This window comes from Gorilla gorilla, chromosome 4, assembly GCF_029281585.2.
Source record: "Gorilla gorilla gorilla isolate KB3781 chromosome 4, NHGRI_mGorGor1-v2.1_pri, whole genome shotgun sequence".
Taxonomy (NCBI): domain Eukaryota; kingdom Metazoa; phylum Chordata; class Mammalia; order Primates; family Hominidae; genus Gorilla; species Gorilla gorilla.
This window is the reverse complement of record NC_073228.2, coordinates 113921514-113993602: the sequence shown is the minus strand read 5'-3', so window position 1 is coordinate 113993602 and position 72089 is coordinate 113921514.

Genomic DNA, 72089 nt, shown 5'->3' with positions numbered 1-72089 from the left:
TTAAAATGGGCAAAATATCTGAATAGACATTTCTCAAAAGAAAACATACAAATAGCAATCAGGTGTATGAAAATGTGATCAATATCACTGATCATCAGAGAAATGCAAACCAAAACTACAATGAGATGTCATCTCACCCCAGTTAAAATTGCTTTTATCTGCTTAAGAAGATTTTGGGTTGAGACGATGAGGATTTCTAAATATGCAATCATGTCATCTGCAAAGAGAGACAATTTGACTTCCTCTCTTCCTATTTGAATGTCATTTATTTCTTTCTCTTGCCTGATTGCCCTGGCCAGAAATTCCAATACTACGTTGAGTAGGAGTGGTAAGAGAGGGCATCCTTCTCTTGTGCTGGTTTTCAAAGGGAATGCTTCCAGCTTTTGCCCATTCATTATGATATTGGCTGCGGGTTTGTCATAAATAGCTCTTAGTATTTTGAGATACATTCCATTAATATCTAGTTTATTGAGAGTTTTTAGCATGAAGGGCTGTTGAATATTATCAAAGACCTTTTCTGCATCTCTTGAGATAACCATGTGGTTTTTGTCATTGGTTCTGTTTATGTAATGGATTACGTTGATTGATTTGTGTGTGTTGAAACAGCTTTGCATCCCAGGGATGAAGATGATTTGATCGTGGTGGATCAGCTTTTTGATGTGCTGCTGGATTCAATTTGCCAATATTTTATTGAGGATTTTCACATCGATATTCATCAGGGATATTGGCCTGAAATTTTCTTTTTTTGTTGTTTTTGTTGTTGTGTTTCTTTTTGTTGTTGTTGTGTCTCTGCCAGGTTATGGTATCAAGATGATGAGTAAGAGAGGAGTCCCTCCCTTACTATTCCCCTATACCATTGTTTGGAATAGTTTCAGAAGGAATGGCACCAATTCCTCTTTGTACCTCTGGTAGAATTTGGCTGTGAATCCGTCTAGCCCTAGGCCTTTTTTGGTTGGTAGCCTTTTAATTACTGCTCCAATTTCAGAACTTCTTATTGGTCTATTCAGGGATTCAAATTCTTCCTGGTTTAGTCTTGGGAGGGTGTATGTGTCCAGGAATTTATCCATTCCTTCTAAATTTTCTAGTTTATTTGCATAGAGGTGTTTATAGTATTCTCTGATGGTATTTCTGTGGGATCAGTGGTGATATCCCCTAACCAATGTGCAAAAATTACAAACATTCCTATACGTCAATAATAGACACACAGAGAGCCAAATCATGAGTGAACTCCCAATCACGATTGGTACAAAGAGAATAAAGTACCTAGAAATACAACTTACAAGGGATGGGAAGTACCTCTTCAAGAAGAACAACAAATCACTGATCAAGGAAATAGCAAGGGCACAACAAATGAAAAAACACTCCATGCTCATGGGTAGGGGAAACAATATTGTGAAAATGGGCATACTGCCCAAAGTAATTTACACATTCAATGCTATCTCCATCAAGCTACTATTGACTTTCCTCACAGAATTAGAAAAAATTACTTTAAATTTCTTATGGAACCAAAAAAGAGCTCATATAGCCAAGACAATCCTAAGCAAAAAGAACAAAGCTGGTGGTATCACGCATGCTACCTGACTTCAAACTATACTACAAGGCTATAGTAACCAAAACAGCATGGTACTGGTACCAAAACGGATATATAGACCAGTGGAACAGAAAAGATGCCTCAGAAATAATGCCACACATCTACAATCATCTGATCTTTGAGAAACCTGACAAAAGCAAGGGCGAAAGGATTCCCTGTTTAATAAATGGTGTTGGGAAAACTGGCTAGCCATATGCAGAAAACTGAAACTGGACCCTTTCCTTACACCTTATACAAAAATTAACTTAAAATGGATTAAAGACTTAAAAGTAAGACCTAAAACCATAAATATCCTAGAAGAAAACCTAGGCAATACCATTCAGGACATAGGCATGGGCAAAGACTTCATGACTAAAACATCAAAAACAATTGCAACAAAATCCAGAGTGGACAGAAGAGATCTAATTAAACTAAAGAGCTTCTGCACAGCAAAAGAAACAATCATCACACTGAACAGGCAACCTGCAGAATGGGAAAAAATTTTTGCAATCTATCCATCTGACAAAGGGCTAATAACCAGAATCTAAAAGGAACTTTAAAACATTTACTAGAAAAAAAACAACCTCATCAAAAAGTACATGAAGGGTATGAACAGACACTTCTCAAAAGAAGACATTTATGTAGCCAGCAAACATGAAAAAAAGCTCATCATCACTGGTCATTAGAGAAATGCAAATCAAAACCACAATGAGATAGTGTCTTATGCCAGTTAGAATGGTGATCATTAAAAAGTTAGGAAACCACAGATGCTGGAGAGGATGTACAGAAATAGGAACACTTTTACACTGTTGGTGGCAGTGGAAATTAGTTCAAACATTGTGGAGGACAGTGTGGTGATTCCGCAAGGATCCAGAAATACCACTTGACCCAGCATTCTCATTACTGGGTATATACCCAAAGGATTATAAATCATGCTACTATAAAGACAAATGCACACATATGTTTACTGCAGCACTATTCACAATAGCAAAGACTTGGAACCAACCCAAATGCCCATAAATGATAGACTGAATAAATAAAATGTGGCACATATACACCATGGAATATTATGCAGCCACAAAAAAATGAGTTCATGTCCTTTGCAGGGACATGGATGAAGCTGGAAACCATCTTTCTCAGCAAACTAACACAGGAACAGAAAACCAGACATCACATGTTCTCACTCATAAGTGGGAGCTGAACAATGAGAACACAGGGACACAGGGAGGGGAACATCACACACTGGGGCCTGTAGGGGGGTGGGGGCAAGGGGAGGGATAGCATTAGTAGAAATACGTAATTAAGATGATGGGTTGATGGGTGTAGAAAACCACCATGGCACACGTATACCTATGCAACAAACCTGCACGTTCTGCACATGTATCCCAAAACTTAAAGTATAATAAAAAATTTGCTTTTATCCAAAAGACAGGCTATAAAATATGCTGGTGATGATGCAGAGAAAATGGAACCCTTGTACACTGTTAGTGGGAATGTACAATAGTACAGCCAGTATGGAGAACAGTTTGGACATTCCTCAAAAAACTAAAAATAGAGCTGCCATATGAGTTAGCAATCCTACTGCTGGGTATATACTTAAAAGAAAGAAAATCAGTATATAGAAGATTTATCTGTACTTTCATGTTAACTGCAGTACCATTCACAATAGTCAAAATCTGGAAGCAACCTAAGTGTCCATTGAAAAATGAATGGATATAGCAAATGTGGTACATATTTACAATGAAGTACTCTTCAGCCAAAAGAAAGAATGAGATTCTGTCATTTCCAACAACATAGGTGAAACTGGAGGTCATTATGTTTAACATAATGTATGCTTAAACATGAACATAATGCGTGTTTAAACACAAACATATGATTAACATAACTTAATAAGTCAGGCACAGAAAGACAAACTTCACATATTCTCACTAATTTGTGGGAGCCAGCAATTACAATAATTAAACTCATGGAGATTGAGAGTAAAAGGATAGCTACCAGAAGCTGAGAAAGCTGCTGGGGGACATGAGGAGGAAGTGGAGATGGTTAATGGGTAAAAATAATAGAGTTTGCTAGAATGAATGAAACCTAGCATTTGATATCAACAGTCACATCAAGGTGATTACAGTCTACAATAATTTAGTATACATTTAAAAATAACTGCAAAGACTATAACTGGATTGTTTGTAAGAAAAAGAATAGATAATTGTGTGAGATTATGGATACTTCTTCTACGCATTACTTATTGAATGCCTTTAAAAATATCTCATGTACCTGATATATGTATATACCTACCAAGTACCCAGAAAAAATAAAAATTAAAAAAAACACTTGTTATGTGACTTAACATGTTATCTATCCAGGAGAGAGTTCTGTGTGCTCTTGATAAAATGTTTATTCTGCTGCTGTTGGATAAGATGTTGTGTATATATTTGTAAGATCCATAGTGTTGTTCAAGCTCTCTGCTTCTTTATTGATATTTCTGTCTGGATGTTTTATCCTGTATTGCAACTGGGGTATTAAAGATTCCTACCATTGTTTAATATTATATTTGTATTTCTCCCCTCGGTTGTATTATATTCTTTTTATGAATTCACACATTTTCATTATATTGTCCTTATTTGTATGTTGTGACAGTTTTTGACATAAAGTCTATTTTATCTAAGTATAGGCACCCTTACTGTCTTTTGGTTACCATTTGTATGAAATATCATCTATTCTTTCACTTTCAGCCTATGTGTGTCCTTAAATCTAAAATAATTTTCTTAAAAATAGCATATAATTGTGTTTTTCAAATCCATTCAATTGAAGATTTTAATCCTTTTACATTTTAAGTATGTATTAATGAGACATAATTTCTTATTGCCATTTTGTTGTTTTCTGTTATTCTTGTAGTTCATTTGTTTTTTTTTCTTTTGCTATCTTCCTCTGTCTTTCGTTCATTTTTCCCATTCATATGCTTTCACTTTTGTGTAATTTCTATAGGAATTTTTGTTTGAGTATGGTTACTTTAGGGCTTACATAAAATATCTTATAGTTACAATAAGTCTATTTTAAGCTGATAACAACTTAAATTCAATTACATTTTAACACTCTATACTTTAACCTCTTATAAACATACCAGCTTTGTAATTGTCCCAATTTATATCTATGCAATTTACATCTATGCATTATATCTATTGTGTATCTTTTAACATATTTTCAGTTATAGCTGGTTTTGTCCAATAATTTTTAGAATTAAAATTAATTTATGTAATTTACACACCACAATTACAATAATATAGCAGTCTGCATTTGCCTGTATATTTAACTCTACTATTAAGTTTTATATTTTATTACACTATTACATTGCTGTTTAGTGTCCTTTTATTTTAACCTGAAGAACTCCCTTTAAAATTTCTTGTAAGGCAGGTCTAGTGGTGATTAAATCTCTCAATTTTTATTTTTCTGGGAAAGTCTTTATCTCTTCTTCATTTTTAAAGGACAGTTTTGCTGGGTATGGTGTTCTTGGATAACACTGATTTTTTTTCTCAGTTCTTTGAATATATCATTCCACTCCCTTCTGGCTTGCAATGTTTCTGCTCAAAAATTAATTGCTAGTTTAATAGAGTTGACCTTGTATGTGGAAAGCTGCTTTTCTCTTGCTGCTTTCAAAATTCTCTCTTTGACTTTTGGCAATTTGAATATAATGTGTCTCAGTGTAGATTCTTTCAGTTTGTCTTATTTGGTGTGACTTGGGCTTCTTGGATTTCACTGTCCATTTCCATTCCCAGATTTTGGAAGTTTTTAGCCATTATTTCTTTGAATAAGCTTTCTATTCATTTTTCTTTCTCTTCTAGTTTCTGGGACTTCCATAGTGTGTATATTGATCAGCTCCATGGAGTCCCATATATCCATTAAGGTTTCTCTTCTCTTTTTTAATTCTTTTTTGTTTTTTCTCCTGACTGAATCACTTCCAATGACCTGTCTTTGGATTTACTGATCCTTTCTTTTGCTTGATCTAGTCTGGTTTTGAACCCCTCTAGTAAATTTTCAGTTCAATTATTGTGTTCTTCAGCTCCATGATTTCTGTTTGGCAATTCTTACCATTTTATCTCCTTGTTGAGATTCTCACTTTGTTTATGTATTGTCTCATGACTTGACTGAACATCTTTGTGACAGCTACTTTGAATTCTGTATCAGGCAAAGTGTATGTTTCATTAGGGTTTGTTTCTGAAGATTTATATTGTTCCTTTATCTGGAACATGTTCACCTGGTTATTCATTTTCCTTGATGCTATGTTGATATTTCTGCATTAGAATAGTCACAACCTGGACTCGTTCAGAAGACCCTATCAATCAGTACAGCCAGAGATTCTGGTTCTACCAATTCTTTCCCCCCCTAGAGAGAAGCAGATTGCTGTATTTTTGTTCTGCTCACTTTGTGCTGAGCCATAGGAGGGGAGAAATTGTTTCTATCAACTCAACATACTGCATTCATTCTCTCCTAGGTAGCTAGACTGGACTGGACCCATCAGAGCTCCAAGGCTGGAAAAACAGATGCCAATTTTGTGGGGAGCCTCAGAGGAGTTGGGATGTTGGAAACATGAGCCAATCTGATCTTTGGCTGGAGAAGAAACTGGGAGCTAAAGGATCTCTTCCTGATTACGTGGTGCTGTGGAGGAGGTAGTGATTCTGGTGAGAAGGTATTTTGAATCTATCAGTTCTGTGCATCTGGTTTCACTTTTTCCCAGAATATAGGAGCCTTTCAATTTGTTTCTGTGTTTCTCACAAAGGGAATTTGTTCATAATGCTCAATCACTGCATTTTGGAGACCGATTAGATTTCACTGTTTATTCTTTTTACCACTCACTGGGACTAGAAAACTGCTAATTGCATAATATATTCTAAACAGGAATGACATGAAACAGAATTTCTAAGAGAGGGATGGAATGCTTCATCAGAACCATTGAGCTTCTGGTGAAGTAGTTAATTATTTTATTTTTAATAACTTTTAGTAATTTAACAACAGCCTGGCTGCTAACAGCATTCAGACTAGTTGGGATATCAACTTTCACTAGAAGAAAATAATGTCCGTGAAACTTTTTTAACTCTTGAAACAATTAATTAAGAAATATTCTCACTTCAAACAAATTCAGAAAAGGGATATTCTTCTACTGATCAAACTATGACTTATCAGAGCCTGAGGATGTTTCCAATAGAGCTTCTGGTCCTAGCTTATCAAGGGTATACCTTACATGCTGCTGGTTATGATGTGCTATTTCTTCAGGTGTCTTGGATAGGGTACCTTCTCCCTTCTCCTCTTCACCCCACTAGTTTAAAAACAAAAAGAAAGAAAACGGACAAAAAATGTTTTTCTCGCCTACTGGGCCAATAATTGTATTTTTCTTTATAAGAAAAAAAGGTTTTATTTCCCAATTGAAAGAATACCTAATCCAATATCGTTGCAAGGTAGACCGTATCTCTTTACCTGAGAAGTGATTTTAATATCCAGCTGGCCAACTAGCATAAGAGTAACCATTTTGAAAGAATGGATATGATAGTGTGGAAAAAATAGGAAATAAATAGAAAGTTAAGAAGCATTTAAGAGAGATTTTGGAAATCCCACAAAGTAACCCAGGATCTGACCTCTAAGGGGTCAATTCATGAAGTAAAGTACAGCAACAATGGCCTCATATTTGTTCACAACTTCTTCTACGAATGGCCTTTTGCAGTGAATGGCCTTTGCCACCCCTTCCATCAAGAGGTGCAATCTTTATCTCCAACTTTTAAATCTGATCTTGGTTTTATGTCTTACTTTACTCAATGGGACATTAGCCAACATGCCAGAAGCAAAGTCTTCAAAAGTGTGCATTGCGGCTTGCCCTCTCCTACTTGCTTCTGGGACTTCTACTGTCACCAAATAATGAGGATCTACCTTGAGAGCACACAGCTTCCCCAGCTGAGTTTTCAAACATATGAGTCCACCGTATCCTCAGCTCAACTATCACAGCCTAGAACATCCAGCCAACCTACAGAATCATGATAAATGATAAATACATATTGTTTTAAATGTCTGAGTTGTACTTTAACATAACAAAATCTGTTACTATCTGGATGTTACATTTACTAAGAAACCATTAGTGAGTTCCTAACAGAGAAATTACAAAAATTAACTGGAGGAGGGATTTCCAAGAAAACATTCTTTCATAATGGTAAGTCTCAAATCTAACATGTTGGCTGGAATTTAAAAGAAGTTTTTAAAGGTAATTTAGAGACTCATAGAAAATCAATCTCTCTGTAGGACTAAAAATATCTCAGCTTTGAACACTTTTTTCATTCTTATTAGACTTGAAAGCATGACCATTGATCTAGCAAGAGCAATTTGCTAATAATTAGGCTTGTGAGGGAGGCTTAGGATTGTTACCTATAGGGTGGGTAACAGGCCCTTTAATTCACAGAAGCCAATGCCCTAACAAGAAGAAAAAAGATGTAGAAGAATCAGCAACCGCAATGGTTCTGTTCACTAAAATCCAAGTGATATTGAACTCTGCCACAGAAAAATGACTTTCAAGCCCAAATTTGCCCTATTCTATACTTGACTCCATCTGCAAAGAAGAAATAAACTTTAAGTCTATTTACCCATTCCCAAGACATTCTGCAATACTTTTATATTCCTTTCACAAGGCAATTATTATTATTATTATTATTATTATTATTATTTTGCCTTTCAGGAATATGAATATTCACTCTCCGATTAGACTTGAAGCTCCATGAGGGCAGGGTCTGTGTTTACTTCACTATTTTATCTCCCACAGCACAAGGCCCAGGGAAGGTGCTCAATTATTCTTTGTAACATAAATGAGTGGAAGAGGGCAGGCTTTATGTAGTGCAGGGACTAATGTCCAACTGACTGTCCCCATGGCCTGAACAGAGAGCTTGGCCAATAAATGGCCAATCTTTTGTATAAAATAAGGTTTACATTACGAAAAGTCACATAATTCATAAAATCTGTCATTTTTTTTCATGAGGGTAGCTAAACTTTCACCAGAAATCATGACACATCTCTGATATGTTTTCCTTTGAGTGATTTTCCTATATTATTTGTTATTTGAATCTCTTCTTTTGTTTGAGATGTCAGAAAGCCTGAGCAGGAGACAGACTATGATCATCTCTGGGGAAAAAATTCTCTTCCCCAGACAGCGTCTGCCAAATAAATTACATCTCAAGGTGAATTTTTTTTTGGAAATGCAAACTGATTAAAAATAGTATTGTTTTGTGTTCAGTTGGTTAATTTAGTAAGACTATTTTTACTGTTTCAGTTGCTTATATCCCCAAAAAGAACAAAAAACTACCCTTTCCCTGATAAAATATTTACCATTTTATATCTTAAAAGAAAGAATCAAATCAATTCTATTTTGAAAGGCACATTAAAAATGTAAGCACAAAGCACAGGGCACATTTCACAGAAGATTGGAACTGCTAACAATTTTTTTTTTCATCTACCAGAAGAAATCAAATGAAGCCCATTTGCCTCTGGGGTTTTAAACATCATTACAATTTATCTTAATAATGAAGTTAAAATTAACTGAAAGAAGACAAAATGGAAAGAAAAACCCTCACATTGTTAACATGGGTTATTCATGGGAAAATAGATAAAAGTAATATCCCTTGGGCACACTTAAGAAAAAAATCAAAATAATCAAAACAAAGGTGACCCATGATTGAAGCAGCATCTCACTCAGTCATTTCATGTTTATTGAAGCGTAAACTACTCCATAACACACATACTTTATATCCATATAGAAACATATGCTTGGAATACACACATACACACACACAATAAAAAATAAATGCAACCACCAAGAGAGCTTTAAAATTATATTTGAAAATATCACAAACAAAACGATCTGCTTACCATGTAATTCTGTTTCTGTCATCACATATAACTAACTGCAAAAGCTTAGTTCTGCTTCACATAAGATTTTCAAATTGTCTTTGTGGAATCTTCCTGGTGAGGAATGAAAAGACTGATGAAAAGGTCAAAGGGGGCACCTCCACTCCACAGGGGCCTCAAAATGCCTCCTTGAGCATTCTTGCTTAGACTTTCCTTCCCCTCTGAGAGAAAGAACCAAACAGGCAGAATCCTTCTTGATAAAGGACAGGGGATTTTTTTAACCAATTAAATCCTTTTCAGAAAACTAAAGCTGTCACATTGGAGATAAAATGATGGTAACAATAATGAACAGCGGAGCCAAATTACACAATAGACGATGTCATGTGTGCTTGTTTATCAGGTGGGAACACCTCTTAGTCATGCACATGCCTCTATGATAAAGTTTAGAATTCAATAACCTCTCTTCAAACCAGGACATTGTTTCGGTTTTGATTTTTTTTTAAAAAACTGCACATTTCTAGAAGAGGTATTCTAAGCTCCAAATTACAGGACTGAAAATGTTGGTTCTTTTTATTTTTATTTTTGGAGAGTGGGAGAGATAATTGATGTACTATCTTAAATTTTCTTCAGTGTTTTTGAGACAACAAATATCACTGTCCATTCCTAACAGAGAGGGATTTTTTATCTCTTTCTCTCCCTCTCTCTCTCTCTTCATCTACAATCATCACCCCAATCATTCAGTTTCCACCATTTCTTTCATCCATTAATTCTGATTCCCTTAAATATTTGACATTTAAAATTTATACTATGTGCAGAATGATAATGAGGTATCAAAAAGCCACAACTAGCACACTGCCTATGTTCCAAGACTTTGGCTAATCGGTAACTTGGTCATGTGGTTAATTTTAAGTACAGTTTGAGGGAACACTCAAAAAACTACATCAGCCTGCATAGATTGCTAATATATGCACAGAAGTCTTCGTCACAAAACATATAGTCACATAATAAAACTAGAGATGACATAGAGAAAATTAACATTTTAGGGGCTTGATATTTAAGGAAAGATTAAAGTGATGTAATACCTTTCCACTGAAAAGAAAGAATCATAATGAATGAGCAGTACAGAATAGAATATGTGATGAAAAGTTTTGGAATCATAGTGTTCCAGTATGTATGCACAATAAATTGTGTGTCATCCTCAAGTTTAGAACAAATATGAAAGCATTTCATATCACATAGTTAAAACCTTATGGAACACAATAGATTTATTATATTCACATATAAGAAACAGCTGAGCATAATTATTAGGTGCATAGGCTCTGAAATCACAATGCTTGGATTCTAGTATCAGTTTTCTTCTTGCAAGCTGTGTGAACTTGCACAAATTTATAATTCTTCTTGACATCAGTTTCATTTGTAAAATGGAGAGAATTCTACGAGTTAGGATTCAATAGGAGAGAGGAATTACATAATAACTTGAATGAGAAAATGTTAAAATAAAGAATTGACCGTACAAGGGGGTTAAAGTACAGAGGCACTGACTAATAAAAATCACAAGAACTCTAAAGAATATAGGAATTGCAGGTATAGGGAATGCCTTAGGGCTGATATTGAGCAGCCAAAGTAACAGTTGTCCCGGGCCGAGATCCAGACCTTATGAGAGAGGAAGGACACATTCATGGCTCACCAGATGGCAGACAAGTTGCTGTGGTTGGTTTGTGGAACTTGCTAAAAAGCTACCCTCTGCAACTTATCAGAAACCTACTGTCTAGAGTTCCAGAGAAAGCTGTTTACTAGGAGGTGCTCAATGAAGACACTCCACTGTAAAACTGCACAAGAGAAGAGCCAGTGGCCCCAGGTGCTAAACTGAACATGCTTCAAGAGCCTGCCTAGAGTACACTGGAATCAGGAAGGAAACCCTTCCTCCTGCAATGCTTTTCCAATGCCCTTTATTGACAAATATTAACATCATGTCAGCTGATAAAGAAAATAAATTTAAAGGGCCCCAGTTTTACAGAGCAGAAATGAAGGCTGGAGAATTTGAAGGTCTCAGAATTTGGAGCTGAGAGGCATGAAGTGATAACAGGGAGATAAATAATGATAGAATTGTTGGTAGCATTATAAGCATAACAGCTCCTGTAGAGCACTTAGCACAGATTCTGTGACACAGTAAGTATATCTTTCATTCACTCAACAAATATTTAAGAAGTACTCACTAGGTTCCAGGTACTGTGTTAAGTACCAGGCATACATCAATGAAGAAAATTGGCACAGTTCCTGTCTCAAAGAAGAGTAATATGAGCTGTTAAACTGTACCTCTTAAAATAGTTTAGATAAATAGCAGATCCATAATGTCTGTTAAGATTGTGTGTGTGTGTGTGTGTGTGTGTGTGTGTGTGTGTGTGTGTCTGCCTATGTGTGTTTGTACATAGTGGTCTGATGCAATACCATATTTATTCTTTTCATGAGTTTTTCTTGTATCTGAATCCATAGAATTTGAAGGTATACATGGAAGAGGTGTGGAACAGAGTGTATTAGTGTAATACTGAATGGATTCTCATCATAGCTTGAGGTTACTACTGCCATTAAGTTCTACCTATCTGGAACACTGAAAAAGAAAGAATAGCCAAGTAGAGAGTGGGTGAGCAGAGCAGTAGACCTATCTTAAGATAACATCATGAAAATTCTGCACAGCTTAAGAGATGTGGATTCTTCATCATTATTCATGCTTTTCTCTTAAGGTACGGATCATATCTATTAAGGATTAGAGTTAAAAATGTAAAGGAGTAATTATAAACACCACCAGGGTTATATGTTTAAAGTCACTAAGAAAATTTAGTGCTCAGCTATAGGTTCTAACACCCAGGGATCCCTTTTGTTAGTGTCAGATGGCATAGAATAAGAAAACTGCATCTGCAAATTGTAACTAAAAGATTAGCTATACTTTAAAATGGCATTGTAGTAGGCATCCACCAACAAATTTTTAAGGTTCTGTTATGAGGTAGACACTGTATTAAGTGTTGGAGATTAAATATTGAGCAAAAATGCAGTGTTCTCAGGTTGTGGTGGTGAGAAATGCAATTAATAAAATGATCATGCTGATGATTATAAAGAATACCATCTCAAAGGAGTAGACAAAACACAAACATGAACCAGAGTACATCAGGGAAGGAGTCCCTGAAAAAGCGATACTCTAATCAATGAGGGAGTAGCCATTAATAAGTCAGAGATGAGAAGTGGGAATAAGAAGAGAGGAAAACACCAAAGGGGGTGAGGGTGAGAGCAGCATGATAATAGGCCCCACGTAGAAGCCCTTAGGACATGGACAAGGAACCTATGAAAGACTCCAAAATGAGAGGGACAGACTTCTATGATGGCAGCAGAGAAACTGGCAGGGTAAAATCACAAAGAGTTGTAGGCTGAGCAGATGAATTGGTCATTATCTAAACAGAAATAGGACAAAGAAAAGCCATTGGTAGATTTTAAGTGTCTAAGTGTGGAGAATAGGATTGGGTGACACAATCAGATTTTTATTTTATAAGATATAATAACTTTGGATGCAGGATGGAGAATGGAGTGGAAAAATCCCAGAGTCGATGCACAGATTTCAAGGGAAAAGAGCATCTCCGGAAGGAGTCACCAGCCATGTCACATGCTGGGAGGGGAAATGAGATGAAGACTAAATAACGTCTATTGAATTTTATACGGTTGACTTAAATTAGAACTGTTCTGGTGGAATGGCAAGAAAAAAAATGAAGATTAAAGTGGATTACAGAGTGAGTTGAAAGTAAGGAAATAAAGAAAGTGGGTACTGATAACTCTTTTAAGAACTCAGGTTAAATATTTCACTTGAGAATACTCATCACCCTGCTTACAGAAATCACTCCCTGGTAACTGATTCACTCTGGAAAGATAATCTTTCATCAGTGAATGGCTGGCAGATTTGAAAAATGAGACAAAGATTTTTGATTGCCATCTTCTCAAATTGACTCTAATTTATTTTCAGTAATTTTTATTAAACTGAGACAACAGTCCTGAAGATCATCTCACCTCCATGAATGAAATAAATTAAGACTGTAAGTGCCTTGGAGATAGGAACTATATCTTCACATACTTTATGCTGAATAAATCCTTGTTGAATTGTTGAAGAATACAAAAGCTGATGCAAAACTACGAAATTGTGTTATAAAATCTTCAGTTCAAAAGGGCCTTCAAATCCATCCAGTAAATTATTACTCTGACCCAGCAATGAATGTATGAACTAAAAGAAAGAGTGCAAAGTTTTAGCAATAACTAATAATGTCATAAAGATCTCAGTACTTGGAATGTTCTCACATAACCCATAAGTCTCTTTATTAACAGGGAGCTTCTCCTCTCCTCAAATATTAACATTCCCTCCTCATTCTTTGCTGTTGATGCCTTTTCATTTATTTGGGGAAAAAAATGACCAAAGAAAACAACTCCGTTTTCCAATATCACATCTAGGAACCAAGAGGGATCTGTTTCCATCGATTCTGTTTACCTCCTATTTGAATTGTGGACCTGTCCATCCTCCTTTCCAAGGCCAATTCTTGCAATTGTGCCTGTAGTCTCATTCCCTCTCATACACAAGGAATGCATCTTTTCTCCCTCCTGCATGATTATTCTTCCCCTTCTTTACAAAAGCATTTCTAATCACATACAAACATGACATAACATTTCCTATTTCTAAAAAATTTTCCCTTGACTCTCTCACACTTTTTGTTACCTACTCCCTTTTATAATAAGAATTCCTGAAAGAATTGCAGATGCACACTTTTTCAACTTCCTTAGCTCCAATTTTCTCTTTAACATTTTGATCCTACTCTACATCGAAATTGCTTTTTTCATAGTCACAATGAATGCATCTTGCCAAATCCAGTGCCCACTTCTATCTCAATTATTCTGATCTTCTCAATACAATAATATTTGACATAGTGGCCACATTTTTCTTCTTGAAAAACTTTCTTTGCTTGGCTTCAAGAATATTATGCTCATATGGAATTTTGCCTATTCACTGAATATCTCTGAAGATTCCCCTTTCTCTTTATGTTGAAGTACTCATGGCTTAATCCTAAAATGTTTATATCCTAGCAAAATAATCTCACCCAAAGCAATAACTTTAAATGTTCTGTATGTGCTGAAGACCTATGCATATTTATCACCAGCACTTCCTTCTCTGAGTTGCAGATTCATTTATATAATCACTTACTTTATGTTTAAATAACTGTTAGGAAGTTCAAAAGAAGAATTCTTGACTTCTCACACCTGGACCACAAATCTGCTTCTCTCCATGTCTTCCTTATTTCAAGAACTGCCAGTATCTACCCTCTACCATTTGCTCAAACCAAAATTTGAGAGAAATCTTTCTCTTTTCTTATTATCCCATACAGACTCCATCAGCACCTCCTCTTGACTGTCTTCAAAATATATCCTGAGCACAACAATTTCTCACCACCTCTACTTTCATTTCTCCTGCCCCAGAAGCCATTATTTTCTACCTATATTGTTTTAATAGTTAGTTGACTGGACTTCAAGGTTCTATTTTTCCTTCCACATGCTACTGTCCACATGAAGACCTGCATGATCTTTTTAAGAATAGCTCAGGGAAATTAGGCAGGAGAAGGAAATAAAGGGTATTCAATTAGGAAAAGAGGAAGTCAAATTGTACCTGTTTGCAGACGACAAGATTGTATATCTAGAAAACCCCATTGTCTCAGCCCAAAATCTCCTTAAGCTGATGAGCAACTTCAGCAAAGTCTCAGGATACAAAATCAATGTGCAAAAATCACAAGCATTCTTATGCACCAATAACAGACAAACAGAGAGCCAAATCATGAGTGAACTCCCATTCACGATTGCTTCAAAGAGAATAAAATACCTAGGAATCCAACTTACAAGGGATGTGAAGGACCTCTTCAAGGAGAACTACAAACCACTGCTCAAGGAAATAAAAGAGGATACAAACAAATGGAAGAACATTCCATGCTCATGGGTAGGAAGAATCAATATCATGAAAATGGCCATACTGCCCAAGGTAATTTATAGATTCAATGCCATCCCCGTCAAGCTACCAATGACTTTCTTCACAGAATTGGAAAAAACTACTTTAAAGTTCATATGGAACCAAAAAAGAGCCCACATCGCCAAGTCAATCCTAAGCCAAAAGAACAAAGCTGGAGGCATCACACTACCTGACTTCAAACTATACTACAAGGCTACAGTAACCAAAACAGCATGGTACTGGTACCAGAACAGAGATATAGATCAATGGAACAGAACAGAGCCGTCAGAAATAACGCCACATATCTACAACTATCTGATCTTTGACAAACCTGAGAAAAACAAGCAATGGGGAAAGGATTCCCTATTTAATAAATGGTGCTGAGAAAACTGGCTAGCCATATGTAGAAAGCTGAAACTGGATCCCTTCCTTACACCTTATACAAAAATCAATTTAAGATGGATTAAAGGCTTAAACGTTAGACCTAAAAGCACAAAAACCCTAGAAGAAAACCTAGGCATTACCATTCAGGACATAGGCATGGGCAAGGACTTCATGTCTAAAACACCAAAAGCAATGGCAACAAAAGCCAAAATTGACTAATGGGATCTAATTAAACTAAAGAGCTTCTGCACAGCGAAAGAAACTACCATCAGAGTGAATAGGCAACCTATAAAATGGGAGAAAATTTTCACAACCTACTCATCTGACAAAGGGCTAATATCCAGAATCTACAATGAACTCAAACAAATTTACAAGAAAAAAACAAACAACCCCATCAAAAAGTGGGCAAAGGACATGAACAGACACTTCTCAAAAGAAGACATTTATGCAGACAAAAAACACATGAAAAAATGCTCACTATCACTGGCCATCAGAGAAATGCAAATCAAAACCACAATGAGATACCATCTCACACCAGTTAGAATGGTGATCATTAAAAAGTCAGGAAACAACAGATGCTGGAGAGGATGTGGAGAAATAGGAACTTTTACACTGTTGGTGGGACTGTAAACTAGTTCAACCATTGTGGAAGTCGGTGTGGCGATTCCTCAGGGATCTAGAACTAGAAATACCATTTGACCCAGCCATCCCATTACTGGGTATATACCCAAAGGACTATAAATCATGCTCCTATAAAGACACATGCACACGTATGTTTATTGCAGCACAATTCACAATAGCAAAGACTTGGAACCAACCCAAATATCCAACAATGATAGACTGGATTAAGAAAATGTGGCACATATACACCATGGAATACTATGCAGCCATAAAAAATGATGAGTTCATGTCCTTTGTAGGGACATGGATGAAATTGGAAATCATCATTCTCAGTAAACTATCACAAGGACAAAAAAACCAAACACCACATATTCTCACTCATAGGTGGGAATTGAACAATGAGAACACGTGGACACAGGAAGGGGAACATCACACTCCAGGGACTGTTGTGGGGTGGGGGAAGCGGGGAGGGATAGCACTGGGAGATATACCTAACACTAGATGACGAGTTAGTGGGTGCAGCGCACCAGCATGGCACATGTATACATATGTAACTAACCTGCACGTTGTGCACATGCACCCTAAAACTTAAAGTATAATAATAATTTAAAAAAAAGAAAAGCATTGTATTATGTAAAAAAAAAAAAAAAAGAATAGCTCATGCTCCATGGCAGAGAAGCGTTAGTTGTTTAACAATCTATCTTTTCTTCTTATTTTCAAAACTAGAGTCAATTTTGCAATTTCTCTTGCAGTTAGATGTGGTATTACCACTCAGTTTTAGCCAATGAAATATGAGAAAAAGTAATATTTGCCACTGCCAAGTCTAAATCCCCAAACCCTTCTATTAATATGTATGATTCCCTGTGTTCTTTCCCTTTCTGCTAACTTGATGCTGCAAGCATGCAACTTGCCTCCAGATGGAAGGCTGGGTCACTGAATCACTCTCTGAAGGAGAATTTTCCACTGGTCAGGAATAGATGTTCTGAATTTTACATAAATGAAAAATAATATTGTACTGCCATTGGTGCCATAGTATATTTTGGGTTTGTTACTGACAGTAGCTAGAATTACCCTAATTAGTACATTCTCATATACAAAATACTCCAGTGGCTTCCCACTACATTTAGAATACATTTAAACCTCTTTCTTTCCATGCCCTTTGGGGCTCTAATGGCCTGGGCCTTGCACAGCTGTGTGTGTTTATTTCCTCCTCATTCATTTCTCACCATTCACACTAGCCTCTTGCTATTTCTACAATACTCCAAACGAATTCCCAAGCCACGAACTTCGTGTTTGTTTGTATTAGTCCATTCTTATGCTTCTATAAAGAGGTTTAATTGGCTCAGTTCTGCAGGGCTGGGGAGGCCTCAGGAAACTTATAATCATGGCAGAAGGGAAAGCAAACACTTTCTTCTTCACATGGCAGCTAGAAGGAGAAGTGCCAAGAAAAGGGGAAAAAGCCCCTTATAAAACCATCAGATCTCATGAGAACTCACTCACTATCATGAGAACAGCATGAAGGAACCACCCCCATGATTACATTATCTCCTACCGGGTCCCTCTCAAGACACATGGAGATTATGGGAACTACAATGCAAGATGAGATTTGGTTGGGGGCACAGCCAAACCATATCATTGCTATTCTCCCAGCCTGGAATGCCCTACTCCCACATATTCATGTCTGCTCAAATATCAAATTCTCAGAGAATCTTACCTTATATCTCATTAAAAGTGACATTTCTATATGTATCATTGTACCTATCTTGCCTTCACAGCTCTTAGAAATACCTGTAACTATGTCAATTATTTATTCGCTTACTACCTTACTATCTACACCTTTCAATAGAATGTTAGTTCCGGAAGCAACCTGTTTCTAACAGGTAGAATGCAACCACATTGAAGAGACAGCACGTCTGTGATTACATTATATGAGACTGTGACTTCTATCTTGCTAGCAGAATCTCTCTGTTAAATTTCTTGGCTTACACACTTTGATGAAGCAAGCTGCCACATTGCAAGGAACTGTGAGCAGCTGCCAGCCAATAGCTAGGAACTGAGACTTTCAATATGGCAACCCATAAGGAACTGACTTCTGCCGTGTGACCTTGGAAATATATTCTTCCCTAGGCCAACCTTCTGATGAGACCTCAGCCCTGGAAGATACTTTAAGCTACTGAGTTTGTGGTAATTTGTTATACAAAAAGAGGTAACTAATTCAACCCTTCTAGTTCAATTGATCTTTGTACAACAAAAGAAAATAAATTAAAATTGTTTTTTTTTCCTGGTAAAAACAAATAGGATGATAGAAAACTAAAAAAATGTGCTACTTGCTTGGATGCCTGATGCCCCTAAAATATAATCTGATATCTATTATAGTGTCCAGCTTAGTTTTCAGATTTGCTACAAAATGAACAAAAGTGAATTCTTCTTATCATCTTTACATTCATCCTGAATGCAGTGTGTGGTACCATGGAAACATGAATACTGCAATATTTTCCCTTCTCCCAGACAGTAGTAACATCAAGGAACATAGCATTAACGCTCTCTTTCTGAGACAGTCATTTCTTGGATGACTGGCTCTACCTCTTCCACTTTAAGAATAATATAAGGAAAAAATTGAAAGTCCAAGTTATTTTGTTGTTCTTGTTGTTTCTTTCCTTACAAGGTTAAGAAGAAAACTTTAGAGAAAAACATATCATGGAAAACTTAGCTTTTGTCTCACATATATTGATGGGGCTTGGCCTGGTTGTGCACTTACAAAATATTTGGTTCCACTAAATAACATTGGGAGCTATAATAATGACACCCTTGATGCAATATGTTGTATTACTTCTATGTTAGAATATATGTCCCAAAAATTAAATCTCTGCTCCAGAAACAGAAAATGATGTAAAAAATTTATTTAAATGGAAAAGTAGTGACAAATTTTCACTTTGAAATAAATGTGTGAGATTAGCTGACATCAGGAAAGCCAGGTCTGATTCTCACTGCACTAGTGGCGTGGTTTAACACAAAGCCTCTTAAGCATTTAGCCAGATGACTAGGGCAGAAGATGGTACCTAGCCCCTAAATACCTATATCTGTGAGAATGCATTGAAACCACTAAAATTATCACTGAAGAATTGAGATTAGTATCAAATGTAGAGAATGGGGATTTTTTTTCTTGGAAGAGGGATTAGGCTAGATAAATAGATAAGTTTTGGCTCAAATGGCACAGTGACTGAGTGTTAGATAGTAAGAATCATCTCTGATAATATGGATAGGGATTATCAAAATAGCTGTATCTGCAACAAAACTTGGAGGTCTCATTTCTAGCAATCAAGTATCCACTGAAGATTCTAAATCATTTTTCATTTTACTATCATTAAGAAGAACAAAGTCCGAAACCTGTGTCTTCAAGTGAACCATCAGACAGCTACTTAGGTTTAGAAAACAAAATAATGCCTCAGCATAATGCAAAAGTAATAAAAAGTAATACCAGTGCTTAGGTCCTTAGAGGGAAAAAAGTACTACAGAAAGAAAAAAATGTAAATCACCTAACTGGGTGACTTTTTTTTTTAGTTGTGTGGCAGAATTCATGGACTTGCCAATAGATACAATGGACTTGACAATATATTAGATGGAAAATGTTGAACTTTCTGCTCAAAAAATAAAAGACCATGAACATCAGTCCCTATTCAATCCTACGAAAATGAAAGATAAGTTAGGAATTAAGGTATATCTGAATCCATTCTATCTGCAGGGTGAAAAGCAAGGACAGAAAGAATATTTCATCAATAACCACATCACTTCCTCTCAGAGCTAATTATGCCTTTGAATCACATTCAGAAAGGAAGACACAAAGTTATCTTTAGCAAATACCTATTTTAATTGCTTAATAGTGAATACTTCTTTTGGAGCTAATTGGCTTATTTTTCTAAGAGGTACAAAATCTCTCTCCTCAGTAGAATGTTGAGATGAACAATGTTATTTCTTTAGAAGAAAGATTTGGAATATTGTAATTTTTGACATCAGATTATTTTTATCAAAAGATAATGTAAAATTGAACTTATTTTGCCAATTAAATTATTCTGTGGAGGTTGTGAAAGAACCAAACTCTTAACCAAGGAATTAATCCACAGCTGTAATCTGTGTCTTCACACAGAAAAAAAAAAGCCTTTTATAACCTTATTTCTGCAAACTCATATAGAGAACTGAGAAGCTAGGGCTGAGCTTGTCTTATCATCCAGTCTCAGTTGCCCTTCCAAAAAATATATGTACACATTGATATCTCTTATAAAAGAGGCTGATATCTCTTAACTACTCCATGGTATATCAAAGTAGAAATGATGGGAATCAGTTACCTGGTAGGGTGGAGTATTTTATTACCAAAAATGTTTAGAATTGATGACACATAGTAATCGGGAGTTAAAACCCCACTTTTAGTAAGTGTTACTATTTTAAATTCTTCTCAGACAATGCACACTCTATTATCTGCATCTGGGAAAACCACTCCACTATCACCATCTTGGTATATCACTTGGTTTAACTACATGACACTTATTATCATATTGAATTATTACAGCTGAGGAAAGTGAGTTCAGAGGTTAAGTAATTTGCCTGTAGTTACTCAACTAGTTAAAGAAGTTACTTACTCAACTAGTAATTGGTAGAACCAGGATTAAAACCAATTAATACCAAGAGCTTCCTAATGCCAAAGCCATTATAATAACCACAAGTTATGCTGCTCAAATGAAGACTCTGAGTTTCCCAAGTATCACCTCCTTCTTAATTCCTTAAATGTCACATTCCCAGTATGGGAGTGCTCATGCCAATAAAAAGGCTAAGAGAAATGATGTGTGAACCCCAACTTTCCTGTGAGGAGGAAATTTTTTCTTATAATATGTATGAATACTGCTGCCGGAAAGAGTTGCATGTGTGGGAGAAGGAAGTGAACTGGCCTCGCCTCCTCTGCTAAGGACAGAATAGAGAGGGGATTGTGAGTATATACAAATACTGCATGTGTCAGTAATCCTACCACTCTACATGAAGGATAAAATTTTCTTAATTTGAAGAGGCATATACCTCTCATCAACTAAATATCTCAGACTCAGTTTATTATTTCTTCAAGTCAGCAAAATGTAGTAGGGAGTAAAATATAAGATGAAGGTATATAGAGGATTTTCTACACTCCTTATTGTCTATTGATTTCAAAATTAAATTCTAAACATTTTCATACTACAACAAGAATGAGATTAAACCAGATTTTGAGAAAAATACTTGTGAATACTTGTATAATTGCTTTGTCAGGCTAGAAACTAACTGGACTACTCCCAAGTGGACAGTCTACCTAAAAGGGAATGGATGTTGTCACAGCCGAACATTCCAAGAGGGATGTGTGAAACAAAGGGCTAAAGAGAAACTTGCTTCTCTCTTGGGAAATGGGATTAATTTTGCTTTGACTCTTGGATGTGGAAGTGCCTGGTGCATTTATGGTTATGGTTGTTGAGCTCCCCTAGTCACATAGAAGCAGGCAGAGATGAGATGAGAAATTAGCTCTCAGAGGTCCATAGGACAGGCTTGGGCCTCAGTCTGTGAGCTTGTAAATACTACATTTGTGTTTCCTTAAAAGTTACCAGCTGCTCTCTGCTACATGGGAATTTAATAAGCGCCAAGCTCTTGATTAGGATAAAGGCATAGGGAAAAGCAGAGCCCCATCTCCTGAGACCAAAATTATAGGAACAGAAACACATGTAGAGAACAACTTAGCCCAATAGAGTCATGACATTAAGGGTGGCTGCAGTAGCAGAGGCAGCATGATAAGGCTGGACTGGAATAAGGCGAAGGCTCTGTTCACAAGGAAGGTAACCTGAATACTTTTAGAAATATCTAAGACATTAGAGGGGAATGATAATTGATATGTATAAAAGGATTCACACCTTTGTAGTTAGAATATTTCAATGGACAATGGTGAATTCAATTTCAAATTTTCTATAGTGAAAAATCTTATCCTGCTTGTTTGTCTCAACTGGTAGGATGATTAAGTATCTCCATCCTCCTGAGTCTTCTGGTCTAGGGCAAAGACTTCCTATCTATGTAATTAAAATGTCATAATACTGCACAGCAGAAGACCATGGGCTGTGAGGTCAAATAGTTCTAAACTCAAATCTCAGCCCTGACCTGGTCATAACTGGTCAATTAGTTTTTGATGAAGATGCCAAGGGGATTAAATGAAGACAATGTAGTCTATTCAACAATGTTGGAACAATTGGACAGTCATATGAAAAAAATGAGCCTTGACTCTTACTTTTTGCCATATAGAGAAATTAACTTAAAATGGATTCTAGGCTCATATATAAAAGCTAAAATGATAACATTTCTCAAAGAAAACATACGACAAAAATCTTTTGACTTTCAGTTAAACAAAATTTCTTAGCGTGAATCATAAAAGAAAAAAATGATAAATTGAACATAATGAAAATTCTGGCTGGGCGCGGTGGCTCACGCGTGTAATCCCAGCACTTCGGGAGGTCGAGGCGGGCAGATCACGAGGTCAGGAGATCGAGACCATCCTGGCTAACATGGTGAAACCCCATCTCTACTAAACAACAACAACAAAAATACAAAAAATTAGCCAGGCTTAGTGGCAGGCGCCTGTAGTCCCAGCTACTTGGGAGGCTGAGGCAGGAGAATGGCCTGAACCCGGGAGGCGGAGCTTGCAGTGAGCCGAGATGCGCCACCGCACTCCAGCCCGGGTGAAAGAGCGAGACTCCGTCTCAAAAAAAAAAAAAAAAAAAAGAAAAGAAAAAGAAAAAAGAAAAGAAAATTCTGCCCTTCAAATGATGCTGTTAAGAAAATGAAAATATAAGCCATAATCAGGGAAAAATATTTATGAAATACTATATATAATTAATAGAAGTCTTGTATCTAAGCTATACAAAGAAGCCTTAAACTCAAAAGAAGAAAAAAAAAACCCAACTGAATAACAGACAAAAGCTTTGAACAGAAATTTCAGGAAAGAATTGAAAATAAGATCATGGAAAGATGATTAGCACCATTAAGCATTAGGGAAATGCAAATTAAAACCACAATGAAATCCCACTGAAAAGGTTAAAAATAAAAAAGATTGACAATACCAAGTGCTCAGAAGGATTTGAAGCAGGTGAAAATCTCATAAAAGGCTGGTGGGAATGCCAAATGGTAGAGCCAGTTTGAAAACAGTTTGCCAGTTCCTTAAAAATGTACAGATACACTTACCAAATGATTTAGCAATGTCACTCATAAGTATTTACCCTAAGTAAATAAAAACTTATGTCCTCCTGATCATGCAAAGACCTGTGTGTAAATCATATGAGTTTCTTTCAGCCCCCAACTGAAAGTAATTCAAATATCTATCCGTTGGTAAACGGATAATCAAAATCCATAGAATAGGTTACCACTCTATAATAAAAATGAATGAACTACTGATACACTAATTAATCTCAAAATTATTATCCTAAGTGAAGGAAGCCTGATGCAAAAGGCATACTGATGATTCCTTTTATGTGACATTTGAAAAAAAGGCGAAACTCTGGGGACAAAAAATAGTTTAGTCATTGCCAAGAACTACGGATGGAGAAAGAGATATACTACGAAGGGGCAGGAGGGTGTGTGTGTATATATACACACACATATATATAAATGTATGTATATATATAAATATAGTTTTCTATAAAAAATATATTTCTATTTTATATATATATATAATTTTTTTTGAGACAGAGTCTTGCTCTCTCACCCAGGCTGGAATGCAATGGCGTGATCTCAGCTCACTGCAACCTACATCTCCGGGTTCAAGTGATTCTCCTGCCTTGGCCTCCTGAGTAGCTGGGACTACAGGTGTGAGCCACCGCGCCCAGCCCAGGAGGGTATATTTTTGGAGTAACAGAAATGTTTCATATCTTGATTGCAGTAGTTATTACACAACTGTATATGTTTGTCAAAATTATCAAACTGTATACTTAAAGTGGGTATTTTTATTATATGTAAATTATACCTCAATAAATACTTCTTTTATAAAAAAGCAAAATCAAAAGAAAAAATATTCCATTTCTGCAGTTTACAATCTTGTGCAAATTATTTAACTTCTCTGAGCTCCATCTCATCTGTAAAACTTACCACACTTGTACTGCCAAAGTCTTTGTATTCTGTAGTGTGTTCAATTTTTATTGCTGTGTAGTAATCCATTGTGTATATATAATACCTTTTATATATCCATTTTATTTCAGTTGTTTTCAGTTTTTGACTATTACAAGTAGTGTTGCTATCACATTATTGTGAATGTCTTTGACATACAAATATTTGATAACATGAATATGACTACCAAGAGGTAAATATTACTCGTGAGCTCTCATTTCCATATGACTGGTGAACTCAGATAACATATCACACAGCTAATTAGGCCAAGGTACTGACCACTGAAATTCCCTTTGGCAGCTTGTGTTATTATTACTGTTTTGAGATTTGGATACATTCTTCATATCTTCCATTAAATTTCCATCATGTTGCTTAAGCAGAGCCCTATTCCCCACCCCGACCCCTAGAACCTTCCCATCTGATACATGGCTTTGATGTACACATTTCTGATCTTGAGACCCCATTAAGACATTCACCAAATCTTGGAGCTCAGCCACTACTTGGATTCCCATTGGCCTCTACCATAGCTACAGAAGTTTCCCCTTCAAAAACTGGGGACCTATACAACCCCTTTGGAAAGATGCTTGTCAATATCTATAAAAAAGGAACATAAACATGATCCAATAATCCCACTCTTTGCTGTATACTCATCAGAAATGTATACATATATTCATGAAAAGATATTCACAGTAATGTTCATAGCAACGCTATTTGTCATATCCAAAAACTGGAAACAACCCAAATAGAATGAATATAAAAGGTGTTATATACACATAATGGTTTATTGCACAGCGATAAGAATGAACAAACTACACTGTGCAATAATGTGGATAAATCTCACAAATATAACAAAAAAGGTAGACACAAGAGTACATATTATATGACTTCATTTCTGTAATATATAAATACAGGGAAAGATACTATGTGATGCTAGAAGTCATGATAGTGGTTACCCTGACAGGAAGGGGTGAATAATGACTAGAAGGGGCTAGAGGAATCTTCCTGGAGTCTTGGTAATATTGTTTCTTGATATAGGTCTTTTGTTCAGTTTATGAAACTCATGGGACAAGAAATTTATGAATTGTGTGCTTTTCTGAATGTTACCATAAAATGGTACAATATTTCAATTTTAAAAGCATATGTAAAAACCATAAAATATTTAAAATATTTACATTAATAAATAAATTCATGGTTAAAAAGCATATGTAAAAACAATAAAATATTTAAAATATTTACATTAGCAAATAAATTCATGGTTCATACATCCTCCCTCTGCCTCACTCCATTCCTTTAGCCACATAGTGCGAGATCATATTCTCTCCCCAAACTGATCAATCTGATTTAAATAAAGCAACCTTATAAAGCAAGTCCTCTCCATTCACCAAAGTTCATGACTGACACAGATGCCAATGGACCATGTCTGTCATGGTTGCCAACATTCAATCAAACCTAGTTTTGAAAGAGGTTAGAAGTCAAACACATGAATTAAAATGAGTCCAATATATTTCCAGTGTATATAAATAATTTTTTAACGAAAAGGATCAGAACCAGAAATACGCTTCTAATGCCTACCTAGAATTTACTTTCTCTTAATTGGGAATCGTCATATCTTAAATTTCCAGAAGTTTTTAAATGCTTTTTGTTTCTTTCCCCATGAATTAACACAGCCAATTTAAGGGTAATTTGGACTCTAGCATTCATGTTTTGTTTTTTGTTTTGTTTTGTGTTTAATTTGTTTTGTGTTTGTTTTGTTTTGTGTTTAATTGTTTTGTTTTGTGTTTAACTCTAGCATCCATGTGTTGTTTTTTGTTTTGTTTTGTATGCTTGAGATTTACAAACTGATGTTATGAGATACAGAAGGTTTTTAGAGGGAAGCAAATTAATATATATATATAACTTCATATTGTTACTTTTTTCTATGACAAGAGCTTCTAAAAATCTTAACAAAAATCCTGAATACAATACAATTTTATTAACTATAGTCCTCATATTATATGTTAGATCTCTAGACCTATTTATCATACATGTCTGCTACTTTGGATCCCTTGACCTACATCTTCTCCTTTTCTCTCTTCAAATCCCACCACCCCTAGTAACCACTGTTAATTTTCTGTCTTTGTATATTTGACCTTTGTTTTTATATCCCAAATATAAGTGAGATCATGCATTATTTTTCTTTCTGGGTCTGGCTAATTTCATTTAGCATAATGTCCTTGAGTTCAATCTATGTTGTGACAAATGGTAGGATCTCCTTTTTTAAGGCAAAATAATATATACATGATATTTATATACCATATATAATCTCACATTTTCTTTATCCATTTATCTGTTGATGGACACTTTTTATCAGTTGTTTCCATACCTTGGCTTTTGTGAACAACAAATGCAATAAACCTGGGAATGCAAGTATTTTTATAAGGCTTGGTGATTTAATTTCCTTTGCATATATACTCAGAAGAGGGATTCCTGGATCATATGACAGTTCCATTTTTAATTTCTTTAGTAACCTCTATAGTGTCTCCTATAATGACTGTGCCGAATTACATTCCTACCAACAGTGTACTAGGGTTCCCTTTTCTCCACACCCTCACCAACGTTTGTTATCTCTTGTCTTTTTGGTAATAGCAATAGAAGCCTTTTTTTTAAGGCCTAAAAAATAAAAGAAGCATATAACATTTCTCTGTGAATTTATAAGCTTCATTCATTAGCAACATGCTCACTGAGTTTAATAATATCAAGTAATAACATGGCCCATTACCGAGGATTTTAGTTTTTCAGAATAACACACATAGCTATATTTGCATCAACCTTTTGGGCAAAACTCATAAAATGGTGTAACGTTGCCTTGTTGCCAGATTCAACCCATTTCCCAGCAAACCTGATAGTCGAAGACTCTGAAGACACTTTAAATTTAGATTTGTTAAAAAATAGATTTGGACACTATTTGATATATCAGCACTCCAAAGAGAATTCTAAATATACTTTTGAATCTACCACTTCCCATTCTAGTCTCAGTGATGATTCCCACTTATATTATAAAGAACATTAGCACAAAAATGTAACCAGACCCCTAAGGCTAAAGATTGTCTACACTTGTTTTCAAAGAGGCTTTGACATCTCCAGTTACATACACATTGGATACACCGCTGCCCTCTGCCCAGAGGAAATACATTTCCAGACTTGATTCCCACAGATGACACATACAGATTTTGCTTCACTTCCAGTCTGATTTTTATTTTGAATTCCCTTGCATTAATTAGCTTGAGGCATTTTTAGGAAAACTAACAAAGAGCACACTTCCTTTTCTTTCTTCTTTTCCTTCTCTTCTTTCCCCAAACATTTATTGAGTACTTCCTATATTTCAGACATAGGTAATACAAAGACAAGTAAGACACTGACCTACACTACTATAAAATTCCTACCAAGCTACCAATTTTAGACAACTTGAGTTTCCTTAGCATCTTGGAATCTGACTCTGAATTAGTTTCTGATGAATAACCTGCACTTCTTTAAAACCCCAGCTTTGCTACAGACCTTTGCCTACTACAGACCACAGCTGAAACAAAGGGCAAGGATTCCTCCACTATGTTCTTTAGTACTCCCAACACCTCCTTGACCACCCCCTTCTCATTCACTCCACCCACTGACTTTCATGGCCAAGTTGGTAAGGTGATTTTACTAGGAATCCCAAATGACTGGAAATAGCCATTCATCTTCCCAGAATCCCCAGAGCAATTTTTGTGCTGAGATTTTCTGATGACTGTGTTTCACAGATGAGGACCGGGGATTAGATGCAAGGCACAGAAAGCCAGCACTGACCCAGGAAGAACATCAAACCATCTGAGCCCTACGTTGGTGCTTTTCAACTTTGTTCTAGAATATTTATGGGGATTTGTCATTGTAAAGGTACAGTGATGAGGGAAACAGCCTTTAATCTCTTAGTAACTATAAAATCATAAATAAATACGCTATAACTATCCCAACTGATTTTTCCCCCAATCAATTTTCAACTTGATTTCATTTCAGGGTCAACGCTGAGAGTCATTTTATATGCAGACAAAGTCCTTTATTGCAGAATTTATTGCTTCTCAGTCTCTCAACGAGCTTACTAGTCCTGGATCAGAATTTCAATTGTGCTAACACTAAGGGCTACATTTTTTTCTGGTTAGGTAGCTGGCAATTAGTACTAATAATATGAGAATTGTGACACATCCTTACATTCTTCCAGTAGATTGATACCTACCTTAAGGAAAAAGCAGTGGTGCTTTTATTAAAATTTGAGGTGTTCTTCCTAAGCTCAGGGTATATCTGCTTATTTCATAAGACACAAAAACAAGGTATCTTTCTGCAGAAAGTGAGACAGTTATTTTAAAAATAAAACTATATCTGCTTCTATTGTTTGGTGTTTCAAGTAAAAGTAAGGTTTTAAGCCCAATTATTTGGATAATTGCCCAAAGAACTATTTACTGTAAGATGTGTGTGTGTGATCCTATGAAAACAAAAAAAAGTACACATTGTAATTTTTAATTATTCAATACATGGTACTTAAAATTCTACCAAAAACGAATCCAGTTAAAAATAAACCAAATGTGCATAGAAAATAATGAGGGAAAGTGTAGTTAAGATTTTATCTTGAAAAAGGAAACTAAAAATTTTGAAGTTTAGGTCATTTTATCTAACTATTAGTAAAATACAAATTATAATTGCAACTAGGCTATAGAACACAAGCAGGCAAACTGTAGCCTGTGGGCTAAATTTGCATGTCCTAGAAGCTAAGAATATTTTTTAGATTTTCAAAGGATTATTAAAAATATATATATATATGGCAGAGATTATATATGGCCCACAAGATATCATTCCATCATTCCTTTTCTGTATTATACATTTTTTGTTGTTTCTGTATCTTTTTCCTTATAAACTTCATTTTTATGTACTTAGAGGATATTGTGCTTTATGTAATCTTCTGGAACTTCTTTCACTTAATATTATATTGCTAACACTTATCCAGATTGTTGTGTGTTGATGAAGTTTATTTTTTAGGCCACTGTATCATCATTGTATGGTGTAAATATGACACTATTTATCTACTCTCCCATTGATGGGCATTTTTCCAGATTTTGCAATTGTTGAGAGATTGCTCACAACATTCCTACGCATGTTTTATCCAGTAAGAAATTTAATCTTAGTCATATACTTAAGAATGGAATTGTACCCAGATTCATAGATTATATAAATTTTTCCTTTAGGAGATAACACTAGACTATTTTTCCAAAGTGGTATCCCATTTACACTCCCACCAGCAATATGAAATAGATTATTTGGATCTACATGTCTTCAACAGTTGAAATTGTCAGACTTGTCAATTTTTGGCAAACAAGTGATATCTATGTGGTTTAAAATTGAACTGTCTTAATCACTATTGATATTGAAAATCTCTTCCTATATGTATGGGACATACAAGTTTCATTTTCTGTGAGATGACAGTTTATGACACTGGCTCATTTTTCAGTTTATGTTTTGCTTACTGATTTCTAAAAGTTCAGTACATATTATTGATACAAATATCTTATTGTGTGAATTGTAAATATCTCCTCCCATTTTGTAAATTGTTTCTAAGATTACTTTTGATTAATTACTAATAATTTTAATATAGGCATTTATAATTTTTTTCTATACTCAATAATTTTTTCCTAAGAAATCTTTCCCTACTTAAATATCTAAAAAATTGTTACTTTATTTTCTATAGTTTTCAAATTTTGTTTTTGAAATCCGAGTCATTTATTTTCTAGTAATAGTTCAATTTTGTCTTGACTTATAAGTTAATTTAGGGATCCAGTTTCATCTTTTACCATATGGATAACCATTTTTCCAGCTCCATGATATGACATGCCACCCCTATCATATATCACTTGAGTCATATGTGGATCTTTTTCTGAGCTCTATATTCTATTCTGCTTGTCAATTCATTCTTGGTTGTATTAAAGCCACACTGCCCTAATTACTATAGCTTCATAATAAGCTTTGCAGGCAAATCTCCGCTTCTTATTCCTTTTTAGAAGTGCTCTGTATATTCTTGGCTAATTTCACTTTCATATGTATTTTAGAATTATTTTACCAACTCTATTTGGATTTTGATTAAAATTAAAATAAATCTATTTCTTAATTTGGAAGACTCGACATCTTACCAATATTAAGTTCTCCAATCCATTGATTGGTGTGAAATATTTCTTAAGTTATTTATGTCCTCTATTAAATCTCTTAATAACATTTAAAATTTTTCCCTGTGGAGATCTTACACATCTTTTGTTTATTTTATTCCTAGGTACTTGATACTACTCTACAATATTGTAAATTATAATTTCTCTTCAATTATCGGTGCTAAACTTTTTCTTTCTTTTTAAATTTTGTTTTCTAATTATTGGCTAGATAGAAATGCAACTGACTTTTGGATACATCGATCTCCAAATTTTGCTGAACTCTTTTTTCTAATTATTTTAGAAGCTTTTGGGTTTTCTTTGTTTAAAAAATCTAAATTATGAGTTTTGTTCCTTCTTTTCTATCCTTATTTATCTAATCTATTTTTATTTTCTTCTGATGCTGTCTAGGAATTCCAAGGCAATGTTCAATAAAAGTGGTAAGGTGGACATGCTTATCTCATTACTAATTTTAAAGGGAATGCTTCTAGTTTGCTATAAAATTTTTAATATTCTTATTACATTTAGAACTTTTTCTTCTCTTCATAATAGGAATTTCATCATGATTTGGTTTTGAATGTATTGTAACAGACTTTTTCTTCATCTATTGAAATGAAGTTTTGAGATTTCTACTTTAAACTTTTAATGTGATAAATAACATTTATGGATTTTCTAATATTAAACTTGTCCCACATATATGAAATCAACCCATATTGATCATGGTATATTATCTATTTTATACATTTCTGAATTAGATTCAAGAATAATATTATAGTTTTATTCTTGAGTGAAACAGGCCTTCATAATAGGCCTATTTCCAGTAGTTTCCTTTTCAGGCATTCTTCTTTTATAACATAATAAGAGCTATAAATATAGCAAAGAACAGCTTTTGCTACCCCAAATTTTAATTTACATAGTTTTCATTATACTTCAGGTCTATGTCATTATGAATTTCCATTTTTAAAATTTTCCTTAATCTGTATTTTATTTAGTGGCACAGTACTAAGTTTGCATTTGTGGAGGCACCACCAATTCACCTTTGTGTCATTAACTTCCAGCTTAATTGCTAAATGATCATAGAGATCATGGTTTCTATAGTACCCGTGATGGTTAATATTGAGTGTCAACTTGATTGGATTGAAGGATGCAAAGTATTGTTCTTTGGTGTGTTTGTGAGGGTGTTACCGGAGATTAACATTAGGGTCAGTTGACTGGGAAAGGCAGACCCACCCTCAATCTGGGTAGGTACAATCTAATCAGCTGCCGGCGAGGCTAGAATAAAAGCAGGCAGAAGAACACAGAAGGACTAGACTGGCTAAACCTTCAGCCTTCATCTTTCTCCTGTGCTGTATGCTTCCTGCCCTCGAACATCAGACTCCAACTTCTTCAGCTCTTGGATTCTTGAACTTACATGAGTGATTTGCCAGGGGCTCTCAGGCCTTCCAACACTGGCTGAAGGCTGCCATATCAGCTTCCCTACTTTTGAGGTTTTGGAACTCAGACTGGCTTCCCGGCTCCTCAGCTTGCCGACAGCCTATTGTGGGACTTCACCTTGTAATCTTGTGAGTCAATTCTCCTAATAAACTCCCCTTTATATATACATCTATCCCATTAGTTCTGTCCCTCTAGAGAACCCTGACTAATACAGTACCGATTCTTTGAAATTTATTGATTTTTTTGCCTAATACATGACTAATTATTAAAAATGTTTCCTATACACATGAGAAAAACATGTAGTGTTTAAGTTTGGATTCAGAACTCTATGTAGCTATCCATTTGGGTCAAGCTATTTAACACTGACTTTTTTACCCTAAAATGTACAGTTTTCTGCTCTAATCTTTATTATTTCTTTTCTTCTACTAATTTTGAATTTGGTTTGCTTTTACTTCCCCAACTTTTTAAGATACATCATTATGTTGTTTATTTGAAGTTTTTCTTTTTTGATATAGGCACTTGCAGCTATAAATTTCTCTTAGTACTATTTTCACTATATCCCATAGGTTTGAGTATGTTGTACTTCTATCACCATTTGTTTCAAAAAATTTTTCAATTTTCTTCTTAATTTATTTAATGACCCCACTGGTCAGTCAGAAGCATATCGTTTAACTCCCATGTCTTTGTATCGTTTCCAAAATTCCTCTTGTTATTGTTTTCTAGTTTTATTTTATAGTGGCCAAAGAAGATGCTGGATATTATTTCAATTTTTTGAATGTTTTGAGACTTGTTGTGTGACAACATATGGCCTACCCTTGAGAATGATCTATATGCTGAGGAGGAAAATGTGTATTCTGCAGCTGTTGGATAAAATGTTCTGTAAATATCTTTTAGATCCATTTGTCCAATAGTGTAGATTAAGTCTGATGTTTCTTTGTTGACTTTCTGTCTGGAAGATTTGTCCAATGCGGAAAGTGGGATGTTGAAGTCTCCAATATTATTGTATTGAGGTCTTTCTCTCTCTTTAGCTCTAACAATATTTGCTTTAATATCTGGGTGCCTTAATATTGGGTGCATATATCTTTACAACTGTTATGTCTTCTGAATTGACCACTTTATCATTATATAATTACCTTCTTTGTCTCTTCTTAGAGTTTTTGTCCTGAAATCTATTTTGTCTCATATAAATAGAGCTACTCCTGCTCTTTTGTAGTTTCCATTGGCATAGAATATCTTTTTTCATCCCTTTATTTTCAGTCTATGTGTATCCTCATAGGTGAAGCGTGTTTCTTACAGACAACAGATCACTGAGTCTTGTTTTTTCATCATTCAGCCACTCTGTGTCTAGGATTGGAAAGGTTAGTCCATTTACATTCAAAGTTGTTATTGATAAGTAGGGACATACTCCTGCCATTTTGTTATTTTACTTTCTGGTTGTCTTGCAGTCTTCTCTCCCTTCTTTTCTTCCTTCCTGTCTTCCTTTTAATGAAGGTGATTTTCTCTGGTGGTATGATTTAATTTCTTGCTTTTTATATTTTCTGTATCTGTTGTATGATTTTTGATTTGAAGTTAACATGATGCTTACAAATATTATTTTATAACCCATTTTTTTTAACTAATGACCCCTTAACACTGTTTTCATTAAAAAAACACACAGAATGATACACATAGAATGATACACATAGAAACACACACACAAAGAAAACTGATAGAAAATCAGCACTTTAACTTCATCCCTCCACTTTTTGACTTTTGGTTGTTTCTTTTTATGTCTTACTGTACACTCTATGTCTTGAAAAGTTGTTGTAGCTATTATTTTTGAATGGCTTATCATTTAGTATACTTAAGTCAAAATAATTTTACACACCACAATTACAATGTTACACTATTTTGTGTTTTTCTGTTTGCTTACTATTACCAGTTTTATACCTTCAGTTAATTACTTCTTGCTCATTACCATCCTTTTACTTCAGATTAAAGAACTCCCTTTAGTATTTCTTGTAAGACAGGTCTGGTATTGATGAAATCCCTCAGCTTTTATTTGTCTGGGAAGGTCTTTATTTTTCCTCCATGCTTAAAGTATATTTTTTACCAAATATACTATTCTAGGGTTAAAGATTTTTTTATTATTTTTTTTCTTTCAGTACTTTAACTATCTCATGCCACTTTCTTCTGGCCTGTAAGCTTTCCACTAAGAAGTCTGCTGCCTGTCGTATTGGACCTCCATTTATGTAATTTGTTTATTTTCTCTTGTTGCTTTTAGGATATTTCCTTTATCTTGGACCTTTGGAAGTTTGATTATTAGCTGCCTTGAGGTAGTCTTCTTTGAGTTAAATCTGCCTGGTAGTCGATACTTTCTTCTACTTGAATCTTGATATTGTTCTCTAGGTGTGGGAAGTTCTCTGATAATATCCCTTTGAATAAACTTTCTACCCCTATCTCTTTCTATACCTCCTCTTTAAGAACAATAACTCCTTTTGAGATTATTTTCTAGATCTTGTAGGTATACTTCATTCTCTTTTATTCATTTTTCTTTGGTCTCCTCTGACTGTGAATTTTGAAATAGCCTGTCTTAAAGCTCACAGATTCTTTCTTCTGCTTGAGCAATTCTGCTATTAAGAGACTCTAATGCATTCTTCAGCATGTCAATTACATTTTTCAACTCTCACATTTCTGCTTGATGCTGTTTATTTAAAATCTCACTGTTAAACTTATGTGATAAAATCCTGAATTCTCTCCTTGTGTTATTTTTAATTTCTTTGAGTTCCCTTAAAACAACTATTTTTAATTCTCTGTCTGAAAGGTCATATATCTATTTCTCCAAGATTGGTTCCTAGTGTCTTATTTAGTTCATTTGGTGAAGCCATGTTTTCTTGGATGGTGTTGATGCTTGTGGATGTTCTTCGGTGTCTGGCCATTGAAGAGTTAGGTATTTATCATAGTCTTCATAGTCTGGGCTTATTTGTGCATGTCCTTCATGGGAAGGCTTTTCAGGTATTAGAAGGGACTTGGGCCCCATCCCCATAATTCTTGTCTGTTACAGACTCATACAGGTACTGCCTTGGTGGTCTAAGATAAGATCTGAAAGAATTTTGGGATTACCAGACAGTCTCTTGTTCTTTTCCCTTACTTTCTCCCAAGCATACCAAGTTTCTCTCTCTCTGCTGAGCTGCCTGGAACTAGGGGTGTGGCAATTCAAGCACCCCTGTGGCCACTACCACTAGCACGGCACTGGGTCAGACCTGAAGCCACCACATCACTGGGCCTTGCCCAAGGCTCTTCTGTTCATGGAAGCAAGTTCCCTAGGCCCCAGGAATCACCAGAGCTGCTGTCTGGGAGCTAGGAATTGGAATCAAAATCCTTAGCAGTTCACCTGAAGTTCTATTCTAATGCTGGTAAGCTGGTGCTAAAACCACAATACAAAGTCCTTCTCATTCTTCCTTCCCACTTTCCACAGCCACAAGGGCCTTTCACTGTTTTACCAGCATCACTCCCTGGGGTGTTCTGCCAGGCCACCACTGATGTTCACTTAAAGCCCAAGCGCTCCTCCATCAGCTTGTGGTGAATGCTGCCAAGTCTGGGACTCAGGATTCAGGGAAGTGGGCTCCCCTGTGGCCCAGGAAAGGCCCAGAAATTCTGCCTAGAAACCTAGGCCTGGACTCAGGGACACTAAGAGCCTACTTGTTTCTGTCACCTGCTGTGAGCAAGCTGATACCTATACTGCAAGATAAAGTCCCCTTTATTTTTTCCTCTGCTTTTCTTAAACAGAAGGAGTCTCACCATAGCCACCACAGCTGGGAATGTGCTGGGTGTCCCCTGAATCAAGCACACCTCAGAGCCCAAGATCCATGATCCATGGCATACACCCTGAGTATTCCTGGTGGGTTATTTGGGCACAAAGGTACCTTTTTTTTTTTTTTTTTTTTTGAGGGGGTTTCGCTCTTGTTGCCCAGATTGGAGTGCAATGGCACAATCTTGGCTTACTGCAAACTCCGCCTTCTGAGTTCAAGTGATTCTCCTGCCTGAGCCTCCCAAGTAGCTGGGATTACAGGCATGCACCACCAAGCCTGGCTAATTTTGTATTTTTAATAGAGATGGGGTTTCTCCATGTTGGTCAGGCTGGTCTCAAACTCCCGACCTCAGGTAATCCACCCATCTCAGCCTCCCAAAGTGCTAGGATTGTAGGTGTGAGCCACTGTGCCCAGCCCCAAAGTCTCTTTAGTCAGCAAGTGGTGAATCCTGCCAAGACTTGTTCCTTCCCTTCAAGGCAGTGAGTTTCCTTTTGGCCCAGGGTATGTCTAGAAATGTTACCTGAGAGCTAGAGCCTGAAACAGGGATCTTACAACTCTGCCCAGTTCCCTATCCTACCATGGCTGAGCTGGTATCCAAAATCCTCTTTACTCGTCACTCTCCTCTCCTTATGCAGAAGGAAGGAATTACTTTTGTTCCCATGAGCTGTACTGCCTGGGGTGGGGGAGGCATGGCACCTTCCTTTAGCCACCCCTGCTGGTGTCTCTCTAGGTCATGTACCATCCTAGTTCACTGGCTCTAAACCCAGCCTAGCACTAGGGTGCCTAGGAATTGCAGTCCTTTTGTCCTAGATTGCCTTTCAAGTTTACCTATGACCCCAGAGCATGCCAGCCTGCAGTGGCAAGGCTTGCTGAGAAACTGCAGTTCCAACCATTGTGTTGGGTGATTCCCCTCTGGCTAGGGCTGGTCCAAATGCTCCCTCTGTGCATGGGCACTTGCTGAGCCCAGCACGGCTTTATTCTTCACTGTAACAGTGCAGCACCAAGTTCAATGTAAAGTCCCCCACCCACTGTGCTCTGCCTCCCCAAAGTACACAGATTGTCTCTCTGGCCGCAGGATCTCTGCCAAGTAATGAGGGAGAGGTAATGTCAGCACTTCAAGATTATCTCTCCTGCCCTCATCAAAGCCTCTTTCAGTGATATGAAGTTAAAACCAGGTACTGTGATTGTTCACCTCATTTTTGGTTCTTATGATGGTGCTTTTTTGAGGGCAGATAGTTGTTAAAATTTGGTGTTTCAGTAGGAGAGATGAACAGTGTAGACTTCTATTCTGCCATCTTGTTCCACCTCTCAAATTATAATATCTTTAATACTTTAAGAACTTTATCTCATTAACTTTCTGCATCCTGTGTTGCTGCTAAAAATACGTCAATCTGGTTTTCACTGTTTTTTTTGGGGGGGGGGGTCTACTTTTTTTTTCTAAATTTTAAGACTTGCTGTTTGTCTTTGATATTCTAAAATATTAATGTCATGGAAATTTTGCTTTGGGTAATGGTAGACCAGTTCATTCCACTCATTTCCTCCCACTGAATATAACTAGAAGATCTAGACAACAAAACAATCTGTTGGAAGTCATCAAAAATCTGAAGAATTGCTTGGACCACAACTGAGGGAAGAAAGGTTCTCAGGGATGTGAACCTGGCATTTAATGTGACTCTTTCTCTGGGAGCATTTGTTAATTCTGGAGGTGGCTGTTAAGACTGCTTTTGATAGGTTCTAAGTATTAGAAGTAAGAACAGAGTCCGCGGCCCATGGCCCATCAAGAACCCATCAAGGGTTCTTACTTAGAAGTAAGAACCAAGTCCCAAATGGTGGGACTCTCTCATTTGAGATTGGAATCACCAGGAATTGCCATTTAAAAGAAACAATGACACCTAAGTAGAAGGACCTCATAGGAAAAATAAGTCAGAAGGAAATATCTAGTGTGAATCATAGAGGAACAATAGGATGGGAAAAAAAGAAGATAATGTAAGAGATATAAAGCATACAGTGACTCTATTCTAACATGCATTTAATTGGAGTATTAGGATGAGAGAAGAAAGAGAATGGGTAATTTGAAGATATAATGACAAACTGTTCAAAACTTAAAAAGATATGAAGCAAGAGTTTCAAGAGATCCTATGAACATAGAGCAGAATAAATTCAAAGAAATCCACACTTAGACACAAACATCGTAACAAAACTACTGCAAAGGAAAAAGAATGAGAAAGTTTTTTTTAAAGCAAATAAAGAATGAAAAATGATCTGAAAAGAAGTAACAATAAAAATAATAAATGCTGGTGACAATGTAGAGGAAAGGGAACTCTTATACACTGTTGGTGGGAATGTAAACTAGTACAGACATTATGAATAAGAGTATGAAGTTCCTCAAAAAACTACAACTAGAACTACCACATGATCCAGCAATCCCACTACTAGGCATTTGTCCAAAGAAAACGAAATCAGTATATCAAAGAGATATCTGTACCCGCATGTTTACTGCAGCACTATTCATAATAGCCAAGATATAGAATCATCCTAGATGTCTAACAACCGATGAATGGATAAAGAGAATGTGATATATATACACAATGGAATACTGTTCAGTCATTTAAAATAATGAAATCCTGCAATTCATAGCAATATGGATGGAACTGGAAGACATTATGTTAAGTGAAATAAGCCGGGAACAAAAAGTTTACCACTGCATGTTTTCACTCACATGTAGAAGCTAAAGAAAAAGTTGATTCCTATAGAGGTAAAAAGTAGAACAAAGCATATGAGAGGATGGGAAGGGTAGAGGGAAGTGGGGGATAAGGAAAGATTTGTTAAAGAACACAAAATTACAGCTAGATAGGAGGAATAAGTTCTGGAGTTCTATTGCACTGTTAGATGACTATAGTTTACAATAATATATAGTTTCAAAGAGCTAAACAGGGGATATTGAAGGTTCTGAACACAAAAAAAGACAAAAGTTTGAGATGATGGATAATTCTACATTATATGTATCACAACATCACTGTGTATCTCACAAATATGTACAATTATTACATGTCAATTTATTTTTTTTAATTGACAATTAACTCCTCAACAGAAACACTGGAAGCCAGAAGACAGTGGAGGAAAATCTTCAACCTACTGAAAGGAGACAGCTCTCAACCTAGAGCTCTACACCTAGCAAAAACATTGTTTGAGGAAAAAGGTAAAATAAATACCTGTTCAAGCAAGCAGAACCTAAGATAATTTTTTGCAAAACATTTCACTGACACAAAAACTATAGTGTTATTCAGGCAAAATAAAGTTGATTCCAGGTGGAAGGTCAGAATAAGAAAGGGGAAAAAACAAGAAAAATCAGAAATATGTAGGTATATCTAAATGAACATTGAATTTATAAAACAACAAGAATAATGCTTTGAGCTTAAAATAGAGAAAATTAAATACATGATTCAATGAACTATGTTAAATTTTAAATAAATTTTTAAGTGTTTCAAGACCCTTATATTATTTTAGAAGAGTGAAAGTACCATTAACTTTAAACACTAATCTCTACGGTAAACAATAAAAAAAATAGTGTATATTTCCACTTTAATAAAAAGAAAATAATGGAGTTATAAAAATGCAAACAAAATAAGGCAAGAAAGCAGAGAAATGGGAATACAAAACAAGCGGGCAAATACATGCACTTTAAAAAAATGGTAGTTTTCAACTCAAATATACCAGCAATTATATTACATATAAATGAACTAAATGCTTCAATTATAAGAAAAATATGATCAGACTGGATAAAGAAAAACACAATCCTGTGCTATTAAAAAAAAATCTAAAACATAAATATACAGAAAATTTAAAAAGAAAAAAGGACTCTACTAATACTAACCAAAAGAAAAATTGATATAGCTAGATCAATATTAGGTAAAACAGACTATTCCTAGAAAGTGTCATTAGGAATACAGAGGAGTATTTCAAAATGATAAATTCAATTCCCCCTGGAAGATATTTGTATGTACCTAAAGTCATGCCCTCAAAATAAGCAAAGCAAGACTCTACAGAGCTAATACAACATGATCTAAATAATTATCTAAATAAATAGATGGATTAGAATACTCAGTACATTAAAGCTGCTTTTTTTTTAAACTAATTTAAAGAATCAGTGCAATCATAATCAAAATCCCAACAACTATTTTGTGGAACATCACAAGTAGATGTTAAATTTTCGGTGGAAATGCAACCATCATCTGTAAATAGTGGGTTTTACTTTTATTTTTTCCAACCTCATCTTTTATTTATATATTCCTGCCTTAATCTACTGGCTTTAATGTGCAAAATAATATTGAATACAATGAGCTCTACTGGGCCTCCTTGTTTTGACCCTGATCTCAGAGGAATCCATACCATTAAAGTAGCTGCTTTATTTAATAGTAGTAGCTAAATTTAAAAATAACTTTTTAAATTTTTTTTTTGAGACAGGCCTCTCTCTGTCACCTAGGCTGGAAAGCAGTGGTGCAATTACAGCTCACTGCAGCCTCAACTTCCTGGGGTCAAGTGATTCTCCTACCTCAGCCTCCCAAGTAGCTGGGACTACAGGCATATGCCACCACATCCAGTTAAGTGTGTGTTTGTGTGTGTGTGTGTGTGGACAGCATCCCACTAGGTTGCCTAGGCTGGTCTCAAACTTCTGGGCTCAGCTGATACTTCTGCCTCAGGCTTTCAAAGTTCTGGGATTACAGGCAAGTTGCTGCATTTTTAAAATTATATTTTATCAGTTAAGAGCATTCGCTAGTTACTGTTTTCTGTATTTGTTTATAATAAATACACAACATATTTTTTACAAAAGTCTTTTCTGCATTTGTTTAGATTATATATGAGTCTTTATTCTGTTACTATGGTGAATTACATTGATTGACTTTCATATATTATACCAAACTTACATTCCTAAAACAAAAGCAACTTAGTCATGACATGTTATCATTTTTATGTATTTCTAGATTTTATTTGATAGCATTTTGTTTAAAAGATTTGAACCTATGTTTATGAGTTAGATTGATCCGTAATCTTTCCTTTTAATGTCCCTATCAGGTATTGATATCAACACTCCTGGCATTATAAACTGAGTTGGGAAGTATTTCTCCCCATTTTTTTTTCAGTCTTGGAAACATGTAATTTGTTTCTATGTTTTTGAGAATGGTATTGTTTCTTAATTATATAGTAGAAAAAAAAGTATGTTGAAGTCTTCACCCATGAACATAATAATTTTGTCAAGTTTGCATTGTAGTTCTGTCAATGTTTGCTTTGTGCAGCATACACATTTGGAATTATTATCTCTCTCTATGAAATGATTATTACACTACAAAGTATCCCAGCTTGCTTTGAATAATGTTTCTTGTCTACATCTGATATTAATCTAGCAAGATCAGCTTTCTTGTTAACATTTGCATTGTTATATCTCCCTACTCTTTTTACCTTCAGACTTCTGAAATCTTACATCTTGGGTCATCACTTGTAAGAAGCATATAGTTGTTGTGTTTTAGTCATGTCTCATAATATTTGTTTTTAAGTGGTCTCCTACAGTTCATTTACATTTAACATCATAACATGTATTTGTGATTACATCTACATTGTATTACTTTTCATTTGTCTTGCTTATACTTTATTCCTTTTTCTCTCTCTTTTTGCCTAATTTTGGACTAATTATCTGTTGGTATGCCATTTTCCATTACCTTTAACTCAGTAATTCTACACACTCTTTTTTTATTAACTTTCAGTCCATTAAGAGTTTATTTTGGGTAGGCATCTGGGATCTCCTTCTTTTTGTGTGTCCCCTTTCTTTTCTGTTTCACTCCCATTCTATTTTTTTTATTTCAGTAGATTTTGGAGTACAAGTGGTTTTTTGTTAGATGAATGAATTATATGGCAGTGAATTCTGAGATTTTAGTGCACCACCACCCAAGTAGTATACACTGTACCTAATGTGTGTTTTTTATCCCTAGCCCTCCTCCCCTATTACTCTCTGAGTCGCTAAAGCCCATTATATTGTATTACCCTGCATGCCTTTGCATACTCATAGCTTAGCTCCCACTTGTAAGTGAGAACATGGTTTTTGGTTTTCCATTCCTGTGTTACTTCACTTAGAATATTGTCCTCCAGCTCTATCCAAGTTGCTAAGACATTATTTCCTTCTATTTTATGGCTGTGTACACTCTTTTTCTATTCTTTTAGTGATTTCACTAGATGAAAACAAGCCCTTTGTACTTACTAAGTCTAAGGTTTCCTGTGACTCTTACCATTTCTCAGACAACTCAGGAACGTTAGAACACTAACTCATATCTTCCCCTCTCGACTTACAAGCTATTCTTATTATGTACTTCTGTTCCATACCTACTTATAATGAGAGCTTAATTTTATTGATTTACACAGAAAACTTCACTGGATCACTCTCACATATGCTTGTTCTTACTTCTTCATTCTTCCTTGTGTCTATGAATTTTCACCTGAAATCAAGGATTTTTTAATGCCTGAAGAATGTGCTGTATCAGAGGCTGATTTGCTGTGAATATATTAAAACTTATGTTCCATAAAATTTTTCTGACAGGGACCCCTTTTCCAGTGTGCTTACATGATTAAATACTTTTGTAAAATTTGAAAAATAAGATATTTCAGCTGAAATGAGTTTAAGACCACTTTCTTTTGCACTAGGGTTTCTTGTTCATCAGACTTCCCTTCATAACAAATAATACTTGATTGGACATAAGCTAGGGGAAGTGGAATTGCACACACATTTGGCTTGCACACACATTTAGAATACATTTTTAAATTTATTGTCACCTCTGTGTGTAGCTAAATAGTTTCTAGCTATTTTTTGGATACTCCTACCCTTTGTTGTGCTGACTCACCTGGCATCAGGACACGAAGATGGAAGGCTGAGGTAGTTAATAAATATGCTGTGCTTTTGTCTGTGTGAAAAAAACAGATACATGTATCCTATGGTGTTCAGCACTGGGAATATGTGGTTGTGGAAGAAGAGGAAGAGGAAGAAGGAGGAGGAGGAGGAGGAAAGGAGGAAAGAAAGAAAGAAAAAAGAAAGAAAGAAGGAAGGAAGGAATGAAGGAAGGAAAGGAAGAAGAAAGAAAGAAAAGGAAACTGAAATGTGCAAAGGCATTAGCTAGTATGTGGGAAATTCTTTGATTCATCAGACATTTAAGATCATAAATCAGGTTATTAATTATGCTTAATAAAAGTAGAAGTTTTCCCTTATCAAGAATATACTGAAAAGCATTATAAATCTACAGTACATACATTTTTCTTTTTGATGAGAATTGTGTGAAATCAAATATATCAGAATTCCTGTGTTTGTTAACTACAAACTTTCAGTAGTGCCACAAATATCAAATTTACATGTGGGTGATGCTTTATGCATCCCAATAGGAAGGATCATATTTGGGAGTATTTGATGCCTATTTTCCTGATATTATCTGATAATAAAAGTCTAAATAAAGCAGTGGGCAAAATTGGCTAAACACAGCAAAACAGAAGAACTTAATTATAGATGTGTTTAGTAGTTATTTAATTAAATATATAATTTGTCTCAATTTGGGGATATTTGTGGTATTTTTAGCTTTTTGAAAGCAATTTTGTTAATTTTTCATTCGAACAAATATTCACTTTTTTTAAATTTAACTTTGCAGTCAAAACTTGAATTTTTTTCTATTAAAGAGGGACTGGAAGTTAACAAATGCTAAGTTCCACATATCCTAAACCAAAACCTTCCTTTTAATTGCTTATTCTGTGTTAATAAATACTCTGCGCTTTATACTCTGTGCTGTTGTTTGGCTAAAAAAGTCTTTAATTCTTTGGCATTTTTTTAAAGTTGTGCTGGATTTTGAATTCTAGATTTTGAATTATTTTAACCCCTTAAAGATATTTTTCTTCTTCTGTTTCCCTTTTTCTGTTGAAGTCTGCTGACATTTTGATTGTTGCTTCTTTTTAGATCAACTGTCTTTATTCTGGCTGCTTTTTCCTTAGTTTTAGCAGTTTTACTGTGATACGTCTTGAATCTGCAACGTAGAGTCTTTCAATTCCTTATGGAAAATCCCATTATTATTGCTCCTGCCCCTAATCACTGTCTTCTCCTTCTGGAACCCCAAAAAGTGTAAACTTATATTACAACAATTTTATACATCAGTTTATTCACTATTCTCTGTGTTTTCCTTCTTTTGTTGCTGCATGCTTTGCTCCGGAGATTTCCTTTTGAAATGACCTGCAATTTGTTATTCTTCATTCAGCTTTGTATAGTACATTTTAATACATCCATTAATCCACTACTTGTATTGTTTTCATTCTCTTTCAAAACTCTCATTTTTAAATTATTTCCTTGAACATTTAAGCAGAGTTATTTTAAAGTCTATATTTTATTGCTTCTTGACTTGTATAAGCTATGATTCTGGGACTACTGTATGTCATTCTTCTTGGGTTTTGACCATGTCTTCTTTTTCTCTAGCATATTTGAACATTTTCTGTTGAACGCAAGACATTTTAATCTGACAAAGGCCTAATATCCAGAATCTACAAAGAACCCAAACAAACTTACAAGAAAAAAACAAACAATCGCATCAACAGGTGGGCCAAGGATATGAACACTTCTCAAAAGAAGACATTTATGCAGCCAACAGACACATGAAAAAATGCTCATCATCACTGGCCATAAGAGAAATGCAAATCAAAACCACAATGAGATACCATCTCACACCAGTTAGAATGGTGATCATTAAAAAGTCGGGAAACAACAGGTGCTGGAGACGATGTGGAGAAATAGGAACACTTTTACACTGTTGGTGGGACTGTAAACTAGTTCAACCGTTGTGGAAGACAGTGTGGTGATTCCTCAAGGATCTAGAACCAGAAATACCGTTTGACCCAGCCATCCCATTCCTGGGCATATGCCCAAAGTATTATAAATCATGCTGCTACAAAGACACATGCACATGTATGTTTATTGCAGCACTATTCACAACAGCAAAGACTTGGAACCGACCCAAATGTCCATCAATGATTGACTAGATTAAGAAAATGTGGCACATATACACCATGGAATACTATGCAGCCATAAAAAAGGATGAGTTCATGTCTTTGTAGGGACATGGATGAAGCTTGAAACCATCATTCTCAGCAAACTATCGCAAGGACAAAAAACCAGACACCTCATGTTCTCACTCATAGGTGGGAATTGAACAATGAGAACACATGGACACAGGAAGGGGAACATCACACACCGGGGCCTGTTGTGGGGTGGAGGTAGGGGGGAGGGATACCATTAGGAGATATACCTAATGTAAATGACGAGTTAATGGGTGCAGCACACCAACATGGCACATGTATACATATGTAACTAACCTGCACGTTGTGCACATGTACCCTAGAACTTAAAGTATAATAAATATATATATATATAAAAAGAAAAAAAAAATAAATATGCTAGGGATAGCTTTAAGTATATGGTTATTTTATTTTCTTCCATGAAGAATTTATTTTTTTCCCTGGCAAGGGGTTAAGGGCACTAGCAAATCAAGATAACCTTCATTCTTTCAGGGAATATGAGGATTTCAAGTAGTGCTTTACCTCTGAAAGGAGAGAACTGTTTCCAGTTCACTCTTACCCTAAAAGTATAAACTTTTAAAGTCTCAGAGTTGATAAAGGCCTCACCCTCTTAGAAGGTTTTAAAGTTCAATTTAATAACCTAAATTTCTTGAGTCTGTCAGAAATTCTGCTTAAAGAAAAAGGAAAAAGAGGAATATCTATAGAAAAGACAGACATGAAGAATATCTCTATTTAAGAACTGCAAGGTTAGCTTCATAGTAAATCCCAAGGAATCTACCAAAAAAATCCTTTAAAACTACTGAGTTTAATGATTTCACAATTTCACACAGTCAGCACACAAAATCTATATATACTAGCAATTTACAATTTGAAAATTAAATTAAAAACAAAAAAAATCATAGTTGCAACAAAAATTAAACAGTATAAATCTAACAAAATATGTACAGGAATTCAAAATTGAAATCTTTTAAAAATGCAAATAAAAGTCAATCTAAATAAATGGAGAGAAATACTGTAATCTTGGATTAGAAAATTCAACATAGACTTAATGGAGTATCAATCAAAATTTTAAAACATCATTTTATAGATATAAACAAGCTGATTCTAAAATGTATGTGGAAGGGCAAAGGAAATAAAATAGCTAAAACAATTTTGAAAAAGGAAAAGTATTGCAGGAAGGGAATTTAACATTTTCCAAAAATATCATTATTACGACAATGTGGTATTAGTGAAGGATAGCATATGAATCAATGGAACAGAAAAGAAAGTCTAGAAATACATTCACACAAAAATGGCCATTTGATTTTTTTACAAAGATGTAAAAAAAATCAATAGCTAGAGAATAGTCTTTTTAAAAATTGGTATGGAGAAATTGGATATCAGTGGGCAATAAAAAATGAACTTTGACTTAAATTTCTCATCTTATATAAAAACTAACTCAAAATGAATTATAGATATAAATATGAAACATCAAATAATAGAAGTTTTAGAAGAAAACATAGGAAACATACTTATGTTAAAATGACTTAGGGTTCTGTGAAGAGCCCATAGACATTACAACAGGAGCATAACCCATAAAGGAAAACAATTAAAAACTAGATTTTATCAAAATTAGAAATTTTGCTCTGCGAAAGTTACTGTTAAGAAAATAAAAAGACAAACTAAAAATTGAGAGAAAAACATTTGCAAATCACATATAAGAGAAAGGACTAGTATCTAAACTACATAAATAACTCTTCTTCCCTGTCCTGAATTAGAATGTGTAAACGAGGAAGACTAGGAGTCACACTATTTGGCCTCCTTCCTCATGGAAAAAAAGAATAGAAATTGAGAAGGAGTATTCACTACTAACATTCACCAGTTTTTTGTTCTCTTAACTATTAAACTTAATCATTAAGCCTGTGGTCACTAGGGCTGAGAATTTCCCTTTAAGGGGAAATGAGAAATCTATCAGAGAAGGGTCTTATTCCCACCTTCACAAAAGCACTCTCCTAAGATTGGCCACTGCTCTTTTATGTATTATATATTATCCTGGGACAACTTGCAGACACTTTAGATTTTACTCCAGCATATTCTGAACTTTCTCAGAAATAAGTATTAATTAAATCAATCTCGCTCTGTACCCAAAGCTGAAAACCAAACTCGTCCTCTTTTTTATATTGGTTCCCAAGTTACATCCAGCAACATCATCCAAAATAGCACATCATTGATCCTGCAATCAGATTAAATGACAACATGAAGATACTCCAATAATGAAATGCCAACGTAGAGATGCACCAGAATTGAATATAAACCCCTTTCTATTATCAAATTCCCAGAGAGAAGAGATCAGAGATTAAATTTCCTTGCAAGTTGAAGTCCAAAAACATTCAATTCCAAAGTAATTGTACTTCAAAATTTAATTTTCTTGCTCTTGAGAGTTAAAAGCACAAAGTCCGAGGAACTTCCTCCCAATTTTTCATTCTGCTCAGTCTTAACCAGAGAAGTTCCCAATGCTTGGATGTAATTTGACTTGGCCTCTTTCCTACTTAAGTATAGTTTTTTTCAGAGCCTTAGAACTTGAATTAGTTCAATATTAAGTTTCTCATGTTCTTCAAATGTAAATGATCCAAAAAGTTAATAATATAATCAGTATTTCCATACCTTTGGCCTGTCACCCCAAAGAATTTATAAAATAAACGAATTTCCATGCTCTTTAGCAGTTATTCCAGAAAAGATTACGCACACAAAACAGTACTTAGTATTCCAGTCCAGCCATACAGATAATCAAGGTTATCTGAATAAAGATGGGTAGATGGAGAAGGATGTTAATCACTTGTGAATATAAACTCGATTCAGAAAAATATTGCATCAAGAGGATAATATTGTCACTGAGCTTTTACCACATCTGGAGGAGAGGAGGGAATCTATCTATACATATTGCCTTACTTCCAAGGTAATGGCTTTTGAAATATACTTGCTTTCAACAAGATTAAAAATTTTCAATGTTGGCTCGAGTTCCACACATTTGGTAAAGCCCAAACACCTTTATCGTAGCACAGGATGGAAAACTCAAACTAACAGGGACTCTCCAAGGAGCACCAGGGTTCCAGAAACACAGTGCTTGTGTTAGGCTAGATTCCTTTAACCAAGAAACAATTAAGACAGTGGGAGATACAAGGGAATTTACATGAAGGCATATAAGAAGTTTCCCAGCATGTGAGCTAAGAACGGTCTTATTTAAAATGCAAATTAAATTTCATTTCTTTATCTTTTTAAACTTTAAGTTCTAGGGTACATGTGCACAACGTGGAGGTTTGTTACACAGATATACATGTGCCATGTTGGTTTGCTGCACCCATCAACTCGTAATTTACATTAGGTATTTCTCCTAATTCTATCCCTCCCCCAGCCCCCACCCCCCGAGTGGCAGCTCCCGTGTGTGATGTTCCCCGCCCTGTGTCCATGTGTTCTCACTATTCACAATAACAAAGACTTAGAACCAACCCAAATGTCCATCAATGATAGACTGGATTAAGAAAATGTGGCATATATACACCATGGAATACTAAGCAGCCATAAAAAAAGGATGAGTTCATGTCCTATGCAGGGACATGGATGAAGCTGGAAACCATCATTCATTTCTATTTTTTATCATATTCTTTTAAACTACACAACCTTTTCTAACCTTCTCCCCAAACCAACTTCTCCAAGATGAAACTCCTTGCGGGACAAGTTGATTTGCTCTGGATTGTTTACTTTGTTTGAATGAGTCTTGTTTTCATCCTAGTATCCTTAACATAGGGAAGGGACCTGTAATGAGGCAACTAGGAGGGAAGGTCTGTACAGCTCAGTCCTAGTAATTTCTAATGCTCTAATACAATTGACCGAACTCCATCTGTATTCTTGGTTGCCCACACTTGTGGTCACAAAAGCACACACTCTGCAGTCTGCAGTCTCACCTTCTGTGACTGCTGTGCTTTTACACACTGTCCTGGAACTTATAAATGTTCTTTTGGATTCACTAACTTACTATCATTTATTTTTCCTAAAAATAATATTAAATAAAATTTAATAGAGGGGGTGGGGCCAAGATGGCCAACTAGAAGCAGCAGCAGTCAGAGGCTCCCACTGAGAAGAAACCAAACTGTGCCAATACTGTAATGGCATCCAAGGTATCCAGGTTCTATCATCAGGACTGACTAGGTGATTGGCATAACCCACGGAGAGCAAGGAAAAGCAGCATGGTGCGTTGGCCCACCAGAGAGCCACATGGGGCAAGGGGATCCCCCACCTCCAGCCAACGAAGGTGGTGAGTGAGCATGTTACCTGTCCTGGGAAACCACACTTTTTCCATAGATCTGTGCAACCCACAGATCAGAAGATCCCACTCATGAGCCCATGCCACCAGGGCCTTGGGTCCCAACCATAGGAGCCACACAGATTCTCAACACCTACTCCGCTGGAATCAGCCTAAGACTACCGAGTTCCCCAGGGAGGAGCGGCCACCACCACTCGGGCTGCCTGCTGTCTAAGCCATCTCAGCTCCCTAGGGGAAGAACGGCAGCCATCACTGTGGCTCCCAGGGGCCTAATACACTGAACTCCTGGGGAAAGGGTGGCAGCCATAACTGCAGCTGCCACTTGCCTAAGACAACTGAGCTCCCTAAGAGAGGGTGGCCATCATCACTGCAGCTGCCTGATGCCTAAAAAAACTGAGCTCCCCAGGAGAGGGACAGCAGCCATCACTGTGTCCTAGCTGCCTAAGACAGTGAACTGCAGGGGGCTAAAGGGGCGCTGGGGAGCAGGCAGCAGCATTACCATAGCTTCAAGCCAACAATTCTTCCCCTGCTGGTGCTGGGGAGACTGGATGGCTTGGTCCCAAGAGGTGTAGCACACTGGCTGCGGCAGATCGAGGCCAAACTGCCTCTTTAGGCCAGACCCTGAGCCATTTCTCTTCACTGGGCAGGGCCTCTCTGTAGGAACTCCAGCAACTCCAGCCAGAGGTTTAGAGACAAAACTCTGATCTCCCTGGGCCTGAGCCACAGGGGGAGAGGTTTCCATGGCCTCCATGGACCAGCAGAGTTAGTCTTTACCCTTGATAGTTCTGAGGAATCCAGGCAGCTCAGATGAGTGGGTTTCCCCCAAGTGCAGAACACCCCCTCCACCAAGGAACAGCCAAAGTGCTCATTAAACGGATCCTGAATCCTGTGCCCCACAACAGGGTGAGACCCCCAAAACAGGGGTCACCAGACACCTTATACAGGAGCATTCCTACTGGCATCAGGTTAGTGCCCCTTGAGTCAGAGATCCCAGAGGAAAAAGCAGGCACCCATCTTTGCTGTTCTTCAGCCCCCTTGGGTGACATCTCCAGGTGACGGAGGGACCCAGATGAATAGAGTCTGAATTAAACCCCCAGAAAACTGCAGCAGCCCAACAGAAGAGAGACTTGACTATTGAAAGAAAAACAAACAGCAACAACAGCAGCATCAACAAAACAGTCCCCACAAAATCCTCATCCAAAGGTCAGCAACCTAAAAGATCAAAACTACACCAACTCATGAAGATAAGAAAGAATCAATGAAAAAAAAAAAAGCTGAAAACTCAAAAGGTCAGAGTGCCTCTTCACCTCCAAATGATCACAACACCTCTCCAGCAAGGGCACAGAAACGGACAGAGGATGAGATAGACAAACTGACAGAAGAAGGCTTCAGAAGGTGGGTAATAACAAACTTCACTGAGGTGAAGGAGCATGTTCTAACCCAATGCAAAGAGAAGCTAAGAACCATGATAAAAGGTTACAGGAGCTGCTAACTAGAATAACCAGTTTAGAGAGGAACATAAACGAACTGATGGAGCTGAAAAACACAGCACAAGAACTTCGTGCTGCAAACACAAGTATCAGTAGCTGAATCGATCAAGCAGAAGAAAGAATATTAGAGCTTGAAGACTACCTTGCTGAAATAAGAAAGGCAGACAGGATTAGAGAAAAAAGAATGAAAAGGAGTGAACAAAACCCCCAAGAACTATGGAACTATGCAAAAGACTGAACCTATGACTGACTGGAGTACCTAAAAGGGACACGGAGAATGGAACCAAGTTGGAAAACACACTTCAGGATATCATCCAGGAGAACTTCCCCAACCTAGCAAGACTGGCTAACATTCAAATTCAGGAAATACAGAGAATCCCAGTAAGACACTCCACAAGAAGATCAACCCCAAGACATACTCACCAACCCCAAGACACATGCTCACCAAGGACATGACTCTCCAAGGTCAAAATGAAGGAAAAAATGTTAAGGACATCCAGAGAGAAAGGCCAGGTCACCTACAAAAGCAAGCCCATCAGAATAACAAGGGACCTCTCAGCAGAAACCCTATAAGCCAGAAGAGAGTGTGGGCCAATATTCAAGATTCTTAAGAAAAAGGATTTTCAACACAGAATTTTATATCCAGCCAAACTAAGCTTCATAAGTGAAGGAGAAATAACATCCTTTTCAGACAAGCAAGTGCTGAGGGAATTCATCACCACCAGGCTTGCCTTGCAAGAGGTCCTGAGGGAAGCACTAAATATGGAAAGGTAAAACTGGCACCAGCCACTGCAAAAACACCCTGAAGTACAAAAGACCCATGACATTATAAAGAAACTGCATCAACTAGTGAGGAAAACAACCAGCTAGAATCATAACGACAGGATCAAATTCACACATAACAATATTAACCTTAAATTTAAATGGGATAAATGCCCCAGTGGGAAAAAAAAAAAAAAACAGACTGGCAAATTGGATAAAAAGTCAAGACCCATCAGTGGGCTGTATTCAAAAGACCCATCTCAAGTGCAAACACACACACATAGGCTCAAAATAAAGAGATGAAGCGAAATTTACCAAGCAAATAGAAAGAAGAAAAAAGCAAGGGTTACAATCCTAGTTTCTGACAAAACAGGCTTTAAATTAAAAAAGATCAAAAAAAGAAGGGCATTACATAATGGTAAAGGGATCAATTCAGCAAGAAGAGCTAACTATCCTAAATAGATACGCACCTAATACAGGAGCACCTAGATTCATAAAACAAGTTCTTAGAGACCTACCAAGAGATTTAGACTCCAAATCGGTAATAGTGGGAGACTTTAACACCCCCACTGACAATATTAGATCTACCACACAGAAAATTAAGAAGGATATTCAGGACTTGAACTCAGCTCTGGATCAAGTGGACCTGATAGATATCTACAGAATTCTCGACCCCAAAACAACAGAATATACATTTTTCTCAGTGCCACATGGCACTTACTCTAAAATTGATCACATAAAGTAAAACACTCCTCAGCAAACGCAAAAGAACTGAAATCGATTTCTGGGCAAGATGGCTGAATAGGAACATCTCCGGTCTTCAGCTCCCAGTAGGTCTTCAGACCAATGCAGAAGGTGGGTGATTTCAGCATTTTCAACTGAGGTACACGCTTCATCTCATTGGGACTGATTAGACAGTGGGTGCAGTTCATGGAGGGTGAGCGGAAGCAGGTTGGAGCATTGGCTCACCTGGGAAGTGCAAGGGGTTGGGGAACTCCCTCCCCACAACGAAGGGAAGCCATGAAAGACCATGCCATGAGGGACCATGCTATCTGGCCCAAGTACTACACTTTTCCCATGATCTTTGCAACCCACAGACCAGGCAATTCCTTTGGATGACTAAACCACAAGGGCCCTGGGTTTCAAGCACGAAACTGGGCAGCCATTTGGGCAGACACCGAGCTAGCTGCAGGAGTTTATTTTCATACCCCAGTGGTGCCTGGAACACCAGCAAGACAGAACTGTTCACACCCCTAGAAAGGAGGCTAAATACAGGGAGTCAAGTGGTCTTGCTCAGTGGATCCCACAGAGCCCAGCAAGCTAAGATCCACTGGCTTGAAATTCTCGCTCCCAGCACAGCAGTCTGAAGTTAACCTGGGATGCTCAAGCTTGGTGGGAGGAGAGGCATCTGCCATTACTGAGGCTTGAGTAGGCAGTTTTCCCCTCACAGTGTAAACAAAGCCACTGGGATGATCTGACTGTGCGGAGCCCACTGCAGCACAGCAAACTCACTGTAGCCAGACTCCCTCTCTAGATTCCTCCTCTCTTGGCAGGGCACCTCTGAAAGAAAGGCAGAAGTCCCAGTCAGGGGCTTATAGATAAAATTCCCATCTCCCTGGGACAGTGTAGCTGCGGGAAGGGCCAGCTGTGGGCTCAGCTTCAGCAGAATTAAACGTTCCTGCTTTCCAGCTCTGAAGAGAGCAGCATATCTCCCAGTACAGCACTCGAGCTCTACTAAGAGACAGGCTGCCTTTTCAAATGGGTCTATGAACCCCAGGCCTCCTGATCGGTAGACACCTCCCAGAAGGGCTCGACAGACACCTAATACAAGAGAGGTCTGGCTGGCATCTGGTGGATGTCCCTCTGGGACAAAGCTTCCAGAGGAAGGAGCAGGCAGCAATCTTTGCTGTTCTGCAGCTTCTGCTGGTGATACCCAGGCAAACAGCATCTGGAGTGGAGCTGCAGCAAACTCCAGCAGACCTGCAGAACAGGGGCCTATAAGAAGAAAAACTAACAAACAGAAAGTAATAGCATCAACATCAACAAAAAGTATGATCACGCAAAAACTCCATCCAAAGGTCACCAACAGCAAAGGTCTCTTCTCCTCCAAAGGATCACAATTCCTCACCAGCAAGGGAAAAAACTGGATGGAGAATGAATTTGATGGATTGACAGAAGTGGGCTTCAGAAGGTGGGTAATAACAAACTCCTCAGAGCTAAAGGAGCATATATTAACTCAATGCAAGGAAGCTAAGGACCTTGATAAAAGGTTAGACGAATGGCTAACTAGGATAATTAGTTTAAAGAAGTACATAAATGACCTGATGGAGTTGAAAAACACAGCATGAGAACCTCATGAAGCATACACAAGTATCAATAGCTGAATTGATCAAGAGGAAGAAAGGATATCAGAGATTGAAGATCAACTTAATGAAATAAAGTGTGAAGACAACATTACAGAAAAAAGAATGAAAAGGAATGAACAGAGCCTTCAAGAAATATGGGACTATGTGAAAAAACCACCTATGTTTGATTGGTATACCTGAAAGTGACAGGGATAATGGAACAAAGGTGGAAAACACACTTCAGGATATTATCCAGGAGAACTTCCCCAACCTAACAAGACAGGCCAACATTTAAATTCAGAAAATACACAGAACACCACAAAGATACTCCTTGAGAAGGGCAACAAAAAATGTTAAGGGCAGCCAGAGAAAAATAATAGGTTACCCATAAAGGGAAGTCCATCAGACTAACAGTGGATCTCTCTGCAGAAACTCTACAAGCCAGAAGAGAGTGGGGGCCAATATTCAAAATTCTTATAAAAAAGAATTTTCAACCCAGAATTTCATATCCACCCAAACTAGGCTTCATAAGTGACGGAGAAATAAAATCCTTTACAGAAAAGCAAATGCTGAGGGATTTTTTCACCACCAGGCCTGGCTTACAAGAGCTTCTGAAGGGAGTACTAAATATGGAGAAAACAAAAGGTACAAACCACTGAAAAAACAAACCAAAATGTAAAGACCATCAACACTATAAAGAAACTGCATCAACTAATGGGCAAAATAACCAGCTAGCATCATAAAGACAGAATCAAATTCACACGTAACAATATTAACCTTAAATATAAATGGGCTAAATGCCCCAATTAAAAGGCAAAGACTGGCATATTGGATAAAGAGTCAAAACCCATCAATGTGCTGCATTCAGGAGACCCATCTCATGTGTAAAGACACACAGGCTCAAAATAAAAGGATGGAGGAAGATTTACCAAGCAAAAGGCAAATGAAAAGCAGAAAAACACAGGGGTTGCAATCCTAGTCTCTGACAAAAGAGACTTTTATCAGCTCTGGACCAAGTGGACCTAATAGACATCTACAGAACTCTCCAACCCAAATCAACAGAACATACATTCTTCTCAGCAGTACATTGCACTTAATCGAAAATTGACCACATAATTGGAAGTAAAACACTCCTTAGCAAATGCAAAAGAATGGAAGTCATAACAAACAGTCTCTCAGAGCACAGTGCAATCGAATTAGAACTCAGGATTAAGAAACTCACTCAAAATGGCACAACTGCATGAAAACTGAGCAAACCTGCTCCTGAATGACTACTGGGGAATAATGAAATTAAGGCAGAAATAAATAAGTTCTTTGAAACCAATGAGAACAAAGACACAATGTACCAAAATCACTGGGACACACCTAAAACAGTGTTTAGAGGGAAATTTATAGCACTAAATACCCACAGGAGAAAACAGGAAAGATCTAAAATCAACACCCTAACATCACAATTGAAAGAACTAGAGAAGCAAGAGCAAATAAATTCAAAAGCTAGCAGAAGACAAGAAATAACTAAGATCAGAGCAGAACTGAAGGAGATAGAGCCATGAAAAACCCTTCAAAAAAATCAGTGAATCCAGGAGATGGCTTTTTGAAAAGATTAACAAAATAGATCCCTAGCCTGGCTAATAAAAGAAAAAAGAGATGAATCTAGACACAATAAAAATGACAAAGGGTATATCACCACTGATCTCACAGATATACAAACTACCATCAGAGATACTATAAACATCTCTACAAAAATAAACTAGAAAATCTAGAAGAAATGAATAAATTTCTGGGCACATACACCCTCCCAAGACCAAACCAGGAAGAAGTTGAATCCCGGAATAGACCAATAACAAATTCTGAAATTGAGGCAGTAATTAATAGCCTACCAACCAAAAAAAAGTGCAGGACCAGATGGATTCACAGCCAAATTCTACCAGAGGAGTTGGTACCATTCCTTCTAAAATTATTCCAAGCAATAGAAAAAGAAAGACTCCTCCCTAACTCTTTTTATGAGGCCAGCATCATCCTGATACCAAAACCTGGCAGAGACACAACAATAACAACAAAATATGTCAGGCCAATATTTCTGATGAATATCAATGTGATTGTATATATAGAAAACCCCATCATCTCAGCCCAAAAACTCTTAAAGCTGATAAGCAACATCAGCAAAGTCTCAGGATACAAAATCAATGTGCAAAAATCAAAAGCATTCCTATACATGAATAATAGAGAGCCAAATCATGAGTGAACTCCTATTCACAATTGCTATGAAGAGAATAAAATACCTAGGAATACAACTTACATGGGATGTGAAGGACCTCTTCAAAGACAACTACAAAGCACTGCTCAAGGAAATAAGAGAGGGCACAAAAAATGGAAAAACATTCCATGATCATGGATGGAAGGAAACAATATCATGAAAATGGCCATATTGCCCAAAGTAATTTATAGAATCAATGCTATTCCCATCAAGCTATCATTGACTTTCCTCACAGAATTAGAAAAAAAGCTACTTTAAATTTCATATGGAACCAAAAAGGTCTCATATAGCCAAGACAATCCTAAGAAAAAAGAACAAAGCTGGAGGCATCACACTACCTGGCTTCAAACTATACTACAAGGCTACAGTAACCAAAACAGCTTGGTACTGGTACCAAAACAGACACATAGACCAATGGAACAGAACAGAGGCCTCAGAAATAACACCACACATCTATAACCATCTAATCTTTGACAAACATGACAAAAACAAGCACTGGGGAAATGATTCCCTAATCAATTAATGGTGCTGGAAAAACTGGATAGCCATATGCAGAAAACTGAAACTGGACCCCTTCCTTACACCTTATACAAAAATTAACTCAAGATGGATTAAAAATTTAAATGTAAGACCTAAAACCATAAAAACTCTAGAAGAAAACCTAGTCAATACCTTTCAGGACATAGGCACGGGCAAAGACTTCATGACTAAAACACCAAAAACAATGGCAACAAAAGCCAAAATTGACAAATGGGACCCAATTAAACTAAAGAGCTTCTGTACAGCAAAAGAAACTATCATCGGAGTGAACAGACAACCTACAGAATAGGAGAGAATTTTTGCAATCTATTCATCTGACAAAAGGCTAATACTCAGATTCTACAAGGAACTTAAACAAATTTACAACAACAACAAATCATCAAAAAGTGGGCAAAGGATATAAACAGACACCTCTCAAAAGAAGACATTTATGTGGCCAACAAACATATGAAGAAAAGCTCGTGATCACTCATTAGAGAAATGCAAATAAAAACCACAATGAGATAATATCTCACACCAGTTAGAATGGCGATCATTAAAATGTCAGGAAACAACAGATGCTGGAGAGGATGTGGAGAAATAGGAATGCTTTTACACTGTTGGTGGGAGTGTAAATCAGTTCAACCATTGTGCAAGACGATGTGGTGATTCCTCAAGGATCCAGAACTAGAAATACCAATTGACCCAGCAATCCCATTACTGGGTACATACCTGAAGGAATATAAACCATTCTATTATAAAGATGCATGTAAGTTTATTGCAGCAGTATTCATAACAGCAAAGACTTGGAGCCAACCCAAATGCCCATCAATAATAGACTGGAGAGAGAAAATGTGGCACATATACATGATGGAATACTATGCAGCCATAAAAAAGAATGAGTTCATACCATTTGCAGGGACATGGATGAACCTGGGAATCATCATTCTCAGCAAGGTAACACAGGAACAGAAAACCAAACACTGCATGTTCTCACCCATAAGTAGGAGTTGAACAATGAAAACATCGGCAAAGGGAGGGGAACATCACACCCTGGGGCCTGTCAGGGTTGGGGCCAAGGGGAGGAATAGCATTAGGAGAAATACCTAAGGTAGATGACAGGTTGATGGGTGAAGCAAACCACCATGGCACATGTATACTATATAACAAACCTGCACGTTCTGCGCATGTATCCCAGAACTTAAGCATAATTAAAAAAAAAAAAGATTTCTCCTTGAAGAGGTCCTTCACATCCCTTGTAAGGTGTATTCCTAGGTGTTTTATTCTCTTTGTAGCAATTGCGAGTGGGAGTTCACTCATGATTTGGCTCTCTATTACTGGTATATAGGAATGCTTGAGATTGTTGCACACTGATTTTGTATCCTGAGACTGCTGAAGTTGCTTATCAGCTTAAGGAGATTTTGGGCTGAGATGATGGGGTTTTCTAAATATACAATCATGTCATTTGCAAACAGAGACAACTTGACTTCCTCTCTTCTTATGTGAATACCCTTTATTTCTTCCTCTTGCCTGGTTGCCCTGGCCAGAACTTCCAATACTATGTTTAATAGGAGTGGTGACAGAGGGCACCCTTGACTTGTGCTGGTTTTCATAGGGAATGCTTCCGGCTTCTGCCCATTCAGTATGATATTGGCTGTGGGCTTGTCATAAATAGCTCTTATTATTTTGAGATATGTTCTATCAAAACCTAGTTTATTGAGTGTTTTTATCATGAAGGAGTGTTGAATTTTATTGAAGGTCTTTTCTGCATCTATTGAGATAATCATGTGGTTTTTGTCATTGGTTCTGTTCATGTGATGGATTAAATTTATTGATTTGTGTATGTTGAACGAGCCTTGCATCCCAGGGATGAACTCAACTTGATCATGGTGGATAAGGTTTTTGATGTGCTGCTGGATTCTGTTTGCCAATATTTTATGGAGGATTTAAACCACTGCTCAAGGAAATAAGAGAGGACACAAATAAATGAAAAAACATTCCATGCTCATGAATAGGAAGAATCAATATCGTGAAAATGATCATACTGCCCAAAGTAATTCATACATTCAATGCTATCCCCATCAAGCTACCACTAACTTTCTGGACAGAATTAGAAAACATTATTTTAAATTACTTTTAATTTCATACGGAGCCAAAAAAGAACCCATATAGCCAAGACCATCCTAAGCAAAAAGAACAAAGATGGAGGCATCATGCTACCTGATGTCCAACTATACTACAAGGCTACAGTAACCAAAACAGCATGGTTCTGGTACCAAAATAGATGGACCAATGGAAGAGAACAGAGGCCTCAGAAATAACACCACACATCTACAACTATCTGATCTTTGACAAACCTGACAAAAACAAGCAATGGGGAAAGATTCCCTATTTAATAAATGGTGTTGGGAAAACTGACTAGCCATATGCAGAAAACTGAAACTGGATCCCTTCCTTACACCTTATATAAAACTTAACTCAAGATGGATTAAAGATTTAAATGTGAGACCTAAAACCCTAGAAGAAAACCTAGGCAATACCTTTCAGGACATAGGCATGGGCAAAGACTTTATGACTAAAACCACATGATTATCTCAATAGATGCAGAAAAGGCCTTTGATAAAATTCAACTGCCCTTCATGCTAAAATCATTCAATAAACTAGGTATGGATGGAATATATTTCAAAATAATAAGAGCTATTTATGAAAAACCAAAACCCAATATCATACTGAATGGGGAACAGCAGGAAGCATTCCCTTTGAAAACTGGCACAAGACAAGGATGCCCTCTCTCACCACTCCTATTCCACATAGTATTGGAAGTTCTTGCCACGGCAATCAGGCAAGAGGAAGAAATAAAGTGTATTCAAATAGGAAGAGAGGAAGTCAAATTATCTCTGTTGGCAGATGACATGATTGTATGTTTAGAAAACCCCACCATCTCAGCCCAAAAACTCCTTAACCTGATAAGCAACTTTAGCAAACTCTCAGGATACAAAATTACATGCAAAAATCAAAAGCATTCCTACACACCAATAACAGACAAACAGAGAGCCAAATCATGAGCAAACTCCCATTCACAATTGTTACAAAGAGAATAAAAACCTAAGAATACAACTTACAAGGAATGTGAAGGACCTCTTCAAGGAGAACTACAAACCACTGCTCAAGGAAATAAGAGAGGACACAAACTAATGAAAAAACATTCCATGCTTATGAATACAAAGAATCAATATCATGAAAATGGCCATACTGCTCAAAGTAATTTAGAGATTTAATGCTATCCCCATCAAGCTACCATTTACTTTCTTCATAGAATTAGAAAAAAAACTGCTTTAAATTTCATATGGAAGCAAAAAAGAGCTCGTATAGCCAAGACAATCCTAAGAAAAAAGAACAAAGCTGGAGGCATCAAGCTACCTGACTTCAAATTATACTACAAGTCTACAGTAATCAAAACATCATGGTTCTGATATCAAAACAGACACATAGACCAATGGAACAGAACAGAGGCCTCAGAAATAATACCACACATCTACAACTATCTGATCTTTGACAAACCTGACAAAAACAAGCACTGGGGAAAGGATTCCCTATTTGATAAATGGTGTTGGGGAAACAAGCTAGCCATTCACAGAAAACTGAAACTGGATCCCCTCCCTACACTTTATACAAAAATTAACACACGATGGACTAAAGATTTAAATGTAAGACCTAAAACGATAAAAACCCTAGAAGAAAACCTAAGCAATACCATTCAGGACACAGGCATGGGCAGACTTCATGACTAAAGCACCAAAAGCAATTGCAACAATGGGATCTAATTAAACTAAAGAGCTTCTGCACAGCAAAAGAAACTATCATCAGAGTGAACAAGCAACCAACAAAATGGGGGAGAATTTTTGCAATCTATTCATCTGACAAAGAGCTAATATCCCGAATCTACAAGGAACTTTAACAAATTTACAAAGATAAAACAACGCCATCAAAAAGTGGGCAAAGGATATGAACAGACACCTCTCAAAAGAAGACATTTATGCGGCCAACAAACACATGAAGAAAAGCTCATCATCACTGGTCATTAGAGAAATGCAAATAAAAGCCACAATGAGATACCATCTCACACCAGTTAATATGGCAATCATTAAAAAGTCAGGAAACAGCAGATGCTGGAGAGAATGTGGAGAAACAGGAACGCTTTTACACTGTTGGTGGTAGTGTAAATTAGTTCAACCATTGGGCAGGACAGTGTGGCAATTCCCCAGGGATCTGGAACTAGAAGTACCATTTGACCCAGCAATCCTATTGCTGGGTATACACGCAAAGGATTATAAATCATTCTACTATAAAGACATATGCACACATATGTTTACTGCAGCACTATTCACAATAGCAAAGACTTCGAGCCAACCCAAATGCCCATCAATGATAGACTGGATAAAGAAAATGTGGCACATAAACACCAAGAAATACAAGGCAGTCATAAAAAAGAATGAATTCACGTCCTTTGCAGAGATATGGATGAAGCTGGAAGCCATCATTCTCAGCAAACTAACACAGGAACAGAAAACCAAACACGGCACGTTCTCACCCATAAGTAGGAGCTAAACAATGAGAACATATGGGCACAGGGAGGGGAACATCACACACTGGGGCCTGTCAGGGGCTGGGGGGCAAGGGGAGGGATAGCATTAGGAGAAATACCTAATGTAGATGATGAGTTGATGGCTGCAGCAAACTACCATGGCACATGTATCCCTATGTAACAAACTGCAGGTTCTACACATGTATCCCAGAACTTAAAGTGTATAAAAAATAAATAAATAAATAAAATTTTAAAAGAACTGAAATCATAACAGTCTCTCAGACCACAAAGCAACCAAATTAGAATTTAAGATTGAGAAACTCCCTCAAAACCACACAACTACATGAAAATTGAATAACCTGCTCCTGAATTACTCCTAAATAATAAACTTGAGGCAAAAATCAAGAAGCTCTTTGAAATCAATGAGAACAAAGAGACAACATACCAGAATCTCTGAGACACAGGTAAAGCAGTGCTAAGAGGGAAATTTATAGCACTAAATGCCCACATTAAAAAGCTAGAAAGATCTCAAATCAACACCCTAACAACACAACACAAATAACCGGAGAAGCAAGAGAAAACAAATCCAAAAGCTGGCAGAAGACAAGGAATAATTAAGATTGGAGTGGAACTGAAGGACATGGAGACATAAAAAAATCCTTCAAAAAAATCAGTGAATCCAAGAGTTGGCTTTTTGAAAAAATTAACAAAATAGATAGACTGCTAGCTAGACTAATAGAGAAGAAGAGAAGGATGATTCAAATAGACACAATAAAAAATGATAAAGGGGATATCACTGCACAGAAATGCAAACAACTATCAGAGAATACTATAAACACCTCTATGCAAATGAACTAGAAAATAAAAAATAAATGGATAAATTCTTGGACACATAAACCCTCCCAAGACTAAACCAGGAAGAAGCTGAATCCTTGAATAGACCAATAACAAGTTCTGAAATTGAGGCAGTAATAAGTAGCCTACCAATAAAAAAAAAAAAAAAAAAAAAAAAAGCCCAGGACCAGACAGATCTACAGCTGAATTTTACCAGAGGTATAAAGAGGAGATGGTACCATTCCTTCTGAAACTATTCCAAACAATTGAAGAAAAGGGACTTCTCCCTTACTCATTTTGTAAGGCCAGCATTATCCTAATACCAAAACTTGGCAGAGACTCAACAAAAAAAGAAAACTTCAGTTCAATATCCCTGATGAACATCAAGGTAAAACTCCTTAATAAAATTCTGGCAAACTGAATCCAGTAGCACATTGAAAAGCTTATCCATCATACTCAAGTTAGCTTCACCCCTGGAATGCAATGCTGGTTCAACAAATGCAAATCAATAAACATAATTCGTCACAAAAACAGAACTAATGACAAAAACCACATGATTATCTCAATACACACAGAAAAGGCCTTCAATAAAATTTAACATCTCTTTATGTTAAAAACTCTCAATAAACTACATATTGATGGAACATATCTCAAAATAACAAGAGCCATTTATGACAAACCCACAGCCAATATCATACCAAATGGGCAAAAGCTGGAAGCATTTCCTTTTAAAACTGCCACAAGAGAAGGATGCCCTCTCTCAACACTCCTATTCAACATAGTATTGAAAATTCTGGCCAGGGAAGCCAGGCAAGAGAAAAAAATAAAGGGTATACTTATAGGAAGAGAGGATGTCAAATTGTCTCTGTTTGCAGATGACATGATCCTGTATCTAGAAAGCCCCGTCATCTTGGCCCAAAAGCTCCTTAAGCTGATAAGCAACTTCAGCAAAGTCTCAGGATACAAAATCAATGTGCTAGAATCAAAAGCATTTCTATACACCAACAATAGACAAGCAGAGAGCCAAATCATGAATGAACTCCCATTCACAATTGCTAAAAAGAGAATAAAATACCTAGGAATAGCGGTAACAAGGGACATGAGGGACCTCTGAAAGGAGAATTACAAGCCACTGCTCAAAGAAATCAGAGAGGACATAAATAAATGGAGAAAAATTCCATTTTCATGGACAGAAAGAATCAATATTGTGAAAATGACTGTACTGCCTGAAGTAATTTATAGATTCAATACTACTCCCATCAAACTACGATTGGCATTCTTCACTGAATTAAAGAAAAAGCTACTGTAAAATTCATATGGAACTAAAAAGAGCCCATATAGCCAAGACAATCCTAAGCAAAAAGAACAAAGCTGGAGGCATTATGCTACCTGTCTTCAAACTATACTATAAGGCTACAATGACCAAAACAGCATGATACTGGTACCAAAACCGACACTTAGACCAATCGAACAGAATAGAGATCTCAGAAATAAGACCACAAATCTATAACCATCTGATCTTTGACAAACCTGACAAAAACAAGCAATGGGGAAAAATTCCCTATTTAATAAATGGTGCTGGGAAAACTGGTTAGCCATATGTAGAAAAACTGAAACCAGACCCTTTTCTTACACCTTATACAAAAATTAACTGAAGATGGAATAAAGACTTAAATGTATAACCCCCAAGTCATAAAAACCCTTGAAGAAAATCCAGACAATACCATTCAGGACATAGGCATGGGCAAAGATTTTATGATGAGATCACCAAAAGCAACTGCAACAAAAGCAAAAATTGACAATTGGGATCTAATTAAACTAAAGAGCTTCTGCACAACAAAAGAAACTATCATTAGACTGAACAGGTGACCTATAGAATGGGAGAAAATTTTTTCAATCTACCCATCTGACAAAGGTCTAATATCCAGAATTTACAAGGAACTTCAACAAATTTACAAGAAAAAAAAAAAAAACCCCATCAAAAAGTGGCAAAGCACACGAACAGACACTTCTCAAAAGAAGATATTTATGTGGCCAACAAACATATGAAAAAAAGCTTAACATCACTGATCATTAGAGAAATGCAAATCAAAACAACGAGTTACCACCTCATGCCAGTCAGAATGGCATTTATTAAAAACTGAAGAAGCAACAGATGCTGGCAAAGCTGTGGAGAAATAAGAACACTTTTACAGTTTTTACACTGTTGGTGGGAATGTAAATTAGTTCAACCATTGTGGAAGATGGTGTGGTGATTCCTCAAGGATCTAGAAGCAGAAGTACCATTGGACCCAGCAATCCCATTACTGGCTACGTAACTGAAGAATACAAATCATTCTAATATAAAGACACATGCATGTATGTTTATTGCAGCACTATTCACAATAGCAAAGACTTGAAATCAACCCAAATGCCCATCAGTGATAGACTGGATAAAGAAAATGTGGTACATATACATAATGGAATACTATGCAGCCATAAAAAGGAATGAGATCATGTCCTTTGCAGGGACATGGATGAAGCTGGAAACCATCATTCTCAGCAAATTAACAATGGGACACAAAACCAAACACTCCATGTTCTCACTCATAAGTGGGAGCCAAACAATGATAACATATGGACACAGGGAGGGGAACACCACACACTGCAGCCTATTGGGGATGTGGGGGTAGAGAGAGCATCAGGATAAATGCCTGTGAGGCTTAATACCTAAGTGATAAATTGATAGGTGCAGCAAAGCACCATGGCATATGTTTACCTATGTAACAAACCTGCATGTTCTGCACATGTATCCTGGAAATTAAAATAAAATACAATTTTTGAAAAAGGTATTTAATTTATATTAGTTTTTTATTCTGACCAAAACCATCAACTATTACCAAGTAAAAAGAAATAAGGGTTAAAAATTTTGAAAGAAGCATCCATTTTTAGTAAAGATATGCCTGACTTTCAATTTTTAGTAAAAATAGGACTTTTCAATTTTAAAAAATTTCCCATTTTTTTCTAATAAAAAAATAAATGGAAGATGGAGCAAGATGGTGGAATAGAAGGTTCCATCAATCATCACCCCTGCAAGGACACCAGTTTAACAACTATCCATACAAGAAAAGCATCTTCATAAGAACCAAAAATCAGATGAGCATTCACAGCACCTGGTTTTAACTTTATATCACTGAAAGAGGCACTGAAGAGGCAGAAAAACAGTCTTGAATTGCTGACACCACACCTCCCCATGCCCTGGCTGTGACAACATGGTGTGGAGACTGTTTCTGTGTGCTGCAGAGAGGGAGAGCCAGCAATTTTGAGACATTGAACTTAGTGCTGCTATCCTATAGCAGAAAGAAAAACTAGACCAAACTCAGCTGATATCTGCCCACTGAGGGAGCATTTAAACCAGCCCAAGCCAGAGGGAAGATGCTGGCAATACCATTGGTGGGAACTTGAGTTCTTACAAGCCTCACCATTGTGGTGGTCTAAAGTGCTCTAGGGTATTAAATAAATGTGAAATGCAGTCTAGACCACAAAGAATGCAACTCCTAGGTGAATCTTAATGCTTAACTGGCCCAGAGCCAGAGGACTGGGGGGCACAGAAACTACTGAGACCCAGCTGAGGTGGCTAATGGAGTGGTGGCATCAGTCCTCCTCTATCCCCACAATGCACAGCTTATGGCTCCAAAAGAGACTCCTTCCTTTCCTTTGAGGAGAGTAGAGAAAGAGTGGAGAGACCTTTGTCTTGAATCTTGGATACCACCTGTGCTAGTCCATTCTCACACTGCTATAAAGAACTGCCCAAGACTGAGTAATTTGTAAAGGAAAGAGGTTTAATTGAATCACAGTTCTGCAGGGCTGAAGAGGCCTCAGGAAACTTACAATCATGGCAGAAGGGGAAGCAAAGATGTCCTTTTTCACATGGTGGCAGGAAGGAGAAGTACCAAGCAAAGGGGGGAAAGACCCTTATAAAACCATCAGATCTTGTCAGAACTCACTCACTACCATGAGAGCGGCATGGGTGTGACTGTCCCCATGATTAAATTACCTCCCACTATATCCCTCCCATGACATGTAAGGATTATGGGAACTACAATTCAAAATGAGATTTGGATGGGGACACAGAGACAAACCATTTCACCAGCTCAGCCACAGCAGTGTAGGATGCTGGTCAGAATTGTGAGCCCCCTTTTCCTGGCCCTAGCTCCCAGAAGACATTTCTAGACACACCCTGAGACAGAAGGAAAGCAGCTTCCTTGAAAGGAAGGACCCAGTCCTGGCAGGCTTCATCACTTGCTAACTGAAGAGGCCTTGGGCCTTGAATAAGAGCTGTGATACCCAGGTACTATCTCAAGGGCCTTGGATGAGACTCTGAGATTTTCTGGCTTCAAGTAAGACTCAGCAGATCCCCAAATGTGGTAGATATGAGGTGGGACTCCTATTTGAGAAAAGTGGAGGGAAAAGTAAAGGGAACTTTGTCTAGCACCTTAGGTACCAGCCACAGGGGAGGTAGAGCACTAAGTGGTGAAAACATACTTCAAACATGAAGGAGAAATGAAGACCCTCCCTAACAAACAAAAGCTGAGAGATTTTATAAACAGAAGACCTGTCCCACAAGAAATGCTAAAGGGAGTTTTTCAATCTGATAGACAAGGATGTTAATGAACAAGAAGAAATCATCTGAAGGTAAATAACTCACTGGTAATAGTAAGGATACAGAGAAACACAGAATATTTTAACACTGTACCTGTGGTGTGTAAACTACTCTTATCTTAAGTAGAAAAACCAAACAATGAACACAACAAAAATGATAACTATAACAACATTTCAAGACATAGTACAATGAGATAGAAATAGAAACAACAAAAAGTTAAAAAGAGAAGGGAAAAATTAAGGTGTAGAGTTTGAATTAATTTTAATTCAATTAATTCTTTTTGCTTGTTTGTTTATGCAAACAGTGTTAAGTTGTTATCAGCTGAAAATAATGCATTATAAGACAGTATTTGCAAGCCTCATGGTAACCTCAAACCAAACTCATACAACAGATACACAAAAAATAAAAAGCAAGAAACTAAATCATATCTCCAGAGAAAATTACTTTCGCTAAAAGGAAGACAAAAAGGAAAGAAAGAAAAAAGAGAAGACCACAAAACACCCAGAAAACAAAATGGAAAGAGTAGCTCCTTACTTATCAATAATAACATTGTATATAAATGAACTAAACTCTCCAATTAAAAGACAAACAAGACCCACTGATCTGTTGCCTACACATAGACTAAAAATAAAAGATTGGGAAAAGAGCAAAAGTAGCTATATGTATATCAGACAAAATTGATTTCAAGACAAAAGTTATAAGAAAATACAAAGAACATTACTATGTAATGATAAATGAGTCACTTCACCAAGAGGATATAACAATTTTAAATATATATGCATCCAGCACTATAGAACACAGATAAATAAAGCAAACATTATAGGACTAAAGAGAGAGATAGACTCCAATACAATAATAGTAATACAATAACACCACACTTTCAGCATTGGGCAGATCTTCCAGATGGAAAATCAACAAAGAAACATTGGACTTAATCTTCACTATAGACTAAATGGACATAATAAATATTTCAGAACAGTTCATCCAGTGGCTGCAGAATACACTTTCTTTTCCCCAGCACATGAATTATTCTCAAAGATAAGCCCTATGTTAGGTCACAAAACAACTTTTAAAATAGTAAAAATATTGAAATAATATCAGACATCTTATCTGGCCACAACGGAATAAAACTAGAAAATCATAATGAGAGGAATTTTGGAACCTATCCAAAGGTAGAAATTAAACAATATACTTCTGACAGACCAGTAGGTCAATGAAAAAATTAAGTAGGAAATTCAAATATGTATTGCAACAAATAATAAAGGAAACACAACATACCAAAATCTATGGGATAAAGGAAAAGCAGTGGTAACAGATTTTTATACCTACAAGTGCCTATGTTGAAAGAGAAGGCAAACATCAAATAAAAAGCTTAACAATGAATCTTGAAGAACTAGAAAAGCAAAAGCAAAGCAAACCCAAAATTAGTAGAAGAAAAGAAATAATAAATATCAGAGTAGTAATAAATGAATTTCAACTGAACAAAACAATACAAAAGATCAACGAAACAAAAAGTTGGTTCTTGAAAATTTAAATAAAATTGACAAACCTTTGGCCAGACTAAAAAAAAGACAGAAGATCCAGACAAATAAAGTCAAAAATGAAACAGGAGACATTAAAACTGATACTGCAGAAATTCAAAGGCTCGTTAGTAGCTACTATGAGAAACTATATGCCAATATATTGGAAAATCTAGAAGAAATTGGCAAATTCCTGTATACATACAACCGACCAAGATTGAACCAAGAAGAAATTAAAAACCTGAACAGATTAATAATGAGTAACATAATTGAAGCTGTAATAAAAAGTCTCCCAGTAAAGAAAAGCCCAGGAGCCAGTGGCTTCACTGTTGAATTCTATCAGACATTTAAAGAACTAATGCCAATCCTACTCAAGCTATTCCAAAAAACAAAAGAGGTGAAAATACTTCCAAACTCATCTTTTGAGACCAGTACTATCCTAATACCAAAAGCAGACAAAGATACATCAAAAAAGAAAACTACAGGTTAATATATCTGATGAATATTGATGCAAAAATCCTCAACAAAATACTAGCAAACTGAATTCAACAATACATTAAAAAGATCATTCATCCATGGCCAAGTGGGATTTATCCCAGGGATGCAAGGATAATTCAATAGATGCAAATCCATCAATGTGATACATCATATCAAGAGAATGAAGAACTGATATAATCATTTCAATTGATGCTGAAAAAGCATTTGATAAAATTCAACATCCATTCATGATAAAAACCCTCAAAAAACTGGGTACAGAACAAACATACCTCAACATAATACAGGCCATAAGTGACAGACCCACAGATAGTCTCATGTGATTGGGAAAAATCTGAATGGCTTTTCTGTAAGAGCTGGAACATGACTAGGATACCCACTTTCACCACTGTTATTTAACATTGTACTGGAAATCCTAGCTAGAACAATCAGACAAAAGGAAGAAATAAAGGGTATCCAAATTGGAATGGGAGAAGCCAAATTATGCTTGTTTGCAGGTGATATCATCTTATATTTGGTAAAACCTAAAGACTTCACCAAAAAGACCTATTAGAACGGATAAACAAATTCAGTAATCTTGCAGGATACAAAATCAACATACAAAACTCAGTAACGTTACTATATGACAGCAGTGAACCATCCGAAAAAGAAATTTAAAAGTAATCCCCCTTACAATAGCCACAAAAAAAAAATACCTAGGAATTAACTTAACCAAAGAAGCGAAAGATCTTTACAATGAAAACTGTAAAACATTGATGAAAGAAATTGAAGAGGACACCAAAAAAGTGGAAAGATATTCCATGATCATGGATTGAAAGAACAAAATAGTGTTAAAATGTTCATACTACCAAAAGCAATCTACAGAGTCAATACAATTCCTATTAAAATACCAAAGCCATTTTTCCAAGAAATAAAAGCTATCCTAAAATTTATATGGAATCACAAAATACCCAGAACAGCCGAAGCTATCGTAAACAAAAGAGCAAAACTGGAGGAATTACATTACCTGACTTCGAATTATACTACAGAGCAATAATAATCAAAACAGTGTGGTACTGGCATGAAAACAGACACATCAACCAATGGAACAGAATAAAGAACCCAGAAGCAAATCCACACACCCACAGTGAACTCATTTTCAACAAAGATGCCAAGAAAATAGATGGGGGAAAACAGAGTCTCTTCAATAAATGGTGCTGGGAAATCTGGAAATCCATATGCAGAAGAATGAAACTAGAGCCCTATCTCTCACCACATACAAAAATCAAATAAAAATGGATAGAAGACTTAAATCTAAGACCTCAAGCTATGAAACTTCTATAAGAAAACATTCGGAAAATTCTCCAGGACATTTGGAAACTTCTTGAGTAATAACTCACAAGCACAGGCAACCAAAGCAAAAATGGGCAAGTGTGATCACACCAGGTTAAAAAGCTCCTACACCATAATGGAAACAATCAACAAAGTGAAGAGATCACCCATAGAATGGAAAAAAAAATTTGCAAGCTACGTATCTGAAAGGGCTTAATAACCAGAATATATGAGGAGCTCAGACAACTTTATTTTTTAATCTAATAATTGGATTTCAAAATGGGAAAAAGATTAGAATAGACATTTCTCAAAAGAAGATATCCAAATGACAAACAGGCACATGAAAATGTGCTCAATATCACTGATCATCAAAGAAATGCAAATCAAAACTACAATGGCATATCATCTCACCCAAGTTAAAATGGCTTTTATCCAAAAGTCAAGCAATAACATATGCTGGTGAGGATGTAGAGAAAAGGGAATTCTCATACACTGTTGTTGGGAATGTAAATTAGTACAACCATTACGGAAAACACTTTGGAAGTTTCTCAAAAAACTAAAAATAGAGATACCATATGATCCAGCAATTTCATTGCTGAGTATATACCAAAAATAAAGCAAATCAAGATATCTAAGAGGTTATCTGCACTCCCATGTTTGTTGCAGCACTATTCACAATAGTCAAGATTTGGAAGCAACAGAAGTGTTCATTAACAGATGAACAGATAAAGTAAATGTGGTACTTACACACAATGGAGTACAATTCAGTCATAAAAAATGAGATCCAGTCATTTACAAGAACATGGACCAAATAGAAGGTCACTATGTTAAGTGAAATAAGCCAGGCACAGAAAGACAAGCTTTGTGTGTTCTCACTTATTTGTGGTATCTAAAAATCAAAACAACTGAATTCATGGACGTAGAGAGTAGAAAGATAGTTATCATAAGCTGGCAAAGATAGTGGGGGCTTGGGGAGGTAGGTGGGGATGGTTAATGGATAAAAAAACGTTAGAAAACTAAATAAGACCTAGTATATTGATAGCACAACAGGGTGACTATGGTTAATAATAATTATTTAACATTACATTTTAAATTAACTGAAATAGTATACACGGATGGTTTGTAATACAAAGGATAAATGCTTGAGGGGATAGATACCCCGTTTTTCATAATGTGATTATTACGCTTGCATACATGTATGGAAAAATCTTATGTAACTGACAAATATGCCCCCGAAAAAATTAAACAAGTTCTTTAAAATCAATTACCAATTTTTGTTATGAAATTGCATCCATACCCGTGTCACGATGTAGTAGGCTAGTTAAAGGTGAGAAAATGGGTAACAAAGTGAGATGATGGGTGTGTTAATTTGTTCTACTATAGTAATCTTTTTAGTATGTATGTATCTCATGTTGTGTACCTTCAATATATAAAATAAAATTTATTTTTTAGGAAACCCATAGAATCTTGTGGTAAATATTGTGACCTGTTTTTTAAGTCCCACCATGTTTTATTATTATAATGCAATTTTTATCAAAATAGAATTCTGGATACCCTAATAATAAAAACATATATTGGTTTTGTCTGTCTCTTTACAGAGATCTTTGGCATATGTAAAGTTATCTTATGACATACAGCAACTCCATGAACTAGTGTATTATTGTTCCCATTTAATAGATGAGAACAATTATAAAATGTTTATGCTCAGGGGTAGATTTTCCCCACTCCAAATAGTTAATATATAACAAATTTATATTTAAAAACAAGCCTGACTCTTATGACTCTTAGTTATTTGCTTTTTCTTACACACTCATGGAGATAATTTTAAAGAATCATCATTATCAGGGTATTATTCAGCAAATGTGTTAAAAAATACTCTACAAGAAATTGCCCTAAAACA